This window comes from Alnus glutinosa, chromosome 2 (genome assembly GCF_958979055.1).
Source record: "Alnus glutinosa chromosome 2, dhAlnGlut1.1, whole genome shotgun sequence".
In the NCBI taxonomy this organism is placed as follows: domain Eukaryota; kingdom Viridiplantae; phylum Streptophyta; class Magnoliopsida; order Fagales; family Betulaceae; genus Alnus; species Alnus glutinosa.
Window position 1 is genome coordinate 33,725,685 of NC_084887.1, and position 61,514 is coordinate 33,787,198.

The window sequence follows — 61,514 nt, forward strand, 5'->3', positions numbered from 1 at the left end:
CACTCTCCAGTCTCTCGCAAACCTTTGTCACATTCCCACGCAAAGGTTCAACCTTTTTCCTTTAAATCTCTCCAAATCCTTTGTGACTGAGATTTCACCCATCGATTTACTTCCCATAGCAACCTCAGCCAGTGTTCCGGCTATGGCATCCACAACGACGTCGTTCCCCGGGGTGAGCCTCGGTCTTTCGCGGTCGATTCGGACCAACTGTTGCAATAGGAATGCTCTGTTCGTTCAGCCACCGCGGCTGAGCTTCTTTTCTGCCAAACCCAGATCGCTAAAGGCCTTGAAGTCGCTGCCACTGAGCAGAAGCGGTGCGTTTCCAAATGGGTTTGAGAGATTTGGTCGGTCTTCGCGGTCGCTTGTTGTTCGCTGTGATGCTTCAAGTGGAAGGGTAAGTCTTTTATTTTCATTTAGCTCAAAAAATATGAGCTTTTGGAATGAATTTTTGTTATTATTTGTCGAAATAGCACTGAGATAATGATCGTTTTAGTTTGTTAATTGAGTTTCTTTCACTGATTTTGTTCTTTATGGAATGCGCTCCCCACTTTTTTAATAATGCTAACATTAATCGGGTAATTGGGTTTATGTATTCTTTGAATGGTTTTTTCTTTGTTGTACAAGTATACATATTTTCATTTCAAGTAATTTGGTTTATGTATTTCTTTTTATTAGTTTTTGAAGCTAAGAATAAAATTCTGGCTCTGACTGTATCTCAAAGGCTATGTTAGAAATTTTCTCGATTGTTTTGTTCATGCTATTTGTATATATATATTTTGGTTACAAGAATGCTAAATCGAGTATAGTTGGAGCATGGGTAAGTGATGTGTTGCTGTAATTTGATTAATGTTTGGTTTTGATATAATGATAGATTACCCAACAAGAGTTTACGGATATGGCATGGCAAGGGATTGTTTCGTCGCCAGAAGTGGCGAAAGAGAACAAGCATCAGATAGTGGAGACGGAGCATATGATGAAGGCCCTCTTGGAGCAGAAGAATGGGCTTGCTCGACGGATTTTCTCCAAGGTTGGAGTTGACAATACCCGCCTTCTAGAGGCCACAGATAAGTTCATCCAACGTCAACCAAAGGTAATTCCTAAAATTTCATAGTTTTGCATCCCTTGATATACTTTGGCATCTGGTTGTGGCTCTAGCTAATGAATTTGGTTAACTTATGCTTTGACATTCATGTTAATTGGCTATAAATTCTGTTACTAGTTTTGGGACTTCCGTTGGTGAAAGCTTTTCCATCTTGGAAATGGGTGTACTTGCTCACTTTTGATTATCAAACTTTAGTACTAGATGCATTTCATGTACACACTGTTTGATGGTGTAAAGGATAGAGCAAGCATCATGAAATGTTGGTATGCACTTGAGTGATAGCTAATGATAGTTGGGCTTATTTGAAGACTCAGATATTGTTTGGACACCAAAAGATTTTAATTTTCCAAATTCATATCGACCACATCCCTCATGTGAATAAGTACAGACATGATATAGAAAAGACTCAACACATGCTAGCATGATAGTGTCCATTAGATCTTTTTGTTGTCCAAGATCTGTGTGCTGAGAAGCTAATGGGCTTATCTCTGTCTCTGTCCAATTGCAATAGGTTCTTGGTGAATCAGCTGGTTCAATGTTAGGACGTGATTTGGAAGCCTTGGTTCAGCGAGCCAGGGAATACAAGAAGGAGTATGGGGACTCATTTGTTTCTGTTGAGCATTTGGTTCTTGGTTTTGCACAAGATCAACGATTTGGGAAGCAATTATTTAGAGATTTTCAAATATCACTGCAAACTTTAAAATCTGCCATAGAAGCTATAAGGGGACGCCAATCAGTTATTGACCAAGGTTGAATAATGTTCTTCGTTCTTTCCTTTTCTTTTATTTAAATTTTTCATTTCGCAATGTGTGTGCGTGTGTTTGTTTTTGTGTGTGCATGGATGCAAGTGATTCAAGGCGAAGCTAGGAAAACAATAGAAGAACTTTAAAAACCCTTTTGCATTTTCTCTTTAATTTTTTATATTGCAATGTGTGCACGCACGCGAGTGATTGAAAGCGAAGCTAGGAAAACAATAGAAGAACTAGAAAAGCCCTTTTGCATACCACACATAGTTACATTGATTATTGTGCATGATGCAATTTGTCTGCCTTTTTGTGATATCTTCAACATTTTGGTGGATTTTGTTTTGTTCTTGTCCAGGCTCGTAGGCCGTGAATTTGAGTTGGAACCACTAGATGATTCGATTCATGATGTTTGTTGAAAAAGTTTAGTTTCTATGCATTTTCACTATATTGTAACGTTTTCATATGCTTTTTTGTTTCTTTTTAAATTTTTTGTTTGGGAAAAAAGAAAGTCATTGTGTGATTTATCTTGGTGGAAGAAGGATCTTTTCCATGTTTGATTCTTGTCTAATAGCTTTGTGTATTGAAGATTCTGAGTGTATTTGGTGCTTTGATAATCTCTCTGTCATTTTACTCAACATAGTTATGGGGAAAAAAAATAATGAGTTTAATGCTTAAGTGAGGTACACATTGAATTTATTGCAGATCCTGAGGGGAAGTATGAGGCGCTGGAAAAATATGGAAAAGATTTGACAGCCATGGCAAAAGCAGGAAAGCTTGACCCAGTAATAGGAAGAGATGATGAAATACGCAGGTGCATCCAGATTCTTTCCAGGAGAACAAAGAACAATCCTGTTCTAATTGGAGAGCCTGGTGTAGGGAAAACGGCAATTTCTGAAGGGTAAGCCCTTAGTCGGAGATAGAGTCTTGTCTCTATTCAGAAATTTTTATAGGGCCCCGGATTGAATTATTTGTCTTGTTCGAATGCCCGCTTTTGGGCACTCATCCTCGCAATTCCGTTGTGTCTGTCATGTTAATCTGAATGTACCTTCTTCAACAGGCTTGCTCAAAGAATTGTTCAAGGTGATGTACCTCAGGCTCTAATGAATCGTAAGGTGTGTGCTATATCCACAAATTTTAGTACCGTCCTCTTTTGGATGATGGTTGGCACAAATGTGCTAATCCATGCATATGAGTGGTGAAGTCTGGATATTGATTTGACCTATTTTCTCTCTTTACAGCTAATATCACTGGACATGGGTTCACTCATTGCTGGGGCAAAATATCGGGGAGAATTTGAGGATAGGCTCAAGGCTGTACTCAGGGAAGTTACAGAATCAGATGGCCAAATTGTCCTCTTCATTGATGAGATCCATACAGTTGTTGGTGCAGGTGATATGCTTAGTAAATAACTTTCAGATGCCTGATTTTCAAATACTTAGATAGCTAGCCAATGTAGCTTTCATAATCTTTGTTATTTCTATTTCAGAATGCCTTTTTCTTTCTATTGGTCCCCAATAAATTTGTACTAACTTACCAGAACTAACCCCTTCTATGCGGTTTGTGATTAATTCTACATAGAAATTTATGTTCTTCTCTGATCTCCACATCAATTTTGACAGCAGATTGTCGTAGTTCCCAGTATGTGGACATGAAATATAGTGAAGAATGACAATGTTGATTTTGCTTGCAGGTGCTACAAATGGTGCAATGGATGCAGGCAATCTGTTGAAGCCTATGCTTGGTCGAGGAGAGTTGCGTTGTATCGGTGCAACAACCCTGAATGAATATCGCAAGTATATTGAGAAAGATCCAGCATTGGAGCGTCGTTTTCAGCAAGTTTATGTTGATCAACCTACGGTTGAAGATACCATTTCTATATTGCGGGGACTACGTGAAAGATATGAGCTACATCATGGAGTCCGTATTTCTGACAGTGCACTGGTGGAAGCTGCAATCCTTTCAGACCGTTACATCAGTGGCCGATTTTTACCCGATAAAGGTAATAATAAATCACACAACACAACATTTGAAAGCTCATGTTTTGTTGAAAAACTAGTGTTCAGTATGACTTGCTTTGATGTTTGTGCCCATCAGAACACTAAAATTAGTTACTGGAGCCATCAAGGCTTATATTGTTCAAGCTGCACAAAGGAAGCACGATGTACTGCCGTTTATAATAATACAGGAATATGTCGTCTTAGAGCAAACAACATATATGTGTGTGTGTGCCTGCCAAACTAGAATGTTAGTTAATTTCTGTATACCTACCACCTGGAAATGGTAAACATATATCACACGTCCAGTAAGTACAGAATATGAGAAGAAGAAATATTTTTGCTTGTGAGCTTCAGATGATATGAACTTCAATTTTGTACTCTCTTTGGAAGTTGTTTTTGATTCAGTTTTCTTCAATTAGCAGCTGGGGTGTAAGGTTCTGAGAAGTTTTGTAGCCCATTTAGCTTAAGCGATGGGTTTTCCCTAGAATTAATGTTAAGATCTATGTATAGTTGAGAGCTAATATACTTTCAAATTGCAGCTATTGACCTAGTTGATGAAGCAGCTGCCAAACTGAAAATGGAAATTACTTCAAAACCAACTGCCCTTGATGAGATCAACCGCTCGGTGTTGAAGTTGGAGATGGAGAGGCTCTCTCTTCAAAATGATACAGATAAGGCTTCTAAAGATAGGTTGTATCGGATTGAAGCTGAGTTGTCTCTCCTCAAGGAGAAACAAGCCCAGCTGACTGAACAGTGGGAGCATGAAAAGTCTGTCATGACTCGCATTCAGTCAATCAAAGAAGAGGTATGTTGTTAATGTACTTATTCGTGTCAGTATTTTCTCTTTCTTATAATATATGTTTGTCGTGTCAAAGCTGAAAAAAGGTTTATACGTGGATTTAAACTTCCTAATTTCGTAGTTAAATCAATTGATTTCCAAAACAGATGGCGGGAGTTGGTTATAAATAATGAAGTACAAGGATTCTTATTTGACTAACTTTTCTGTTCATTTATACAGATTGATAGAGTAAATCTTGAGATCCAGCAGGCTGAACGGGAGTATGATCTTAATCGTGCTGCTGAACTGAAGTATGGGAGCCTCAACTCTTTGCAGCGACAACTTGGAACTGCAGAAAAAGAGTTGGTCGAATATATGAATTCTGGAAAGTCAATGTTGAGAGAGGAAGTTTCAGGAAATGATATTGCTGAAATTGTCAGTAAATGGACGGGTATCCCTGTTTCCAAGCTTCAACAATCAGAAAGGGAGAAACTATTACATTTGGAGGAAGAGCTGCATAAACGTGTTGTGGGCCAAGATCCTGCAGTGAAAGCGGTAGCCGAGGCTATTCAGCGATCTCGAGCTGGTCTCTCAGATCCGCGCCGTCCAATCGCTAGTTTCATGTTCATGGGTCCCACTGGTGTTGGAAAGACTGAATTAGCCAAGGCACTTGCTTCTTACTTGTTCAACACAGAAGAAGCTCTTGTTCGAATTGATATGAGTGAATACATGGAAAAGCATGCAGTTTCAAGATTAATTGGGGCCCCACCTGGGTATGTCGGATACGAGGAAGGTGGACAGCTGACAGAGATAGTTCGCAGGAGGCCATATGCAGTCATTCTCTTTGACGAGATAGAGAAGGCCCATTCTGATGTGTTCAATGTGTTCCTTCAGATTTTAGATGATGGGAGAGTAACAGATTCCCAGGGTCGCACTGTGAGTTTTACCAACACTGTCATAATTATGACATCAAATGTGGGTTCACAGTACATACTCAACACAGACGATGACGTCTCACCAAAGGAATTAGCATATGAGACTATTAAGGAGCGGGTATTGGATGCTGCAAGATCAATCTTTCGTCCAGAGTTTATGAACCGGGTTGATGAGTACATAGTTTTCCAACCTCTGGACCGTGATCAGATAAACATCATCGTCAAGTTACAGGTAACTTTCTCTTCAATGATGCTTCATTGACTTAACAATTATTTTCTTTTGCAAGCAGTTCTTTAAATTATAATTTATTATGGTTTTCATTTTTTCAACTGTCAACTTTACTCACGCATCCAAGGCAATAGAACTCCTGACCTTTGCCACCCCCTACTTATGGGGGGTGGAGGTGCCATTCGGGATAAAGGCCATTGGGAATGAGGATTGTATCATCTTCATGATGTCTATACTGAATTATGAACATATACCCGGTGGAGTGTCAGAGATCTAAGGAGTCAGTGCCACATTGAGACCTGACTAATCCTTCGAAAATTTTGACTAGTTTAGGTTTTCTTTAATGGATCTTAGTTAGCTGATTATGGCAAAACCATCTTGGAGCTGATTGTTGGGATCAAGACTATTAAATGATTCCACTCAGTGAATAGGATGTGCATGTTTGTATGTGCATTGTCTATGAATGTGGTTTTGTCACGATATTTGTTGGACCTTCACACAATCATTTATACAAGCATGCCAAACCTAGATCTTGATCTCTTTGAACTGACTTTGAGGAAACTTGTTTTAATGTTGTCAACTCCTCATATCTTTCTGCGACGTATGCATATAGTTCATTGTTTTTGGAACAACTTCAAAAGCTTAACTCATGCATGCATGTGTTTTACAGTTGGAACGAGTACAAATGAGGCTTGCAGACCGGAAGATAAATATCCAGGTGACCGATGCAGCTGTTCAGCTTCTTGGAAATCTTGGGTATGACCCAAACTATGGTGCTAGGCCAGTCAAGCGAGTGATTCAACAGAATGTTGAAAATGAACTTGCAAAGGGCATCTTGAGAGGAGAGTTCAAGGATGAAGACACTGTGTTAATAGACACTGAAGTCACAGCATTTTCTAATGGCCAGCTCCCCCAACAAAAGCTAGTTTTTAAGAGGCTTGAAACTGGAACAGAAACTGTAGCTCCAGAGGACAGAGAAACTGTAGCTGCAGAGGCCAGCCCGCCAACTCTTTGAGCTTCTTGTATTTAGTTTCATTATACGTAAGGTTTTACGCAAAATTTTGTCCAAAGTTTCTCTTCCTGTGTATTACTCGTTTTCTTTTAGAAATTACAAGCTTTGAGTTATTCAATGGTTGATATATATTAAGGCAGCGTTTTACTAAGAGGTTGCCAAGGATTCTCACTGTTTTCTTAGAATTATTAGTACATGCTACTTGGTTTGTGCCTACCAGAATCCTTCGTTCTCGCAAGTATCTGAGTGCTTGGAGTTCATGAGGATGTCAAGGGTCGAAAATCTTCAGCATTTGTAAAAGAGAAAATCTTATTTTTTTCAACTCTCGTCCAACACTTCATATTTTTTTTATTTTTCAAATCAATCATGTAGATCCTACATATTCGGGCAAGAGTTGAAAAAATAACAGCGTGCAATTATGTTCTTAGAACATTGGCAATTAGATTTGAGTTTGCCTCGATTGGCATGCTATTAAGTATGGCCCGAATCTAACTCTTTAGTCTGTCACAACTTCAAAGACTCTCAAGGCATTAGCAAGCTCGTTGGATCTACAAAGTGTTGTTGTCCTATTAATTAACATGTCTTCATCCCTTTCCTTCAAAAGTATCACTTATGAATAAGTTTTTTCTTCTTCTTAATAATAAAGATAAATTTTGTACGTATAATCAAATAAAAAAAAAAATTGTATAGATAAGTTTCGTTATATTGTGCTAATGTATGGGTAAATTTCAAACACTTGAGCCGTTCTTCACTTATGCACTAGATTAGTCCGGGTTTCAAACCTTAGCCAATAATGTGGAGAAAGAATACCCAACGAGATGTGTTATTTTTACACACATTTTAATGTGTGGGATCCATGCATATAGAATGAGTCTCACATGCATGTTTTTTTACACATTTTGTACACTCACATTTGATTTGAAACCCATATATATAGAATGAATCCCACATTCATGGATCACATATTAAATATGAATGTGTACAAAAAAGTGTGTACAAATATCATTTGCCATAACCAATTGGCAACTAATGTGCGGAAAAACTTTGTGATATTTTCCTTGCCGTCCCCTTGTGGGATTTTACCTCTCCTCCGTGAGTGTTCCTTAATGGGAGGAGTTATGGAGCTTGTCTCCGTACTCCTTTTCCCTTCATTGTTTTTTCATTTTCTTCTCTTTTTTCCTTTGTTCTTTTACTACGTCAGCTCCGTCCAGCTTCGATAATGGTGTTCCCATCTCCTCTTCATAACAGAGCCGTCGTTCTTTGCCTTCTCACCGTCCACTAGCCTTCCACTACTGCTCTTAGCCTTGGTTTTGCTGTTTTTTACAAATCTGGTTTCTTCAAAGCTTGAGCCGTCGTCCTCTGCCACCCCTACCCTCCAACGTGCCTCGCCAAAGCCTCCCTTGTCTGCTCCTCTCCTTGCTGACCTCCCCCGCGGCTCCAACCGTTGACCACGTGCCGACACTTGGTCCTCACTTGCTGGCAAGTGGCTGCCACATGCATCCCCACTCCGCCTCCCACCACCGTAAACGTAGGCCCACTGTGTTTTGGTTTTATTTTGTTGTGTATTTGGCTGCACGCTCAGAAATTGTTGACTACTTGACTTACAGAAAAGAATGAAATCATTGACTACTTCGATTAAGTTCTAATCTTCTTCCAAACACGTTGCACCAAAACACTCTCCGCCAGTGCTCCGGGCCTACGGATAAGGCGTTCACACCGCCGTTGTTCTTTGTGAGCAATAGAAATTATTTGTTCCCTTTGTCACAGAGATTGTGGAAGTTTATCACAATCATGAATTGTTTTCAGAAACATGGTTGGCTTTCGCAGCCGTTGGTTGATGTTGCTTGTGGAAGGGTAAGTCTTTGGTATTTTCATTTAGCTGAAAATCTTTGTTATTCTTTGTAGCAATAGCATTGAGATAATGTTCATTTTGGTTTATTTATTGATTCACTTTCTTTATGGAATGCTTTCTTTCGAGAACATGAAACTAGCGATTGGACGGCGCAGATTTGAGATACCAACGTGAGATCGCGCCGTCCAATCGCTAGTTTCATGTTCTCGAAATAAATAAAGAAAGCATTCCATAAAGAAAGTGACTCAATTAACAAACCAAAATGAACATTATCTCAATGCTATTGCTACAAACAATAACAAAGATTTTGAGCTAAATGAAAATACCAAAGACTTACCCTTCCACATGCAGCATCAACCAACGACTACGAAAGCTGACAAGGTTTCTGAAAACAATTCATGATTGTGATAAACTCCCTCAACCTCTATGACAGAAGGAACATATAATTTCTATTGCTCACCAAGAACAATGTCGGTACAAATACCTTACCCGGAGGCCCAGAGCGTTGGCGGAGAGTGATTTGGTGCAGCGTGTTTGGAATAAGATTAAGACTTAATTCCAAGAAGTCAACGATTTCTTTCTTTTATGTAAGTCAAGTAGTCAATGATTTCTTAGCATGTAGTAAATTAGGTGTCTGAGCGGAGGTATTTAGAGTAATGCTTTGTGCACAACAAATGTACACATTTTGTACACAAGGCTGACGTGGAAATGAGGTTATTTTTCCCCTCCCCATTTGCAGCCCTCACCCCCAATGCCTCTCTCTCTCTCTCTCTCTCCGACACTCTTTCTTTTCGCCCTTATTTTGTGTTTGAGGTGTTTGTTGGGATCCTTGCCCTTATCTTGTGTTGTGTTGGTTGTTGTATTTCTCCATTTTCCCTAGTCCCTTTGTAATTGTTTAGAAAATAAAAATAAAAAGTGAAAACAAGTTTTTTTTTTTCTTTAATCGGCTCCATGTCACTTGGTAAGCTTTCTTCCATAAAAGTTGTACATGTAACATTTCTCTAAAAAGTAAGTAAATGGTGCAAAAGCATACTAATAAATGCGTTTTCAAAAACTGTTCGCGAAAAAAATATTATTTTTACATTAAAAAGGATATTTCTTGAAATATTTTAATTTTGAATTTTGAATTAGGGCTGGATAATTTTTTACACGAACCGCGAATCCAACACGGTTAGGGTTGAGAGGTCTAACCCGTTTAATTAAATAGGTTGAGTTATGGTTGATGTATATAGTCTTATACTTATACCTCAATACGACCTGAACCTGACACTCGAACACAAATTACCGCCCCTAATTTCAATAAGGAAAATAAAAGCATTGAAAATATCTTTTTTTTTTTAAAAAAAAAAAAAAAAAAAAAAAACAAACAAACAAACAAACCTAGATTGAAGCTTTGATTTCTCAATATTTCCCTTGGTTTTGGATCCCCAAAGGGAAATATTGAGAAATATTGAAACTTGCAGTAACGCACAAGTCTCATTGCAACCAATTCAAGCAAGAGTAATGTTATATCTCATCATTTTATTATCTTTCTATCTTTTCAAAGTTGATGTGACTTTTAGAATCACAATTAGATCAAAATCTAATAGTGATAGGCTCCATTTGTTTCGGTGTAAACTTTTTTTGTTGGACAATGTTTTCACATAAAACATTTTTTCGGTGTTTGGTGTGTACGGAAAATCACAATTTTTTTAAAAAATATTATTTTCATTCAATCATATTAACATATAAAAATCAATTTTTATTGACAACCTAAAAATATTAATATAAAAAAATTAAAAAATTAACCTAATAATTTGAGTTTTGACAGTGGTCTGGTAGAAACCCGTTGGTAGTTCAGTGGTGGCTTGATAGTGGTCCAGCGTTGGCTCGGTGGTGGGTCAACGATGGCCCTAAAGCAATTCAGCGGCGGTCCGGAGGTGGCTCGGTTGTGGTCCGATGGTGGCTTGGTGGTGGTCCGATGATGGCCCAGTGGTGTTTGGCGTGGTTCGATGATGGTTCGGCGGTGACCCATTGTTGACTTGGTGGTGGTCCAACAGTGGTCTAGTGGTGGCCCTATTATGGTCTGTTAATGGCCCGACAATAGCCTAGTGGAGGCTCGTTGGTGTTCGGGTGGTGGCTCGGTGGAAGTCCGATAGTAGGAGAATGAGAAGTTAAAACGTGAAAAATGATTTACAGTTTTAAAAATGAAAAACATTTTATGGAAATTAAAGAAGTTTTTTAGGTCAAACCGAAAATATTTTTGGTTGACTATTATTTTTTGTCGCATTAAACATAAGAGAATACAAAAAATATTTTTGAGAAACTATTTTACGCCGAAACAAACGAAGCCAACTTTTAAAGAATGGTTCAAATTGAAGTGAATAGCTCAAGTCCTTGGATAGGAAAAGCTAGCATATGCTATTAAACTATTTTAGTTGCAAAGAAAAATATTTGAGGTGTTACATGTTTTACTAAAACCCTCTTATAAAAAAACTCATGTCACATTTCACCTAAGTGTTATATGAATGAAAAAATTAATTAATAAAATTTGAAGCATACATTTAATTATTTGGTGATTAATTTAAAAACTAGTACTCAATTTGTAAGGAGCTCCAAACAAAAAAAGTAGTACCCATAAAAACACTCTAATTTCTCGATATAAAAATTAGGCTCGACAATTTTGACACGATCCGTAAATCCGGCACGAACACGACACGAATATATAGGGCTTGAGTTTAGGCTATAACCCGTTTATGACCCACCAACTTGTTTATGACACGTTTATGACCTATCAACCCGTTTATGACATATTTATGAAGCGTTAATGACACATTTTTTACCAAATGAATTGACACGATAACCCGAATTGCCAAGCCTAATAAAAATAGCATTTCCTAACGTCTTGGGGGTCAGCTCATTCTCACGCCGTTCTCGTCCTACACATGTCGTTCGGCCTATGCACCTTTTTCATTGTCACACCAAAACGCCGCCGCTTTAAGATCTCCTTTCATGGTCCACCCCACCCTCCCAAAGATACCACAGGTCTGCAATGGTGTAAAATTAGTGACAACCATCGGCGAGAAAGAGACATTTTCTGGGGAATCTAATTGATGGGTACTGAGTAAAACCGAATAATATTTAATTTATTATTTGATTTCTTCTCAAATAAAAAATATGTTGTTTTTTCTTATTCAATTTTTGTTTGAAAACCTGTAGCAGAGGAAGGAGGAGTAGAATCGAGGACTGGGAAGGTGGAGGAGGTGATGGAAGGAGTGGCATCAATAGCACTGTTGCCATGTGGCTCCATCTCTGGCCACTTCATCCAGCTTCCCCATTCCATTTGCTACGGCCTTCATGGCACTGGTATTACTTTCTGTATGTATATATGCGAACTGTGTTTTCCAATATATTTATTTGTGTCTTTTTCCCCCCTGGTGCAGGATTATGGTTGCATTTACTGTTAATTTGTGGGCTGATAATTCAGTTAATTTGTGGGAGAGGTTTAATCGTGGCGCACGATAGTGCGATGGGCGTACATTATCGTACATCATCAAACTGGGGGCTGCCATGGTCGCTCTGCTGCTCTAGCTTTCTGCAGCCAGAGCGAGTGCTTGCCCTACATTTCTTCCTTTCTTTTTTTTACTTATCAAAAAAAAACTTGTAACTGGGTTTATGTTGAAAAAACATATTGACTTTTATTTTACTTCTATAGTTCTACCATATGGTTGGATTAGTTGGAGGACGAATATTTTGTAATTTTGGGGTTCTGAGACACTACGGAAAGTAAGAGAATTTGAGCAGCCCAGAAAGTAAAAGTGCAAACCACCTTGGTGTGAAAAGGGGTATATAGTATTTTTTTTCTTGTTGGAAAATTTTGTTGCATGTTAAATATATGCTTGTAGATTGCATTTTACTCCTGTTTCTATTATATAGATGGAGGTTGGCCAACTTTTTAATAATATGCAATGTAAAATGCAGGCCATAGATATGATTGTTAACACCATCCATGAATTTTAACTCTGAGATCATGCTTGGATAACTTTTGTACTTACGCTGATGAACATTGTGTGTCTACTTATATGTCTTCTTAGTCAAGTTCCTGAATCCCGATATGGTAATGAAAAGTTCAAAAGATAAACTTGTGCTTATGGGCACTCGAGATGAACGGGGATAGTCAATTGATGCATTAGTAAGATGAATGCTCACCGGAAACTCAAATTATTTCCCTGTTTGGTTTCAATCCTGATAGACTTGTTGTCAGCATAGATATATCTCGTGCCAAAATCAGTCCTACACTTAATTGATGTGTATACAGAGACTTTAAAGTAAACACATTCACAATAGTGATAGAAACTTTAGGGAAATTATTGAATTTAATTTCTAACATCATTGTATTTGTTTGCTTGGCGAGTGACATCCTTATGTATTTATCCTTTGAGAATTTTCCAGCCGAAGATGATGGAAATTATCGCGTAGCTGCAATATTGGATCAAACAAAACATTTTTCCCATTAGAGGACTCTTGGCTTACTTGGTCCAATGTCTATCAAGGCTTATGTGGGAAATTTTCTGTAAATGTTTCTCATTGTTGTACCATGATAATTATTCTGTGTTTTTGGATTTTGTATTTTTACATGGTGAAGAGTTGGAATGTGAAAGAGAGTGCAGTAGGGGTGAGGATTACCGCTTGATCAAGCTCACAATCACAGACTTCAATGTAGGAGCTGTTTGCCTCTAAACCTTTTTTCTTCTTTATGTAGATATAAATATCTGTCCACTATACAAAATACATTTATTTTTTATGTTTTTTGTTTTGGGTAAAGTGCAAGTTGTCTTCCTGTAGGTAGGGATGATAGTAAATTACCTCTATTTCTTTAGAAAACCATCACAAAATCTGTGTTGTTTGGAGTGAAAATGAATTTGTCATATTTTTTGTCCCAGCTGATGGATTCTCCAACATTACGTGCACCGTGCACATATTGCTGGGACTGTTTAATTTCCAAATCCAAGAACAAAACTTGCTCAATTGAGAGCTAAATTTGGTGTTTCAAGCAACATATATTTATCCCACGAGAGAGTCTATCAATTGGAACATAAAATTTAATGATTTTATTGTATTCCAAACCACTGAGAGGTTTATTGACGGTTTCTAAAAGACAGTGAGGTCATTTGTAGTTATCCCTAATCTCAAGAATGTAATTTGTAATTACTTTTTTTTTTTTTCTCAAATTCCTCTAATGGGTTCTAATATATTGCAGAGAAAGAAAGAACAAGCTCTCGTTGTGGAGTGTAGAGGCCATGATGCTGCCCGCTTCCACAACATTGATCACGCTCACGGGTAAGCTATCTTGAATTATTTTTTCTGGTTTTCAAGCAGGCTACATTCTAATATTGATATTTTGCATTAGCATTCTTTTATTTTTGCAATGTATTAATATCTAAATCCACAAAAAATTATTTTAGCTCTGTTTTCATTTGGTTTAATCAGCTTTTGCACAACAAATTTCTCTGTAGTAGGTGGAATCGGAGCTATTTAGTGTGAGATTGCAGTTATCTATCGAAAATGGTTAAACCGTATAAGCGTAATGTACCCTGAGAATTGTTTATATGATGATTTCTGTCTAAATAGTTTAAATTTCAATTCATATAAAGTATTATATATTTAAGTTTGAAATCATTTTAGAGTGTGAAGTTGCTTATTTGCCTGTGATGTATCTGGGTCTTCCATTGGGGGCTCCTTACAAGTCTACTCGTATTTGGGATGGAGTTATTGAGAAGGTTGAAACACGGTTGGCTAGTTGGAAAAGGTTATACCTCTCTAAGGGAGGGAGAGTGACCCTTATCAAGAGTACGCTCTCTAACTTACCTACGTACTACATGTCTCTGTTCCCTATACCGGTGAGTGTTGCTTCTCGCATTGAGAAGTTGCAACGCGATTTTCTTTGGGGTGTAATGGGTGAAGATTTTAAATACCATTTGGTGAGTTGGGAGAAGGTTTGTACTCCAATTTCGAATGGGGGGCTTGGCTTTAGGAAGTTGGTTCAGTTCAATCGCGCATTGCTAGGTAAATGGTTATGGCGATTTGGCATGGATAGAGATGCTTGGTGAAGAGTCGCGGTGGACTCCAAGTATGGAAGTTTGTGGGGTGGGTGGTGCTCCCGAGAGGTTGCTGGGGCGTTTGGAGTAGGGTTGTGGAAGTTTATAAGGAAAGGTTGGGAGAATTCTCCAAATTCCTTAGATTGGAGGTGGGGGATGGGAGCAGGATTAGATTTTGGCATGACTTGTGGTGTGGAGATTCGATTCTGAAAGAAGTGTTTCCTGATCTGTTTGGCATTGCTCGGGTGAAGGATGCGTCAGTGGCTGATAATTTGGAGAGTTTGGGCGGGTCCATTCAATAGAACGTGAGCTTTATTAGAGAGGCTCATGATTGGGAAGTCGATGTTTTTGCCTCTTTCTTCCAGGTGCTGGGCTCTACCAAGGTGAATTTTGAGATGGCAGATTGTCTTAAATGGGTCCCGTCCAAGAAAGGTGTGTTCAGGGTGAAGTCATATTTTGGTTCTATGATGTGTGCTGGAGGTACTCGGTTCCCATGGAAGTGTGTGTGGCGGTCTCAGGCTCCCCCGAGGGCAGCTTTCTTCACTTGGTCTGCAGCTCTAGGCAGAATTCTTACCTTGGACAATCTTAGGAAGATGAACATAATTATTGTGGATAGATGCTGTCTTTGCAAGCGGGATGGGGAATCAGTGGGCCATATTCTTCTGCATTGCGATCTGGCCTTAGCTCTATGGAACAACATTTTCTCCCGCTTTGGTATTTCATGGGTCATGCCTAGGAGTGTGCTTGACTTAGTTGCTTGTTGGTGGAAGTCTGGGAGATCTGGGAGCGCTACTTCTTGGAAGATGGTGCCTATTTGCCTTTTTTGGTGTATTTGGAGAGAAAGAAACCTTAGGTGTTTTGAGAATCTAGAGAGCTCCCTAGAGGAGGTGCTAGAGTTGTTTCTCCATACCTTGTATGTCTGGTCGATGGCTTATTTGTACCCTTTATCTATCAGCTTTGCTGAATTTCTTGCTTCTTTTTCGCTTTCTAGTTAGGTGTTTCCTGTTGTATACTTCTAGTGTACGTAGGGGCGCCTTACGCTTTCAATAAAACTATCATTACTTATCAAAAAAAAAAAAAAAGTTTGAAATCATTTAAAATTCCATCTTTAACTTATCAAAAAAAAAAAATATAATTCTATCTTTAATAATAAATCCCAAGTCCTCTTCTCTTTTCATTGCATCTCTTACTTCGTTAACATGGATCATAATTGCATGTGAATAACTAATCCCTTTCCATGCTCATGTTTATGTGGAGGCAGGTGGGAGAAGGATGTTGTGGGCATGGTTGAGCAAAGGGAAAGGAAGAACAAGATTTTTGTTTCTTTTGTGTGTGAGACACTGAAAGCTGAGAAAGCAGCAGAAGATCATATCAGGCAGTTTATGCCTAAATTAGCTGGACTAAACGCTATTGGTATGTGATGCAGTCTTTTTTTCCTCTCTCTCTCTCTCTCTCTCTCTCTCTCTCTCTCTCTGAATCTCTGTTTTATAACTTGTATGGAAAAGATTCTGTTATCTAGGCAATGGTCTAGGCTCTCCTACCTGCTTGGTTTCTTGACACACAGCTGTTTAAATATTGTTATCAACTCGTAGTGTGTTGGTTTTTATTGTCCACTCTAACTTCAGTCATTTGTGCAGTGCACGACTAGCATGTGTGAGACTCCTAAGTAATGTGAACTTCTAGGCTTCTAGCCACTATGCTTTTGACCATTTTGGAACAGAAAGATAGATTAGGTAAATATAATTGCATAAGGGATGTTTAGAAGAGAATATAGGGAAAAATTAACTTCTTATAGCTACTAGGACGGTTTTGGCTTGCCTATATATATCAATGCTTGCCAGATTTCAACTTCATCCTTTAAAATGACATCTGAATTGTTTCTCAGACTAAAATGAATTTCTCCCTTGTGTTTTCTTTTATCTTATTTTTCATGTTAGCAAAAAGACAATAGCCTTTGTAAGAGTGGCTATGCTAAAAATGCAACTCAGTTGAAATTCTTAAAATCAACTCATTTTGACTTTTCCGAAGGAAGCAGACATCATATGTTGATTACTATGACAATTAAATTCCCTGAAGCTAGACATGAAACTTGATTTAGGATATTGTTTGGGTGCAACCTATAGGATTCTACTATGCAGGTTTGGGTTGGTTCCTGTTGGGGTGTTTGGGTTTCCTCATGTTTTTGGGGTTTGCGGGTTTTTTCCTTTTTCTTCCTCTTTCCTGTTTTGGTGTTCTTTTGTATACCTCCTATATGCTTAGGGGCACCTTTACGCTTTTTATATAATTTCTCTGATTACCTATTAAAAAAAAAAAAAGGATTTTACTATGCAGGTCACTGCAATGATTTTTAAGTCATATTTGGAGCGCATTATTTTTCTAGGATCAGAATTGCAAGAATAATTGCAGTAGTAGCATGTCCCCATAGTTTCAGAATTAGAACAAATTTTACTGCGCATCCTTTATCCTATACTCAGCGGGTCAGCAACAACACCATATCGCCAGCTTGAGCTTGAGCTTTTCCTTCAGTTGCCTTTCCTTTGGTTTCACAGGGCCACAACAGTATACTTCTAATAGCAGTAGACTAAAGCTTCTGTTCATTATGTACAGCTCTTTTATACTGTGATTTAATGTCAAAATTTTATATCTTGAAAATTAAAATGCCTGTCGTCCCTTATTTGAGAACTAAATTATGCAGTTAACATCGGCCGGATGAGCATTGCAGGTATGGACTTTGAAGCAGAAGAAACAGAGCTTTTACAGGATGTATGATCCTATGAATATACTTTTTATCCTTGTTTATACTTAAGTGGATCGCAGTATCATGCATGCAGTTCATTGTGATCTTTGCTCGTATTTCTTGTTTTTCAGTTTTGGTCAATTTTGATGCTTTTGAGTTTCCCTAATACCAACTTATCTTTTGGGTCGGAAATATAAACCTTCTTAAGTCAAAATGCAAAGGTGAAGCCATGCTCCACTTATGAATCCTCTGCATACTGGTTAAATTCAAACATGGTCTATATGGTTTTCATTATTATTAAAACACTCTTCGGGTTTTAGAGAATGATTAGATTGGCCCTTTGGGCTTTTTTGAGTTTATAAGATTAGTTCTTTCGTTCACCTGCCATTAGGCCTGTTTTTCACTTGTACAAAAAAACCAAAGATTATAAAACGTTGTTACGTGTGCGTCTTTTCCATATCAACATATTTCCTAAAACAAGAAAGGAGGGTGGGGTGACGGTGGGAAAAATCCCCTCTGTAGGTGGTGGTTGGGTTCTAAGGTGATCCACGCTCAACCCCGCGGAAGCGGCTTGCAGGGAACCCCCATCTTAAGGAGGTGGTCGGTCTCCCGCGACCCACCTCCCATGCTTTCAAGAAAAAAAGAAGATTATATTCTAATTATTATCTTCTCCCGTTGAAAATGCACAAATTTTTAGAAAAATCAGTAGCATATAAATTCTCGTTTATATATTTCAACTTTACAATGTTACCTTTTATTTTCATATTGAAAAATGGAAAATATATATATATAATGAATATGACTGGTGAGTAGCGTCACTACAAAAAACCCTACAATTGGACGTGTGTCTATAGTACCGGTTACAGTAGACATGCGTCCAATTAGTCACGTGTCTTTTTGACAGCGTGGCTAGTTGTATAAACACCCCAATTGGACACATATATAAAATACACGCGTCCAATTGGACACGTGTATTATTACACGTGGCCAACTGTTATTTTTTTTCCAAATATATATTAAAAAAAATAAAATTAGTTTTGTGTTCATTTAAAAAAAAAAAAAAAAAAAAAAAAAAAAAAACTCATCTTATTAACTATATAAATTTGTGAAATTATGGTGTACATAGCATATACACATAAGATACACGGGTCCTATGCGTATGCTACTGATCTAATTTACTAATATTTCTAAATTATGTGTGTGATATGTCATTATTCAGTATATGAGTATTTCATGTTGACGACGTACAGGAGAGGATGATGCAGAGTTTATCCAGTGATCCAGCCGCCACGCAGAGCGTCTCAGCAGACACGGTGCGTTGGGCACCGAACAACGCGTACAAACAGGCGGTTGGGAGGCCTGAGTACGCGGGGAGGGTTCGGCAGGTTGGGCCGAACGTTACACCTGTTCGGGGGACATATTTCTCATACAGGCCTCGCTCACAGGGGAGACCATCTGAGGGCACGTCTCGGGATTGGGCCGAACATGCCCGGAAGATGGAAAAAATCCAAGCGGAGCTACAGGCTGTACGAGAGAGGAATGACACGTTGGAGCAGCGCATGCAACAATTCGACACCATGGAGCAGCGCATGCAACAATTCGACGCCATGGAGCAACGCATGCAACAGTTCGAGGTCTTCATGTCCTCAATGGGAATATCACAACCATGTCTTGGTGCTCAGTCTTCACCTGCAAACGTAGGTAGTACGTCGTCAGTTAGTAGTGCATCTGCAGGTATGATTTATATTGTGTATAGGACAAAATTAATTTCAATTTGTTTTCATTACCCCTTTAATTTTGCAAGTAATATTATATACTTTAATTGTCTATATTATTTGCAGGTAATGCGATAACGGTTGGTACGTTGTCGCCTATTGGACGACGGCTAAGCCAGCACTCCCCTGTCGCTACACCTTCGCCCGCTATACCATCCCTTGTGCAGCAATCGCCGGTTGGCAAGAATACGTCTGGGACGGTACCTCGTGCTTCGCAGGGACGCCCTTCGGATTTGTAGATATTTTGTGTAATTATTTTTTGTTTGTAAAGATTTGCATAGTTAACAAATACGTTATTAATTATTGGTTTATGTAATTTGATTTTGTGATATTTTTGGGTAAAATAAATATTGCGTTATTTGTGGTCGGAAATAAGAATATTTTTTTTAAAAAAAAAAAATTAATTAACCCAAACAAATTTAAAAAGACAATAACAAAACTAAATTGAAAAAAAATTTCAAATTGTATTTTTTATTTTATTTAATTCTTTATTTGTATTTTTAATTTAATTTAAAAATACAATTAAAGAATTAAATAAAAAATTTAATTAAATAAAAAATATAATTTGGAATTTTTTTTTTTAAAAGAACACAAAATACACACATGTATTGAAATACACGTGTCTGACAGTTGGACACGTGTATTGTAATACACGTGTCTGATAGTTTGACACGTGTATTACAATGCACGTGTCAAAATGTGCAGTTAGTGACTTCCAGGTCTAACATGAGTCGCACGCGTGGCGATTTACATGTGGCAACCTGATCGACACGTGTACAGTGTCCGTACACGTGCCGAAATGCATGTGGCAAATGTCAGCAATTTTTGGAGTGCGTGTAACAAATGTTTTTGCCTTTTCTTATAATCAACTATTGTTTTAAGGACACAAATTTCTTGCAAACCAACCATTAAAAGTGACATGTCCCTTAGCATGTGAGAATTACATGTTTTTTTTAATAGCATGTGTTTTTCTCGTGCTTTTTTAATAGCTTAAAGAATGCATGTCGCTTTTAAATACTGGTTTGTAGGAGTTTCTTACAAATTAATTTGTAGGAAATTTGTCCTTCTAAGAAAGTCAAAAAAAAAAAAAAAAATTCGAAATATTATTTAAGATATGGAAGAATTATCATTGTTCGCTTTCCAAATCACATAATAAAAAAGGAAATATTGCTTATTTAGTATTTGAAGTTTGTAGTTAATATTTTTGAATAAGTAGCCTACTTATTAGAGATCTTTAAGATACATTTGGATAGCTTTTTTCTTTTTTCTTTTTTTCTTTAGCAAATACAAGGAAAAGGGAAAAGGGAATTTCAAGGAGCAAGGGTAATTAAAAAAATAATAATAAAAAATAAAAAGTCCTCAATTGTAGGGAATTTCAGTCCGAAATAGTCCAAAAAAGAAAAAAAGAAAAAAAGAATAGATATCCAGGCAGGAGGTGGTAATCACTGATCGAAACGCTCTCAGAAGTAAATAAAAATAGGAAAATTCACGCTAATTGTTGTTCGTGTTTCCTTTACCGACTTCGTTTTCCTTTCCTCCCAAGGAATTGTAAAGAAAAAAAAAAACAAATTCCAAGTTTTACCGTAGAGTTTTCCTTATCCCTTTAGGAAAAGGTAAAAGCGTCCGAAAAATCACCTGTATATAAATACCTCACATCAGATGCCAAATTAATTCACTGCACGCTCTTGTTCTTGCTCTTTCTTGCTCTTCTTCTTCTTCTTTCTGTTTCTTTGCGTCTTTGTTTAGAATCCGATCACCATGAAAACTGACCCAGAGGAGTCCATGAGTTCTCGCAAAAGGAAAAGAGACGAGAAAACTTGCGCCGCCATGTTCAAGCCCAAGAAAACTTCGAACAGGCTGGCCGTGGACGACATGCAGGACGGCGACAACTCGGTCGTCGCACTCCACCCAGAAACCTTGGAAAGCCTCAACGTCTTCAACGGCGATATGGTCTTGATCAGGGGCAAACTTCGGAGGGACACCGTCTGCGTTGTCGTTGCGGACTCGGCATGCGACAAGTCGAGGGTCCGCATGAACAAGGTCATCAGGTCCAACCTCAGAGTCAGGATCGCCGACATGGTCTCCGTCCACGAATGCCCGAACGTTTACGACGGCAAGAAAGTGCACGTTCTTCCCCTCGACGACTCCGTCGAAGGGCTCACCGGGAACCTCTTCGACGCCTATTTAAGGCCTTACTTTGAAGGCTCGTTTCGGCCGCTGAGGAAAGGCGATTTGTTTGTTGTGAGAGGCGGAATGAGGAGCGTGGAGTTCAAGGTCATGGAGACGGACCCTGGACCATGCTGCTTGGTTGCGCCTGACACGGAAATCTACTGTCAAGGAGAGCCTGTGAAGAGAGAGGACGAGGAGAGAATCTTATACGAGGTTGGATATGAAGATGTTGGCGGCGTTAGGAAACAACTAGCGCAAATAAGAGAGCTGGTCGAGTTGCCTCTCAGGCATCCCCAGATTTTCAAGACTATTGGTGTGAAGCCCCCCAAAGGAATTCTGCTTTACGGGCCTCCCGGCACCGGGAAGACCCTGATTGCAAGGGCTATTGCTAATGAAACCGGTGCTTTCTTTCTCTGTATCAATGGGCCGGAGATCATGTCGAAGATGGCTGGAGAGAGCGAAAGCAATCTGCGGAAAGCGTTTGCGGAGGCGGAGAAGAATGCTCCTTCCATTGTGTTTATAGATGAGATTGACTCCATTGCTCCCAAGCGTGATAAGACTAACGGGGAGGTGGAGAGGAGGATTGTTTCCCAGCTGCTGACACTCATGGATGGGCTCAACTCTCGCGCACATGTCATTGTTATTGGCGCTACGAATCGACCAAACAGCATTGACCCGGCGCTGAGAAGGTTCGGGAGGTTTGATAGAGAGATTGACATTGGTGTTCCGGATGAGGTCGGTCGTCTTGAGATTCTTCGGGTGCGTACCAGGAACATGAAGCTTTCGGAAGATGTGGAGCTGGAGAAAGTAGCAAAGGAGACTCATGGGCACGTTGGTGCTGATCTTGCAGCTCTTTGCACCGAGGCTGCGCTGCAATGTATTAGAGAGAAGATGGACTTGATTGATATGGATCAGGATGAAACGATTGATGCCGAGGTTCTCAACTCCATGGCTATCACAAACGAGCACTTCAAAGTGGCTCTTGGAAACAGCGTTGCTTCTGCTTTGCGCGAAACAGTTGTGGAAGTGCCCCATGTGAGCTGGGAAGACGTTGGTGGCCTTGAGAGCGTCAAGAGGGAGCTCCAAGAGACGGTTCAATACCCGGTGGAGCATCCGGAAAAGTTTGAAAAGTTTGGCATGTCTCCTTCCAGAGGAGTTCTCTTCTACGGCCCTCCTGGTTGTGGAAAAACTCTGCTGGCCAAAGCTATTGCGAACGAGTGCCAAGCCAATTTCATTAGTATTAAGGGTCCTGAGCTACTTACCATGTGGTTTGGAGAGAGTGAGGCCAACGTTAGGGATGTTTTTGACAAGGCCCGCCAGTCAGCACCATGTGTCCTGTTCTTTGATGAACTCGACTCCATTGCCATTCAGAGAGGGAGCGGTGTGGGAGATGCTGGCGGTGCTGCTGATAGGGTTCTGAACCAAATATTGACTGAGATGGATGGGTTATCATCCAAGAAAACTATCTTTGTTATTGGGGCTACAAACAGGCCTGATATAATTGACCCGGCACTTCTCCGGCCAGGGCGTCTTGATCAGTTGATTTACATCCCACTGCCGGATGAGAGTTCGCGGCGTCAGATTTTTAAAGCCTGTCTGAGAAAATCACCCATATCCAAAGAAGTTGACCTTGCAGCTCTTGCCAAGTTTACACAAGGCTTCAGTGGGGCTGACATCACGGAAATATGCCAGAGGGCTTGCAAGTATGCTATAAGAGAGGACATAGAGAAGGATTTGGAGAGAAGAAGAAGAAACCCTGAAGCTATGGAAGAGGAGGTTGCTGATAATGGAGTGTCGGAGATCAAGGCAGCTCACTTTGAGGAGTCGCTCAAGTACGCCAGGAGGAGTGTTAGTGAGGCGGACATCCGCAAGTACCAAGCCTTTGCAAGAACCTTGCATCATTCCAGCCCCAGGGGCTTAGGGTCTGATTTTAAGTTTTCTCTAATAGAACCATGTAATGGGCTAGTCAAGCCAGTTGTTTCTGATATTATTTTGAACGAATATAATAAGTAGAGCCTCGGGCTTTTCAAGATTTGTTGAGTTTTGCTGATTTTTCCCCATTTTTGCCTGAGAACATTCCAATTCCATTATGTGTATTCGGCATCCTTTCAAAAAAATAAAAAGTGTATTCGGCATAATAGATTGTCTAGTGTTGAGTTATGAGTTCCAAGGTTTATACGATCATTAATTTTAATGATTCTACAAACCATGAAATGACTCCTATTCTTTTAAGGCAGGGTGTAGAGAAAATCAAGAAAGCAATTAAAGCAACTAGTTTATCATAAACCAGTGTGTATAGATTATTGCGCACAAACCAATCTGCCCTGCAAATACATATACGGATCGAACATAAATGTACAGTACACGGGTATTACATGGTTTCCACATTAACATTTTATGTAATGGACGATTTAAAAGGTTAGCAGCTGTTTTTGGCCTTTCGATGGGAAAAATTTGGCAAGGCCAGGCCAGACTGAAGCAGCAGACTCGAAAGTCCATATGATATTGCGATGTTCTGGTTCAAACTTCCACCAAATAAGTTGAACAAAAGGCTCATCACATGTTTTACCTTCCCAACTTTATGCTCAATGATTAGAAATCTGTCCAAGGAAAGGATGTCTTGTTAGAATATTAACCAATAACCCTTTCACAGATATGATAGAAAGCACAAAAACTACCTAATATCACATATATGATAGAAACAGCAGCAGCAAAGGAGTATAGAAGTCTAGTACTCAACTCTGCTGTCTTAATCCAAACTAATTGGGGTTGGCTACATGATTCCTTTCAAGTAAAACTGACTAAGTAAATTAAAAAAAAAAAAAAAAAAAAAAAAAAAAAAAAAAAAAAAAAAAAGAACGAAAAGAAAATAAAAAGAAGAAGAAAAGAAAGAAAAGAAAAAATCTTCTGGATAAACTTTGACATGTTTTAGACATAAATTTTGCTTCCAATAAGAGGTTAGCATAATTGCAATACTCAAAATTGACAACAGAGGAAGGGTAAGACAAACATACATAAGCATAAGCTATGATTAACTTTAAATCAAGGCAGTATTTGTCATCGAAGGTGCTGTGTCTTAAACTAATAGAGTAGCTATTCAGAGACTAAGTGATGCGTAAAAATATCATTATTGGAATTCAACATACTTGATGCCCAAAACCAAAATTTCAAGTCAATACGGTCTGAGCTGTTGTTCCTGATCTCACAACTACCTAGTTATACAGTTAGTATACACACATAAAGCTTACTTAAGCACATAAAAACCCATGCAACTTGCCTAGCCTCCATGAAGAACACACACGCCTACGTGAAAGTTGGCCAAGCAGGGTTGGGAAAGTCTGGTATAATTCTATAGATGACTAAAAATGTGCTCAGAATGGTTAAATATTGATATTGCTGCAAAGTGCAAAGTAAGCTTATTGATGTGGATGTGCTGCTAAAAAAATCACTTCCATGATCTTCCCAAAGTTCTAACAGAACATGGAAATACTTGGTGCAAGAGGATACCTGAGTTTCATTCCAACTATCACTCCAACTCAGATGCCTCTTCTGAATCAGACAAAGGTAAGAGGGTGCAGATCCCAAGCATATGTCCATTGAGACACACATAATACTCAATGCAATCCTCATAAGCACCCAACCTGCAGCTGGCACTTTGTGGTATCATCTGAGCCTGCAGCATGTTCCACAACTTTGCCTTACAATAAGGGCACACCTCTGTTGGATGAAGCTGGGCCCCCCTTTTGATTAGCATCTTCCGCACCTTTGACATTGAGAACGACTTGAAAACTCCACGGAAGAATCCCACATCCCCCTCTTCCCCTTGATCAAGATGTTCACAAGGGTCAGACACATATAAAACATCTGTTCTGCATTGTGGCAAAAGAAAACTCTTCCCTGAGGTCCTAGAGAACCGGGTCCTATAAACAAAATGGCCTGGGATTTGAATGCTATTGAACAGGCCACCTTTCTTACATCCTGAACAGTAAATAAGTAGTTTCCCCAGTGCTCTCCAGTTCCCATCAACATTGTGACTCCCACTAGATTGCAGATCAAGCATCATCTTTGGTGCTCTTGTTCGGCAAAACTCCTTCCATAGTACTCTCTTTGCAAGATCATCAAACCACTTGCATACACAGGACAGAGTAGCAATTAGCTTAGGGTTCCAGTTCAAATGTTGAAATACTAGGAATATCACATCTTCGCTTAGATGGCCTTTTGTGCATCGACAGCTTGCTGAGTGTATGCATCGATACTGCTTTGTTAGAATCATTGTCAGCCACCTATTAACAAATATCATAAATCCTTGTCAAACATACCAAGAAAAAAAATTCTCTTAGTTAAAGTTCAAACTGATGACATTTGGTGGCTAAGTTTTCATCCAGGCACTACAGACAAGAAGCAAAATCAAAAATCATGATCTTGATGGAGGAATTCCAGTAGAATAACAAAATTTCTAACACTAGAGTTAAAAGGCAAGAGCATAGTTCCAGCAGTCACATCTCAACCACAGAAAACGTAATTAGATCAAGAGGCCATTCTTAGTATGCTGAAATGCAAGTAAAACGTGCTATTCAAGAAAGCTGATTCAAAAGCTTCAAAGTCGATACATACACAAATGCAATTTCCTCATCCCCTTGTCAAGTGCACAAAAACAAAAGAAATGGAAAATATTGCCTGTATCTACAAAAGTAGTGTACATTTCCCTGGTACACTATTGGTGTCACTTTTTCCATATGGCTATTATTCCACTACCTTAGAAACTTCTCCAATATACACGAAAAAAATCACCTCAATATCCATGTCGACATAAATTGCAGTCCATAAACACTTCAATTTGTACAATGAAGTATTCCCAACTAAGCAATAAAATTTAGATCTAAAACAGAAAGTCCATCAAAGTCCGATTACTATGGCATATGAGAGCTTAAAAGGGTTTTTAAGCAATATAGTGCAATGACATTCACTTAACTCGCACATATATTACTTCTTCTACTTGCGTAAGCAATGATTCAGTAAGTAAAATGTAACAATTCAACATCTTAGTAGAATTAGGACCCACCTGAAAATTCTTCAAATTCCACAAAGCCCACCAATTACGTTATTTTCAAGAGCCCAAACGTGGGTTATCAAAAGAAGAAAGGCTGAACTAGTATAATGATATGGGTAGCTATACATTTCGAATAGAATTCGGTTGCAACTCGTTAAACAAAATCCAAACAATTTAAAGCAAAAGGCATATGTTAATTGCCAATAATCAAATCACTTTCAGTCACGTGAAAATTAACTAAATTTCACTGACTTTTCTCAAAGCATGCCAGTCAATTCTAAAATTCCAGATCTGCATGCACTCCACATCAAACTTACACAACTTGTTTCACAAAATCAACTAAAAATTTAAGCAGCAAATCAGTTTCAACGAAAACCCACAATAGTTCTCGACTCCATTCTACAAAAGAAGAACGAAAATCAAGACCTTTACAAAACCAAAACAAAACCTATGCAATGAATCCGAGAGTGGACCAGATCGTAACTAAAACGAAATCGAAGACCCAAATTCTCACCTGAGCTTACGAATCCCCCATTCCGCGCAGTCCCAAAACCCTAGAAAACCCCCAACTCTGCGCAGACGAAATTCAACAGAGACTTAGGGTCAGCAAACCACAGAAAAAAGCAAAGGAAAACCCAGAAAAGAGAAACGAAGCGAAAAAAAAAAAAAAAACAATTACACGCAAGGAAGCATCGGGAAATTTGCTTTATGGGTAGGGGCAGTTTCGTAAACTAAAAAACACAGTTACAGAGAGGCATTGCAAGCGAAACGCAGGGCTGGGAGCGTCTGAGGAGAGGAATGGCATGCCCTCCACATCGAAGAAGAAATGTAATATATTGCTAAGGAAAGTATGAGTGACAAAGTAGTCGGGATTTTAGAGGAAAGACGAATGGCAGTGCGCCACGATTGGAAGTTTGGGATGACTGGCTAGGTGGCGGATATTTAGAGTCTGACCTGGCATTCGTGTAGTGGGGGGTCATTTTCGGAGAAGATGACCAGTGTTTTTACTGTTGAAGTTTAAATTGTTTTGTCGGGACCTGAGAGATACATTTTCAGAAGTCAATTCTGTGCAGAAGATTCTTTGCGTGTAAGTGGCATATGTTGATTGGCTACCCTGTCCACAGATTTTATTTTCTTTTCTTTTTTCTATTATCCGCTCTGTTGTTTTTTTTTAAGACAAAGCGTACCTTATAAGATTGATTAGATTTGTTTTTTTATTTTTAATTGCTTTTTTGTATTTTTTAAGATTAGATGGTGGAATAGGATCCTCACCAATTTCAACTTCAAAATATATAAGAAACAATTTTATGGTTTAAAACATATTTTATTGTATTTAATTATGTATATGATATTGCGTTATTTAAAATTTTAATAGACGTGGCAACGTATTTACCTTCTCTAAAATTTAATTTTGACTATAAAATAATTTATCTCTCTTTCACTTCAAATAGAGAGGATTCTGATTCAAAATTTTAATTATTATTTTTAAATTGAGTAATGCTATGGGTGATCTTTTTATCTTTTTAAATTAATGTGATTATTAAAATTGTCAATTTGAGAGTCACATTAATTTGGGAAGATAAAAAGGTAATTTCTTATGAGTAATGCTCAAGGGAGAACCAAAACTTTGAGTGAGGGGACGAAATTGAAAAAAAAAAAAAAAAAAAAAAAAAAAAAGTGGAAGAAACTAATTTTTTAGTCTATTTCATAAAATAATAATAATAATAATAATTTTTTTTTTTTAAAAAAAAAAAACAACTGTTTTTTAATAAATGTTTTTTTGGGGGACTCAAGAGTCAAGCCTCCAAGCTTTGTACAAGGTGGTCCATCTTTGAAAGAAAATTGTTTCATACACACAGAGAGAGGGGGTAAATATATATATATATTACAATAAAACCTGTTGCAATGCGAAAGATAATTGTTTATCTCTTAATTAGCTATTTTATATTCTTAAGCCATTTTACTACTACGGTTAAAAAAGAAAAACAAAAAAAAAAAAAAAAAAAAAGGCCTTGCTACTATATTTCTTTCACACTCCACAAGATGTGCGAAAAACTGCACATCTTGATCCTGTGCAATGTGAAAAGAAATATAATTTTATTGTTATATATTTGACTTCTCACTCTTTTTACTTCTTTTTTTTTTTTATTCTTTTTTATTGGTTACAGTAAATTATGATCTTTTCAAATTATTTGTTTAAATTTGAGAGAATTTGACCTAGTGATTATGAGAGACCACTTATGAGACCCACTTGACCGGATAGTAGTTGGGTAGCCCAATTTTTAGTTGGTTAGGTGAATTCTACAAGTGGTATTTTACAATCACATGTCCAAATTCTCTCAAATTCAGATAGATAATTTGGAAGTATTCTAATCGGTGAAAAGCTACGTTTTGTGTTTTTTTTGTTAAATTTTTAAATAAGTTTATTTATTTTTTTTTAAATAAATTTATATTTTTTATTCAAATGGACACGTGTCGTCATTTTATTGGTTTAATGTAGCACTGACATGGCATTTAACATAATCTATCAATTTTTGTAATAGAATTTAACTTCAGGATCGATTTGTAATTACAGTTTACCACAAGGACTATCTATAAGTTTTTTAAATCATAGGGAGTGATTTGTAATTATGACATATTACATGGACTAATGATGCAATTAAAAAAAAAAAAGAAAAAAAAAAAGAGAAAAGAATCAACCTTTTTTATTCCAGGTAAAGAGAGAACCAGAAAAGACGAAATTTGTAAAGGATGCTGTACATCTTGAGTCCTTGGCTTATAGTTATAGCTGTTATTTTACAGCTACGAAACAAATTAAAAAATAAATCATCTCAAAAAAATCAAACTTATGAAATAGTTTTTCTCTATATTCGATGGGAGAAAAATCTTCTAAATCAGTCTATTAAATTGAAATTTATCCTTAAAAGCATGTGATTTTTGCATACTCTAAGCACATTTTCAATTTAACGGCCTAAATTTAAAAATTCTGGAGAAAAACTGTATCATCGTACTTGTGAGAGTTTAAAATTTTCCAAGAACAAAAGAATGCTATCAAACTTAGAGTCCAACCGTCCACCCACCCCGACACCCTGGAGAAGATCCCCTGGAGGGGGACGGCAGGGATGATCTCCCCCTACCATTGTCTTTGTTTTTTTTCTTTTTTCTTTTTTTTTTTTAAAAAAAAAAATGAAAATGAAAAAAGAAAAATACTTCTTTTTAATTTAATTTAATTTTTTTCAAGTAATATTGGCATGACATTGGAGGCACGTCGCGGACACCGAATGACTTTGACGTGGCAGGTCATTAAATTTTTGGACAGAATATAGATGAAAGGACTAAAACAGAAAACAGGAAAGTACAAGATATGGACCAAAAATATATTTAAGCTTTTTCTTTATTTATTTTTTTAGTGCAGTGTTTTTTTTTTTTTTTGGGAGGGGGGTGGGGGGAATGACGAGCTTTGTCTTTACTTCAATAGCATGTTTCCTCCCTTGTTTAAGAATTATCAATTTAGACTAGAAGAATATTTAAGATGAGGAATGAAAATTGCCATCAGGACTAGGGCTTTGATAAGAAGATCATTATTCATTAACATATACAAAGGAGAGAAAAGCTTAGAAGGATGTACCAGTATCCAGTAAGTACTTGGAAAGTGATACATCAACAACAGAAACAGAATAAAACTCAGAACTGGTAACATGTTACTGTCAAGCAAAGAGTGGTTTGAACTAACAAATGCTTAAAAAAATTTCAAGTTCATAGTAGACAAAACTACAACATTCCAAGGATACAGGAAAGTTGATAGATTTATCATGCAATGGATCTGCATAAGCTCACTCCCATTTGTTCATCCACCAACACAGTTTTCAAAATATAACATTTTCTTTTTCTTATACTCTTGTTTTCTATTGGATATTCAGGAAATGAAAGAAAAAAGAAAAGGAAGAAAAGCACACAGCATATGCTAAAGGAAAAAACAAGAATTGTAAATATCCTGCCATTTTAAGCTGTGTCATAAGAGACCCTCTCACCTAAAATAAATCAACAAACTCTGTTTCCATCCTCACAGCATATCTCAAAAGTCATGCATAAAGGAGTGAAAGAAACAACTCATTCAAACAAATTGAAGCCACTGATCAGAAAGTATACCCAGATATGTCCCGAGTCTCACGGAGGCAACCCGTGCCTTTTATTCAGAAAAAGAAAAAGGAATTGTGACTATGAATTATGGCACTTGAAACTTACTTCAGGGAACTCAAAATCTGAGATTACGCAAACAGCATTGAAAATTGTCTTACTCATGCAAATGGCACTGCAAGAGAGGATATTGTTGCATTTCTACTCATGAAACCCTAACTAGGACATAAGCATCGCGATGCTGTAAACCCACTTGAGAGAGAGAGAGAGAGAGAGAGAGAGAGAGATTGGTGCAAATAAAGTGAGCTAGATGCTTGGGCACGAGAAGTTCAAATCCTCTAACGATGGTCTATAGAGAGTAAAACTTCCCAGCTGGTGCATCCTGGACAGGGGATGATGCCACACATGTAAATTAGGAATCTCAACAGCATGCACAATACATGCTGCCCGAACAAATTTGGACCAATGCTGAACAAATGGAAATGACCACCAAAAGAAGCAATCTTGAAAAAATTAAGTAACCTTAAAAGACTAGATTAGTCATAGTATTGGAAGGAGGAAAAGCAACACCTAACAAACTACAAATAGACTCAATTCTTAGTAAAAAGGGAAGAAGATAAAACTAAATGACTCATAGTTGTATAGATTTTTATTTTCCCACTCAAACTACATAACGTCGAGATTATACAGATTTTATTCACAACGCACAAATCGATCACATTAGGTATGAAATTCAAAAAGAAAGCAAGCAGCAGCATACCCTTCAGAAATGTATATGAAGCATGTCAGTACACCACAAGACTCTCCACATTAACTCTACACCCAGACCCTCTAATGTTAACTGTAGCAATCTTCTATGAACTGCTGCAGCTCCATAAGCTTGTTACTCACTTCTCCATTACAAGCTCTAGATTTATTTTCCTCTCACTCTTTTATGAAACCAATGGATTGTCAATGAATAAAAGGTTCCTTTTTAACTCAAGTTACAGTGTTTGCAGAAGGTTTTTTGTCTTGGAGGGAGATCACAGTTTCAAAAGCACCGACCAAGGCCTTAACCTTGCTCTTCCGGGTTTCAACGAGTTTACTTGCCGTTTCTTCAATCACATTATTAAACAAACCCTGAGCATTCTTCCCCTGCACATCTTGATGTCTCAAAACAACTTTTTGTGAACCAGGTTCGGAACCGTTCGTGTCACCATCAACTCCTTCTGTCCTCTTAAAGCTTCTCCTTCGGGTATCAGCCTTGACATTTTGGTCCTCGCCTAGCAGTTTCCCTCGCCTAAACTTGAGCCTCCTTGGACTGTTATTTACAGAATGAACATCAACCACCTTCCCCCTCCTGAACTTTAACTTCGACGGTTGGCAATTTTTATCTTCAGAACAAACCATCCCAGCCTTTGTGGGCCTCCCTTTGTATCCCTCTTCCGAGGAGTCTGCTTCTTCTATGTTTTCCACATTGTTTTCTGATAGTGAGTCATATTCTGCTTCACTCATCATACATTCAGACTCCTCTTGAGATTCTTCTTCATAGGATGAAGAAGAAGGAGCATTTGGGAGGGATGAAGACTTCGGAGATGAGGGTAAAGCAGGTGACAATTCAATTGCAAAACCTTCATTTTGATCACATTCCAAAGTTTTGTTCTCAGTTTCCATCTTGATGACATACAAGGTTTTCTCCACAACCTCATCATTGTTGAGTTGCTTAGGTTCAGCTTCTCGGATCTTGTTCTTATTCATAAGAGGGGACACAGCTTTCAAATCCCTGTGCTTTCTTTCATTTAATCCTGCAACACGATTGACAGAAGACTCCAAAGAAAATGAGGCTGTTGGGGAAGGCAGGGCCTTCTTTACAGCTACTTTGGATGTCCCAGTCGTCTTGCCAATTTGGACATCACTTTTTCTCAGGCTACTTATACCTCCTGAAAATTTAGGAGAAGATATTGGCTTCACTGTCAAAGATTCTGGCTTCAAAGAAGTAGCATGCTTCATAGACAAGTTTAAATTTTTAGCTTTTGATAAAACTTTTTTCGAATAAACTTCCACTTTTTCAGAAGATGATGACACTTCCCGCTTCCCAATTTTGACATCACCTTTTCTTAGGCTACTTATACCTCCTGAAAATTTAGGAGAAGATATTGGCTTCACTGTCAAAGATTCCGGCTTCATAGACAAGTTCAAGTTTTTAGCTTTTGATGAACCTTTTTTCGAAGAAACTTCCACTTTTTCAGAAGATGATGACACTTCCCGCTTCATGGTTTTCGGGGGATCATATGTGCGGGTTTTCGCATGTGGGGAAGATTTAAACTTGACCCCTGATGTCTTTCTCCTCTCCGCCAGAACTTTACTTTCTGTCGGATTTTTGCTGACAGGTAATTGTGTTGGCACTTCCTGCTTAATGGTCTGAGGGATATCAGACTCATGGGATTTGGAGTCAGATGACGGTTTGAGCTTGACCACTGGCGTCTTCTTCCTCCCTGGCAGATCTACACTGACTAGTAGATATTCTGTGTCAGGGGTTTTTTTTACAACTCTCTTCAGTATGTGGCTTCTTGCCTTTGCTTCTAATGCATGTTTCCTCCCATATTTACAAAAATCATGACAGGAACCAGTAGAAGCCCTGAGGTAATGAGGAAGAACAGTTTCTCCACCTCTCTAAGGGAGGGAGAGTGACCCTTATCAAGAGTACGCTCTCTAACTTACCTACGTACTACATGTCTCTGTTCCCTATACCGGTGAGTGTTGCTTCTCGCATTGAGAAGTTGCAACGCGATTTTCTTTGGGGTGGAATGGGTGAAGATTTTAAATACCATTTGGTGAGTTGGGAGAAGGTTTGTACTCCAATTTCGAATGGGGGGCTTGGCTTTAGGAAGTTGGTTCAGTTCAATCGCGCATTGCTAGGTAAATGGTTATGGCGATTTGGCATGGATAGAGATGCTTGGTGAAGAGTCGCGGTGGACTCCAAGTATGGAAGTTTGTGGGGTGGGTGGTGCTCCCGAGAGGTTGCTGGGGCGTTTGGAGTAGGGTTGTGGAAGTTTATAAGGAAAGGTTGGGAGAATTCTCCAAATTCCTTAGATTGGAGGTGGGGGATGGGAGCAGGATTAGATTTTGGCATGACTTGTGGTGTGGAGATTCGATTCTGAAAGAAGTGTTTCCTGATCTCTTTGGCATTGCTCGGTGAAGGATGCGTCAGTGGCTGATAATTTGGAGAGTTTGGGCGGGTCCATTCAATAGAACGTGAGCTTTATTAGAGAGGCTCATGATTGGGAAGTGTTAAAGACATATCTACCCCTCAGCTAGATATGTCTTCTCGAGATAAAGTTCCTAATTCTATGCGCGCTCAAGATGAAGATAAAGATAAAACCTAGATTATAGGAACTAGTGATAAGATAATATTTTGAATTCAAATACTCAGATTAGATTGTAGTGTTTCATTCCTATCAGAATTGTAGTCTCCTAAACTCATGTAACTATGTTCTAGTTTCTCTATATATACAAACAGCCTCTACCAACATTCGGTAAGGCAGCACAAACACAAATCCTTATATTTTATATGGTATCAGAGCCACAACAGTGACTCACGTCCTCTCTCTCCTTTTTTTTTTTTTTTCTCTTCCGAAGTTACGGTCATGTCTGCCTCTAGCCCACCTCCACAACCACCTTCGTTGGTGACCTTCACCAATTTTAATCCTATCAAACTCACCAATGATAACTATCCGGTCTGGCTGCCTCAGATCGTTCCACACCTCAAAGGCGGCAACATATTTGGTTATGTTGATGGTTCCACACCCTGCCCTCCTCCCACTGTGACATCCACCAAAGATGGTGTCTCCACCACTTCTCCCAATCCGGCCTTCCTCCATTGGAGCATGCAAGATCAACTGCTGCTCGGAGCTATTAACTCAGCTCTTTCGGAAAAAATGCTGACCCATGTTACTCGCTGTGCCACCTCCCGCGACGCATGGACGACCTTGGAGACCCTCTTTACGTCTCAGACAAAGGCACGCACCATGCAGGTGCATTATCAATTGGCGACTCTTAAGAAAGGATCTTCCTCCATCGCTGATTACTTCCACACATTTCAGGCGTTGTGTGATGCTCTTGCTGTCGTAGGTCAACCTCTCAATGACTTTGAGAAGGTGTCCTTTCTTCTAGCTGGACTCGGCTCTGACTTTGATCCGTTTGTAACCTCTGTTACAACCAGAGCCGAACCACTCTCTGTGGATGAAATCTACGGCCATCTCCTCTCTCATGAGATGCGCTTAGAGAAGCATCAAGCCTCTATTGATCTCTCTGTTGCTGGTGCAAACTTTGCCTCCCGGGGCAACTCTTCTCCACACTCAAACCGTGGCATGCGTGGTTCCCGCGGTAATCATTCTTCTGGCCGTGGCTTCTCTGGCACTTCCAGGCCATTTCGTGGCAGAGGCCGAGGACCCTCATCTGGCCGTGGATCCTCCTCCAACCGACCCTTATGTCAGGTATGCAACCGCTATGGTCACATTGCCTTGGATTGTTACAATAGATTCAATGAGGCATACACTCGAGAACAGCCTTCTCAGGCTCAGGCCTATCTTTCTGCCCCATCCAGCAGCACTGATCAGAACTGGTACCCAGATTCTGGCGCTACACACCATCTGACATCTGATCTCGCCAATTTGAATATCAAGGCTGAAGACTACTTGGGCTCCGATCAAATCCGTATTGGCAATGGTAAGGGGCTCCCAATCAAACACATTGGTACAACTCGACTCTCTACTCCTAGTTCTCATTTTGATCTCCTTGATATTCTGCATGTTCCTCAAATTTCCAAGAACCTCATCTCTGTTCAGAAATTCACCAAAGATACTAATACATTCTTTGAATTCCATCCTTCCCATTTTTTCTTAAAAGACCGTCGCACGGGGAAACTCCTCCTCCACGGGCCGAATAAACATGGACTCTATCAATTTTTTCCCACAAATAAACATCCCCGTCATGCCATGGTGGGTGAACGTGTTTCTGCTTTTCAATGGCACTCCCGGCTGGGCCATCCCACCTTGAAGGTTGTCCGCCATGTCCTTTCTCGTTTTCAGCTTCCAGTTGCTTCTCCAAATGACTCCACTGTTTGCACTGCCTGCCTTGGTGCAAAGAGCAAGCAACTCCCTTTTTCTTCAGCTTCCGGTTCTGCGAATGGTCCTCTTGATTTAATCTATACTGATGTATGGGGACCAGCCCCAGTTAGCTCTAGGTCTGGTGCTAAGTATTATGTTTCCTTTCTTGATGCTTATAGCAAATATACTTGGCTTTATCCAATATCCTTAAAGAGTGATGTTCTTTCAGTTTTCTGCACTTTTAAATTATATGTTGAACGGTTCTTTATGACCAAAATAAAAGCAATTCAATCCGATTGGGGTGGTGAATACCGTCCTGTCAATAACCTACTCAAGCAACTTGGCATTCAGCATCGTGTGTCTTGCCCACATACTCACCAACAAAATGGTGCTATCGAACGAAAACATCGACATATTGTCGAAACCGGTCTAGCACTCCTCTCTCATGCTCATTTACCCTTCAAATTTTGGGATGATGCTTTTTCCACTGCATGCTATCTAATCAATCGCATGCCTACCACAGTTCTACAAAATCATTCTCCATTTGAAACACTTTTCAAATGTTCTCCGGATTATTCCTTCTTACGCACCTTTGGTTGTCTATGTTGGCCCAACTTACGTCCATATAATTCAAACAAGTTTCAGCCACGTTCTGTCCCTTGTTTATTCCTCGGCTATAGTCCTCTTCACAAAGGCTACAAATGTCTCCACTTGCCCACAAATCGCCTCTACATCTCAAGAGATGTTATTTTCAATGAATCTACTTTTCCATATACTCCTCCCTCATCCTCCCTTGAGTCAAATTCTTGCAATACTCGACAACAGCTCTCCCTGCCCATTCTCCTACCACAGTCAGCATCACAGCTCCCACAACCTGTCCTAGAGCCCTCCTCTCCAATTTCCTCTCCCTCTCTGCACTCTCCATCACTGCAGTCCCTCTCTTCAGCATCTTCCAGCTCTGCTGATTCCCCACTTCCAGCTGATTTTTCAGCTTCTTCAACTCCTCCTTTAGTTCCACCTACTTCTTCTCATCCCATGGTTACTCGTGCTAGAAATAACATCTCCAAGCCTAGAGAGTTTACAGATGGTCGAGTTCGGTACCCCCTCCCGAGAGCCCTGCTTGCCGAGTCCTCTACTGATGAGATTGAGCCTACTTGTCATTCTACAGCTGTGAAGGATAAAAATTGGAGAGCTGCCATGAACACCGAATTTGATGCTTTACTACAGAACCAGACTTGGACCCTGGTTCCTCCTGAATTAGCTTCTAATATAATTGGCTGCAAATGGGTTTTTCGGATAAAGCGGAAGGCTGATGGATCGATTGAAAGGTACAAAGCAAGGCTAGTTGCTAAGGGATTTCATCAACAACCGGGCATTGACTATGGTGAAACCTACAGCCCTGTGATCAAACCTACTACGGTACGCATTGTTCTATCAATTGCTCTGTCCAATGGCTGGCCGATTCATCAAATTGACATACAAAATGCATTCCTTCATGGGAATATTTCTGAAGTGGTATTCATGTCTCAGCCTCCCGGTTTTACTCATCCTCAGTTTCCAGATCATGTTTGTAAACTCACAAAGGCTTTATATGGCCTCAAACAAGCCCCAAGAGCTTGGTTCTCCAGACTTAGTGGTAAACTATTGGAGCTTGGTTTTCATGGATCCAAATCAGACACATCTCTCTTCATCTATAAGTCGGCTGCTTACACTACTCTAGTACTCATTTATGTAGATGACATTCTAATCACATCATCTAAACCATCTGCAGTTTCTACACTTTTACAGACATTGAAACAGGAATTTGCTGTCAAAGACCTCGGGAAACTCCATTTTTTCCTAGGAATTGAAGTTCTTCCAAGCTCCACTGGTTTTATTCTGTCTCAGCATCGGTACATTTTGGACATTCTCAAAAGGACCAAAATGATTGAAGCCAAACCGATCAACTGTCCAATGGCATCTTCTACTCACCTCTCGGCTTTTGAAGGTGATTTATTCTCTGATCCAACTTTATTCCACAGCACAGTGGGCGCATTGCAATACCTCTGCATCACAAGACCGGACATCTCATTCTGTGTGAACAAACTTGCTCAATTCATGCATAATCCCACGGATCTACACTGGCAGGCTGTAAAGAGACTCTTAAGGTATCTCAAGGAAACAGTTCAGTATGGTCTTCACTTCTACCGTGCCCCAACAGCTTCCATTGAGGCCTATTCCGACGCAGATTGGGCTGGAGACCAAGATGATCGTCGCTCTACGGGTGGATATTGTATTTTCCTTGGAAAAAATCTTATTTCATGGAGCTGTCGAAAGCAACACACTGTTGCCCGCTCCAGCACCGAGGCCGAATACAAATCCCTAGCAAACACTGCAGCTGAACTCTCCTGGATTATGTCTCTATGTTCTGAACTTGGGCTCAGCTTTACACGTCCTCCTACACTATGGTGTGACAACATCGGAGCTACTTACCTATCTTCAAATCCAGTTTTCCATGCACGAACAAAACATGTCGAAATTGACTTTCATTTTGTTCGAGACATGGTTGCTAAGAAGACCATCCGCATTCAATTCATCTCCAGCAAGGATCAACTAGCGGATGTTCTCACCAAGCCTCTCTCCTCCGCACGTTTTGCTTTCCTTCGTTCCAATCTCAACGTTCTCCCTATACCGTTAAGATTGCAGGGGCATGTTAAAGACATATCTACCCCTCAGCTAGATATGTCTTCTCGAGATAAAGTTCCTAATTCTATGCGCGCTCAAGATGAAGATAAAGATAAAACCTAGATTATAGGAACTAGTGATAAGATAATATTTTGAATTCAAATACTCAGATTAGATTGTAGTGTTTCATTCCTATCAGAATTGTAGTCTCCTAAACTCATGTAACTATGTTCTAGTTTCTCTATATATACAAACAGCCTCTACCAACATTCGGTAAGGCAGCACAAACACAAATCCTTATATTTTATAGGAAGTCGATGTTTTTGCCTCTTTCTTCCAGGTGCTGGGCTCTACCAAGGTGAATTTTGAGATGGCAGATTGTCTTAAATGGGTCCCGTCCAAGAAAGGTGTGTTCAGGGTGAAGTCATATTTTGGTTCTATGATGTGTCCTGGAGGTACTCGGTTCCCATGGAAGTGTGTGTGGCGGTCTCAGGCTCCCCCGAGGGCAGCTTTCTTCACTTGGTCTGCAGCTCTAGGCAGAATTCTTACCTTGGACAATCTTAGGAAGATGAACATAATTATTGTGGATAGATGCTGTCTTTGCAAGCGGGATGGGGAATCAGTGGGCCATATTCTTCTGCATTGCGATCTGGCCTTAGCTCTATGGAACAACATTTTCTCCCGCTTTGGTATTTCATGGGTCATGCCTAGGAGTGTGCTTGACTTAGTTGCTTGTTGGTGGAAGTCTGGGAGATCTGGGAGCGCTACTTCTTGGAAGATGGTGCCTATTTGCCTTTTTTGGTGTATTTGGAGAGAAAGAAACCTTAGGTGTTTTGAGAATCTATAGAGCTCCCTAGAGGAGGTGCTAGAGTTGTTTCTCCATACCTTGTATGTCTGGTCGATGGCTTATTTGTACCCTTTATCTATCAGCTTTGCTGAATTTCTTGCTTCTTTTTCGCTTTCTAGTTAGGTGTTTCCTGTTGTATACTTCTAGTGTACGTAGGGGCGCCTTACGCTTTCAATAAAACTATCATTACTTATCAAAAAAAAAAAAAAGTTTGAAATCATTTAAAATTCCATCTTTAACTTATCAAAAAAAAAAAAAAATTCTATCTTTAATAATAAATCCCAAGTCCTCTTCTCTTTTCATTGCATCTCTTACTTCGTTAACATGGATCATAATTGCATGTGAATAACTAATCCCTTTCCATGCTCATGTTTATGTGGAGGCAGGTGGGAGAAGGATGTTGTGGGCATGGTTGAGCAAAGGGAAAGGAAGAACAAGATTTTTGTTTCTTTTGTGTGTGAGACACTGAAAGCTGAGAAAGCAGCAGAAGATCATATCAGGCAGTTTATGCCTAAATTAGCTGGACTAAACGCTATTGGTATGTGATGCAGTCTTTTTTTCCTCTCTCTCTCTCTCTCTCTCTCTCTCTGAATCTCTGTTTTATAACTTGTATGGAAAAGATTCTGTTATCTAGGCAATGGTCTAGGCTCTCCTACCTGCTTGGTTTCTTGACACACAGCTGTTTAAATATTGTTATCAACTCGTAGTGTGTTGGTTTTTATTGTCCACTCTAACTTCAGTCATTTGTGCAGTGCACGACTAGCATGTGTGAGACTCCTAAGTAATGTGAACTTCTAGGCTTCTAGCCACTATGCTTTTGACCATTTTGGAACAGAAAGATAGATTAGGTAAATATAATTGCATAAGGGATGTTTAGAAGAGAATATAGGGAAAAATTAACTTCTTATAGCTACTAGGACGGTTTTGGCTTGCCTATATATATCAATGCTTGCCAGATTTCAACTTCATCCTTTAAAATGACATCTGAATTGTTTCTCAGACTAAAATGAATTTCTCCCTTGTGTTTTCTTTTATCTTATTTTTCATGTTAGCAAAAAGACAATAGCCTTTGTAAGAGTGGCTATGCTAAAAATGCAACTCAGTTGAAATTCTTAAAATCAACTCATTTTGACTTTTCCGAAGGAAGCAGACATCATATGTTGATTACTATGACAATTAAATTCCCTGAAGCTAGACATGAAACTTGATTTAGGATATTGTTTGGGTGCAACCTATAGGATTCTACTATGCAGGTTTGGGTTGGTTCCTGTTGGGGTGTTTGGGTTTCCTCATGTTTTTGGGGTTTGCGGGTTTTTTCCTTTTTCTTCCTCTTTCCTGTTTTGGTGTTCTTTTGTATACCTCCTATATGCTTAGGGGCACCTTTACGCTTTTTATATAATTTCTCTGATTACCTATTAAAAAAAAAAAAAAGGATTTTACTATGCAGGTCACTGCAATGATTTTTAAGTCATATTTGGAGCGCATTATTTTTCTAGGATCAGAATTGCAAGAATAATTGCAGTAGTAGCATGTCCCCATAGTTTCAGAATTAGAACAAATTTTACTGCGCATCCTTTATCCTATACTCAGCGGGTCAGCAACAACACCATATCGCCAGCTTGAGCTTGAGCTTTTCCTTCAGTTGCCTTTCCTTTGGTTTCACAGGGCCACAACAGTATACTTCTAATAGCAGTAGACTAAAGCTTCTGTTCATTATGTACAGCTCTTTTATACTGTGATTTAATGTCAAAATTTTATATCTTGAAAATTAAAATGCCTGTCGTCCCTTATTTGAGAACTAAATTATGCAGTTAACATCGGCCGGATGAGCATTGCAGGTATGGACTTTGAAGCAGAAGAAACAGAGCTTTTGCAGGATGTATGATCCTATGAATATACTTTTTATCCTTGTTTATACTTAATTGGATCGCAGTATCATGCATGCAGTTCATTGTGATCTTTGTTCGTATTTCTTGTTTTTCAGTTTTGGTCAATTTTGATGCTTTTGAGTTTCCCTAATACCAACTTATCTTTTGGGTCGGAAATATAAACCTTCTTAAGTCAAAAGGCAAAGGTGAAGCCATGCTCCACTTATGAATCCTCTCTGCATACTGGTTATATTCAAACATGGTCTATATGGTTTTCATTATTATTAAAACACTCTTCGGGGTTTTAGAAAATGATAAGGTTGGCTCTTTGGGCTTTTTGGAGTTTATAAGATTAGTTCTTTCGTTCACCTGCCACTAGGCCTGTTTTTCACTTGTACAAAAAAACCAAAGATTATAAAACGTTGTTACGTGTGCGTCTTTTCCATATCAACATATTTCCTAAAACAAGAAAGGAGGGTGGGGTGACGGTGGGAAAAATCCCCTCTGTAGGTGGTGGTTGGGTTCTAAGGTGATCCACGCTCAACCCCGCGGAAGCGGCTTGCAGGGAACCCCCATCTTAAGGAGGTGGTCGGTATCCCGCGACCCACCTCCCATGCTTTCAAGAAAAAAAGAAGATTATATTCTAATTATTATCTTCTCCCGTTGAAAATGCACAAATTTTTAGAAAAATCAGTAGCATATAAATTCTCGTTTATATATTTCAACTTTACAATGTTACCTTTTATTTTCATATTGAAAAGTGGAAAAAATATATATATATATATATATATATATATATATATATATATATATATAATGAATATGACTGGTGAGTAGCGTCACTACAAAAAACCCTACAATTGGACGTGTGTCTATAGTACCGGTTACTGTAGACATGCGTCCAATTAGTCACGTATCTTTTTGACAGCGTGGCTAGTTGTATAAACACCCCAATTGGACACATATATAAAATACACGCGTCTACCTACACGTGGCCAACTGTTATTTTTTTTCCAAATATATATTAAAAAAAATAAAATTAGTTTTGTGTTCATTTAAAAAAAAAAAAAAAAAAAAAAAAAAAAAAAAAAAACTCATCTTATTAACTATATAAATTTGTGAAATTATGGTGTACATAGCATATACACATAAGATACACGGGTCTTATGAGTATGCTACTGATCTAATTTACTAATATTTCTAAATTATGTGTGTGATATGTCATTATTCAGTATATGAGTATTTCATGTTGACGACGTACAGGAGAGGATGATGCAGAGTTTATCCAGTGATCCAGCCGCCACGCAGAGCGTCTCAGCAGACACGGTGCGTTGGGCACCTAACGACGCGTACAAACAGGCGGTTGGGAGGCCTGAGTACGCGGGGAGGGTTCGGCAGGTTGGGCCGAACGTTACACCTGTTCGGGGGACATATTTCTCATACAGGCCTCGCTCACAGGGGAGACCATCTGAGGGCACGTCTCGGGATTGGGCCGAACATGCCCGGAAGATGAAAAAAATTCAAGCGGAGCTACGGGCTGTACGAGAGAGGAATGACACGTTGGAGCAGCGCATGCAACAATTCGACGCCATGGAGCAACGCATGCAACAATTCGACGCCATGGAGCAACGCATGCAACAGTTCGATGTCTTCATGTCCTCAATGGGAATATCACAACCATGTCTTGGTGCTCAGTCTTCACCTGCAAACGTAGGTAGTACGTCGTCAGTTAGTAGTGCATCTGCAGGTATGATTTATATTGTGTATAGGACAAAATTAATTTCAATTTGTTTTCATTACCCCTTTAATTTTGCAAGTAATATTATATACTTTAATTGTCTATATTATTTGCAGGTAATGCGATAATGGTTGGTACGTTGTCGCCTATTGGACGACGGCTAAGCCAGCACTCCCCTGTCGCTACACCTTCGCCCGCTATACCATCCCTTGTGCAGCAATCGCCGGTTGGCGAGAACACGTCTGGGACGGTACCTCGTGCTTCGCAGGGACGCCCTTCGGATTTGTAGATATTTTGTGTAATTATTTTTTGTTTGTAAAGATTTGCATAGTTAACAAATACGTTATTAATTATTGGTTTATGTAATTTGATTTTGTGATATTTTTGGGTAAAATAAATATTGCGTTATTTGTGGTCGGAAATAAGTATATTTTTTTTTAAAAAAAATTAATTAACCCAAACAAATTTAAAAAGACAATAACAAAACTAAATTGAAAAAAAATTTCAAATTGTATTTTTTATTTTATTTAATTAAATAAAAAATATAATTTGGAATTTTTTTTTAAAAAAAAAACACAAAATACACACGTGTATTGAAATACACGTGTCTGACAGTTGGACACGTGTATTGTAATACACGTGTATTACAATACATGTGTCTAATCTGACACGTGTATTAAGATACACGTGTCAAAATGTGCAGTTAGTGACTTCCAGGTCTGACACGAGTCGCACGCGTGGCGATTTACATGTGGCAACCTGATCAACACGTGTACAGTGTCCGTACACGTGCCGAAATGCATGTGGCAAATGTCAGCAATTTTTGGAGTGTGTGTAACAAATGTTTTTGCCTTTTCTTATAATCAACTATTGTTTTAAGGACACAAATTTCTTGCAAACCAACCATTAAAAGTGACATGTCCCTTAGCATGTGAGAATTATATGTTTTTCTTAATAGCATGTGTTTTTCTCGTGCTTTTTTAATAGCTTAAAGAATGCATGTCGCTTTTAAATACTGGTTTGTAGGAGTTTCTTACAAATTAATTTGTAGGAAATTTGTCCTTCTAAGAAAGTCAACAAAAAAAAAAAAAAAATCAAAATATTATTTAAGATATGAAAGAATTATCATTGTCTGCCTTCCAAATCACATAATAAAAAAGGAAATATTGCTTACTTAGTATTTGAAGTTTGTAGTTAATATTTTTGAATAAGCAGCCTACTTATTAGAGATCTTTAAGATAAATTTGGATAGCTTTTTCTTTTTTTTTTTTTCTAGCAAATACAAGGAAAAGGGAAAAGGGATTTTAGTACATGAAAGAAAAGCAAAAAAGATGAGTAGGGCAACCCAAAAAAATTCCAATACATTGCAATAAAATCTTAAGATCTACTACTAATAGGCCAAATATAAGGCTTAACCTATTGGATTCTTGTCACTAGCCAAGAAAAAGGCCGCCAAAATCTGTGGTTTGAAAGGGTAGTCTCAAGATAGCTCTGCCTAAAGCAACACCTACTGCAACAACAAAAAATACTTGAGAATCACAACAGGGAGAGGTGACTAGACGTACAAAAAGAGAGATATTCGACGACGATTGAGATCTTTATTACTGATTTTGCCTTTAAAAAAAAAAAAAATCCAATTTAAGGTGGAATTGTCGGATTTGGATTTCCTACAATTCCTTGCTCAATGAGGAAGGTATGAAAAATTGTAGAGTAGTGAAAGAGAAGCCCCAGCCCGAGCAGAAGTTCTCCTTCCTACTTGAGCAACTTGCTCAGGCTGGGGAGCTGGGCGCCCTGCCCAATAACAAGGAGCAAGGGTAATTAAAAAAAAAATTAAAAAAATTAAAAAATAAAAGAATAGATATCCAGGCAGGAGGTGGTAATCACTGATCAAAACGCTCTCAGAAGTAAATAAAAATAGGAAAATTCACGCTAATTGTTGTTCGTGTTTCCTTTACCGACTTCGTTTTCCTTTCCTCCCAAGGAATTGTAAAGAAAAAAAAATTCCAAGTTTTACCGTAGAGTTTTCCTTATCCCTTTAGGAAAAGGTAAAAGCGTCCGAAAAATCACCTGTATATAAATACCTCACATCAGATGCCAAATTAATTTACTGCACGCTCTTGTTCTTGCTCTTTCTTGCTCTTCTTCTTCTTCTTTCTGTTTCTTTGCGTCTTTGTTTAGAATCCGATCACCATGAAAACTGACCCAGAGGAGTCCATGAGTTCTCGCAAAAGGAAAAGAGACGAGAAAACTTGCGCCGCCATGTTCAAGCCCAAGAAAACTCCGAACAGGCTGGCCGTGGACGACATGCAGGACGGCGACAACTCGGTCGTCGCACTCCACCCAGAAACCTTGGAAAGCCTCAACGTCTTCAACGGCGATATGGTCTTGATCAGGGGCAAACTTCGGAGGGACACCGTCTGCGTTGTCGTTGCGGACTCGGCATGCGACAAGTCGAGGGTCCGCATGAACAAGGTCATCAGGTCCAACCTCAGAGTCAGGATCGCCGACATGGTCTCCGTCCACGAATGCCCGAACGTTTACGACGGCAAGAAAGTGCACGTTCTTCCCCTCGACGACTCCGTCGAAGGGCTCACCGGGAACCTCTTCGACGCCTATTTAAGGCCTTACTTTGAAGGCTCGTTTCGGCCGCTGAGGAAAGGCGATTTGTTTGTTGTGAGAGGCGGAATGAGGAGCTCGGAGTTCAAGGTCATGGAGACGGACCCTGGACCATGCTGCTTGGTTGCGCCTGACACGGAAATCTACTGTCAAGGAGAGCCTGTGAAGAGAGAGGACGAGGAGAGAATCTTATACGAGGTTGGATATGAAGATGTTGGCGGCGTTAGGAAACAACTAGCGCAAATAAGAGAGCTGGTCGAGTTGCCTCTCAGGCATCCCCAGATTTTCAAGACTATTGGTGTGAAGCCCCCCAAAGGAATTCTGCTTTACGGGCCTCCCGGCACCGGGAAGACCCTGATTGCAAGGGCTATTGCTAATGAAACCGGTGCTTTCTTTCTCTGTATCAATGGGCCGGAGATCATGTCGAAGATGGCTGGAGAGAGCGAAAGCAATCTGCGGAAAGCGTTTGCGGAGGCGGAGAAGAATGCTCCTTCCATTGTGTTTATAGACGAGATTGACTCCATTGCTCCCAAGCGTGATAAGACTAACGGGGAGGTGGAGAGGAGGATTGTTTCCCAGCTGCTGACACTCATGGATGGGCTCAACTCTCGCGCACATGTCATTGTTATTGGCGCTACGAATCGACCAAACAGCATTGACCCGGCGCTGAGAAGGTTCGGGAGGTTTGATAGAGAGATTGACATTGGTGTTCCGGATGAGGTCGGTCGTCTTGAGATTCTTCGGGTGCGTACCAGGAACATGAAGCTTTCGGAAGATGTGGAGCTGGAGAAAGTAGCAAAGGAGACTCATGGGCACGTTGGTGCTGATCTTGCAGCTCTTTGCACCGAGGCTGCGCTGCAATGTATTAGAGAGAAGATGGACTTGATTGATATGGATCAGGATGAAACGATTGATGCCGAGGTTCTCAACTCCATGGCTATCACAAACGAGCACTTCAAAGTGGCTCTTGGAAACAGCGTTGCTTCTGCTTTGCGCGAAACAGTTGTGGAAGTGCCCCATGTGAGCTGGGAAGACGTTGGTGGCCTTGAGAGCGTCAAGAGGGAGCTCCAAGAGACGGTTCAATACCCGGTGGAGCATCCGGAAAAGTTTGAAAAGTTTGGCATGTCTCCTTCCAGAGGAGTTCTCTTCTACGGCCCTCCTGGTTGTGGAAAAACTCTGCTGGCCAAAGCTATTGCGAACGAGTGCCAAGCCAATTTCATTAGTATTAAGGGTCCTGAGCTACTTACCATGTGGTTTGGAGAGAGTGAGGCCAACGTTAGGGATGTTTTTGACAAGGCCCGCCAGTCAGCACCATGTGTCCTGTTCTTTGATGAACTCGACTCCATTGCCATTCAGAGAGGGAGCGGTGTGGGAGATGCTGGCGGTGCTGCTGATAGGGTTCTGAACCAAATATTGACTGAGATGGATGGGTTATCATCCAAGAAAACTATCTTTGTTATTGGGGCTACAAACAGGCCTGATATAATTGACCCGGCACTTCTCCGGCCAGGGCGTCTTGATCAGTTGATTTACATCCCACTGCCGGATGAGAGTTCGCGGCGTCAGATTTTTAAAGCCTGTCTGAGAAAATCACCCATATCCAAAGAAGTTGACCTTGCAGCTCTTGCCAAGTTTACACAAGGCTTCAGTGGGGCTGACATCACGGAAATATGCCAGAGGGCTTGCAAGTATGCTATAAGAGAGGACATAGAGAAGGATTTGGAGAGAAGAAGAAGAAACCCTGAAGCTATGGAAGAGGAGGTTGCTGATAATGGAGTGTCGGAGATCAAGGCAGCTCACTTTGAGGAGTCGCTCAAGTACGCCAGGAGGAGTGTTAGTGAGGCGGACATCCGCAAGTACCAAGCCTTTGCAAGAACCTTGCATCATTCCAGCCCCAGGGGCTTAGGGTCTGATTTTAAGTTTTCTCTAATAGAACCATGTAATGGGCTAGTCAAGCCAGTTGTTTCTGATATTATTTTGAACGAATATAATAAGTAGAGCCTCGGGCTTTTCAAGATTTGTTGAGTTTTGCTGATTTTTCCCCATTTTTGCCTGAGAACATTCCAATTCCATTATGTGTATTCGGCATCCTTTCAAAAAAATAAAAAGTGTATTCGGCATAATAGATTGTCTAGTGTTGAGTTATGAGTTCCAAGGTTTATACGATCATTAATTTTAATGATTCTACAAACCATGAAATGACTCCTATTCTTTTAAGGCAGGGTGTAGAGAAAATCAAGAAAGCAATTAAAGCAACTAGTTTATCATAAACCAGTGTGTATAGATTATTGCGCACAAACCAATCTGCCCTGCAAATACATATACGGATCGAACATAAATGTACAGTACACGGGTATTACATGGTTTCCACATTAACATTTTATGTAATGGACGATTTAAAAGGTTAGCAGCTGTTTTTGGCCTTTCGATGGGAAAAATTTGGCAAGGCCAGGCCAGACTGAAGCAGCAGACTCGAAAGTCCATATGATATTGCGATGTTCTGGTTCCAACTTCCACCAAATAAGTTGAACAAAAGGCTCATCACATGTTTTACCTTCCCAACTTTATGCTCAATGATTAGAAATCTGTCCAAGGAAAGGATATGTCTTGTTAGAATATTAACCAATAACCCTTTCACAGATATGATAGAAAGCACAAAAACTACCTAATATCACATATATGATAGAAACAGCAGCAGCAAAGGAGTATAGAAGTCTAGTACTCAACTCTGCTGTCTTAATCCAAACTAATTGGGGTTGGCTACATGATTCCTTTCAAGTAAAACTGACTAAGTAAATTAAAAAAAAAAAAAAAAAAAAAAAAAAAAAAGAACGAAAAGAAAATAAAAGAAGAAGAAAAGAAAGAAAAGAAAAAATCTTCTGGATAAACTTTGACATGTTTTAGACATAAATTTTGCTTCCAATAAGAGGTTAGCATAATTGCAATACTCAAAATTGACAACAGAGGAAGGGTAAGACAAACATACATAAGCATAAGCTATGATTAACTTTAAATCAAGGCAGTATTTGTCATCGAAGGTGCTGTGTCTTAAACTAATAGAGTAGCTATTCAGAGACTAAGTGATGCGTAAAAATATCATTATTGGAATTCAACATACTTGATGCCCAAAACCAAAATTTCAAGTCAATACGGTCTGAGCTGTTGTTCCTGATCTCACAACTACCTAGTTATACAGTTAGTATACACACATAAAGCTTACTTAAGCACATAAAAACCCATGCAACTTGCCTAGCCTCCATGAAGAACACACACGCCTACGTGAAAGTTGGCCAAGCAGGGTTGGGAAAGTCTGGTATAATTCTATAGATGACTAAAAATGTGCTCAGAATGGTTAAATATTGATATTGCTGCAAAGTGCAAAGTAAGCTTATTGATGTGGATGTGCTGCTAAAAAAATCACTTCCATGATCTTCCCAAAGTTCTAACAGAACATGGAAATACTTGGTGCAAGAGGATACCTGAGTTTCATTCCAACTATCACTCCAACTCAGATGCCTCTTCTGAATCAGACAAAGGTAAGAGGGTGCAGATCCCAAGCATATGTCCATTGAGACACACATAATACTCAATGCAATCCTCATAAGCACCCAACCTGCAGCTGGCACTTTGTGGTATCATCTGAGCCTGCAGCATGTTCCACAACTTTGCCTTACAATAAGGGCACACCTCTGTTGGATGAAGCTGGGCCCCCCTTTTGATTAGCATCTTCCGCACCTTTGACATTGAGAACGACTTGAAAACTCCACGGAAGAATCCCACATCCCCCTCTTCCCCTTGATCAAGATGTTCACAAGGGTCAGACACATATAAAACATCTGTTCTGCATTGTGGCAAAAGAAAACTCTTCCCTGAGGTCCTAGAGAACCGGGTCCTATAAACAAAATGGCCTGGGATTTGAATGCTATTGAACAGGCCACCTTTCTTACATCCTGAACAGTAAATAAGTAGTTTCCCCAGTGCTCTCCAGTTCCCATCAACATTGTGACTCCCACTAGATTGCAGATCAAGCATCATCTTTGGTGCTCTTGTTCGGCAAAACTCCTTCCATAGTACTCTCTTTGCAAGATCATCAAACCACTTGCATACACAGGACAGAGTAGCAATTAGCTTAGGGTTCCAGTTCAAATGTTGAAATACTAGGAATATCACATCTTCGCTTAGATGGCCTTTTGTGCATCGACAGCTTGCTGAGTGTATGCATCGATACTGCTTTGTTAGAATCATTGTCAGCCACCTATTAACAAATATCATAAATCCTTGTCAAACATACCAAGAAAAAAAATTCTCTTAGTTAAAGTTCAAACTGATGACATTTGGTGGCTAAGTTTTCATCCAGGCACTACAGACAAGAAGCAAAATCAAAAATCATGATCTTGATGGAGGAATTCCAGTAGAATAACAAAATTTCTAACACTAGAGTTAAAAGGCAAGAGCATAGTTCCAGCAGTCACATCTCAACCACAGAAAACGTAATTAGATCAAGAGGCCATTCTTAGTATGCTGAAATGCAAGTAAAACGTGCTATTCAAGAAAGCTGATTCAAAAGCTTCAAAGTCGATACATACACAAATGCAATTTCCTCATCCCCTTGTCAAGTGCACAAAAACAAAAGAAATGGAAAATATTGCCTGTATCTACAAAAGTAGTGTACATTTCCCTGGTACACTATTGGTGTCACTTTTTCCATATGGCTATTATTCCACTACCTTAGAAACTTCTCCAATATACACGAAAAAAAATCACCTCAATATCCATGTCGACATAAATTGCAGTCCATAAACACTTCAATTTGTACAATGAAGTATTCCCAACTAAGCAATAAAATTTAGATCTAAAACAGAAAGTCCATCAAAGTCCGATTACTATGGCATATGAGAGCTTAAAAGGGTTTTTAAGCAATATAGTGCAATGACATTCACTTAACTCGCACATATATTACTTCTTCTACTTGCGTAAGCAATGATTCAGTAAGTAAAATGTAACAATTCAACATCTTAGTAGAATTAGGACCCACCTGAAAATTCTTCAAATTCCACAAAGCCCACCAATTACGTTATTTTCAAGAGCCCAAACGTGGGTTATCAAAAGAAGAAAGGCTGAACTAGTATAATGATATGGGTAGCTATACATTTCGAATAGAATTCGGTTGCAACTCGTTAAACAAAATCCAAACAATTTAAAGCAAAAGGCATATGTTAATTGCCAATAATCAAATCACTTTCAGTCACGTGAAAATTAACTAAATTTCACTGACTTTTCTCAAAGCATGCCAGTCAATTCTAAAATTCCAGATCTGCATGCACTCCACATCAAACTTACACAACTTGTTTCACAAAATCAACTAAAAATTTAAGCAGCAAATCAGTTTCAACGAAAACCCACAATAGTTCTCGACTCCATTCTACAAAAGAAGAACGAAAATCAAGACCTTTACAAAACCAAAACAAAACCTATGCAATGAATCCGAGAGTGGACCAGATCGTAACTAAAACGAAATCGAAGACCCAAATTCTCACCTGAGCTTACGAATCCCCCATTCCGCGCAGTCCCAAAACCCTAGAAAACCCCCAACTCTGCGCAGACGAAATTCAACAGAGACTTAGGGTCAGCAAACCACAGAAAAAAGCAAAGGAAAACCCAGAAAAGAGAAACGAAGCGAAAAAAAAAAAAAAAACAATTACACGCAAGGAAGCATCGGGAAATTTGCTTTATGGGTAGGGGCAGTTTCGTAAACTAAAAAACACAGTTACAGAGAGGCATTGCAAGCGAAACGCAGGGCTGGGAGCGTCTGAGGAGAGGAATGGCATGCCCTCCACATCGAAGAAGAAATGTAATATATTGCTAAGGAAAGTATGAGTGACAAAGTAGTCGGGATTTTAGAGGAAAGACGAATGGCAGTGCGCCACGATTGGAAGTTTGGGATGACTGGCTAGGTGGCGGATATTTAGAGTCTGACCTGGCATTCGTGTAGTGGGGGGTCATTTTCGGAGAAGATGACCAGTGTTTTTACTGTTGAAGTTTAAATTGTTTTGTCGGGACCTGAGAGATACATTTTCAGAAGTCAATTCTGTGCAGAAGATTCTTTGCGTGTAAGTGGCATATGTTGATTGGCTACCCTGTCCACAGATTTTATTTTCTTTTCTTTTTTCTATTATCCGCTCTGTTGTTTTTTTTTAAGACAAAGCGTACCTTATAAGATTGATTAGATTTGTTTTTTTATTTTTAATTGCTTTTTTGTATTTTTTAAGATTAGATGGTGGAATAGGATCCTCACCAATTTCAACTTCAAAATATATAAGAAACAATTTTATGGTTTAAAACATATTTTATTGTATTTAATTATGTATATGATATTGCGTTATTTAAAATTTTAATAGACGTGGCAACGTATTTACCTTCTCTAAAATTTAATTTTGACTATAAAATAATTTATCTCTCTTTCACTTCAAATAGAGAGGATTCTGATTCAAAATTTTAATTATTATTTTTAAATTGAGTAATGCTATGGGTGATCTTTTTATCTTTTTAAATTAATGTGATTATTAAAATTGTCAATTTGAGAGTCACATTAATTTGGGAAGATAAAAAGGTAATTTCTTATGAGTAATGCTCAAGGGAGAACCAAAACTTTGAGTGAGGGGACGAAACTGAAAAAAAAAAAAAAAAAAAAAAAAAAAAAATGTGTAATAAAATAATTTTTGAGTCTATTTCATAAAATAATAATAATAATAATTTTTTTTTTTTAAAAAAAAACAACTGTTTTTTAATAAATGTTTTTTTGGGGGACTCAAGAGTCAAGCCTCCAAGCTTTGTACAAGGTGGTCCATCTTTGAAAGAAAATTGTTTCATACACACAGAGAGAGGGGGTAAATATATATATATATTACAATAAAACCTGTTGCAATGCGAAAGATAATTGTTTATCTCTTAATTAGCTATTTTATATTCTTAAGCCATTTTACTACTACGGTTAAAAAAGAAAAAAAAAAAAAAAAAAAAAAAAAAAGGCCTTGCTACTATATTTCTTTCACACTCCACAAGATGTGCGAAAAACTGCACATCTTGATCCTGTGCAATGTGAAAAGAAATATAATTTTATTGTTATATATTTGACTTCTCACTCTTTTTACTTCTTTTTTTTTTTTATTCTTTTTTATTGGTTACAGTAAATTATGATCTTTTCAAATTATTTGTTTAAATTTGAGAGAATTTGACCTAGTGATTATGAGAGACCACTTATGAGACCCACTTGACCGGATAGTAGTTGGGTAGCCCAATTTTTAGTTGGTTAGGTGAATTCTACAAGTGGTATTTTACAATCACATGTCCAAATTCTCTCAAATTCAGATAGATAATTTGGAAGTATTCTAATCGGTAAAAAGCTACGTTTTGTGTTTTTTTTGTTAAATTTTTAAATAAGTTTATTTATTTTTTTTTAAATAAATTTATATTTTTTATTCAAATGGACACGTGTCGTCATTTTATTGGTTTAATGTAGCACTGACATGGCATTTAACATAATCTATCAATTTTTGTAATAGAATTTAACTTCAGGATCGATTTGTAATTACAGTTTACCACAAGGACTATCTATAAATTTTTTAAATCATAGGGAGTGATTTGTAATTATGACATATTACATGGACTAATGATGCAATTAAAAAAAAAAAAGAAAAAAAAAAAGAGAAAAGAATCAACCTTTTTTATTCCAGGTAAAGAGAGAACCAGAAAAGACGAAATTTGTAAAGGATGCTGTACATCTTGAGTCCTTGGCTTATAGTTATAGCTGTTATTTTACAGCTACGAAACAAATTAAAAAATAAATCATCTCAAAAAAATCAAACTTATGAAATAGTTTTTCTCTATATTCGATGGGAGAAAAATCTTCTAAATCAGTCTATTAAATTGAAATTTATCCTTAAAAGCATGTGATTTTTGCATACTCTAAGCACATTTTCAATTTAACGGCCTAAATTTAAAAATTCTGGAGAAAAACTGTATCATCGTACTTGTGAGAGTTTAAAATTTTCCAAGAACAAAAGAATGCTATCAAACTTAGAGTCCAACCGTCCACCCACCCCGACACCCTGGAGAAGATCCCCTGGAGGGGGACGGCAGGGATGATCTCCCCCTGCCATTGTCTTTGTTTTTTTTCTTTTTTCTTTTTTTTTTTTTAAAAAAAAAATGAAAATGAAAAAAGAAAAATACTTCTTTTTAATTTAATTTAATTTTTTTCAAGTAATATTGGCATGACATTGGAGGCACGTCGCGGACACCGAATGACTTTGACGTGGCAGGTCATTAAATTTTTGGACAGAATATAGATGAAAGGACTAAAACAGAAAACAGGAAAGTACAAGATATGGACCAAAAATATATTTAAGCTTTTTCTTTATTTATTTTTTTAGTGCAGTGTTTTTTTTTTTTTTGGGAGGGGGGTGGGGGGAATGACGAGCTTTGTCTTTACTTCAATAGCATGTTTCCTCCCTTGTTTAAGAATTATCAATTTAGACTAGAAGAATATTTAAGATGAGGAATGAAAATTGCCATCAGGACTAGGGCTTTGATAAGAAGATCATTATTCATTAACATATACAAAGGAGAGAAAAGCTTAGAAGGATGTACCAGTATCCAGTAAGTACTTGGAAAGTGATACATCAACAACAGAAACAGAATAAAACTCAGAACTGGTAACATGTTACTGTCAAGCAAAGAGTGGTTTGAACTAACAAATGCTTAAAAAAATTTCAAGTTCATAGTAGACAAAACTACAACATTCCAAGGATACAGGAAAGTTGATAGATTTATCATGCAATGGATCTGCATAAGCTCACTCCCATTTGTTCATCCACCAACACAGTTTTCAAAATATAACATTTTCTTTTTCTTATACTCTTGTTTTCTATTGGATATTCAGGAAATGAAAGAAAAAAGAAAAGGAAGAAAAGCACACAGCATATGCTAAAGGAAAAAACAAGAATTGTAAATATCCTGCCATTTTAAGCTGTGTCATAAGAGACCCTCTCACCTAAAATAAATCAACAAACTCTGTTTCCATCCTCACAGCATATCTCAAAAGTCATGCATAAAGGAGTGAAAGAAACAACTCATTCAAACAAATTGAAGCCACTGATCAGAAAGTATACCCAGATATGTCCCGAGTCTCACGGAGGCAACCCGTGCCTTTTATTCAGAAAAAGAAAAAGGAATTGTGACTATGAATTATGGCACTTGAAACTTACTTCAGGGAACTCAAAATCTGAGATTACGCAAACAGCATTGAAAATTGTCTTACTCATGCAAATGGCACTGCAAGAGAGGATATTGTTGCATTTCTACTCATGAAACCCTAACTAGGACATAAGCATCGCGATGCTGTAAACCCACTTGAGAGAGAGAGAGAGAGAGAGAGAGAGAGAGATTGGTGCAAATAAAGTGAGCTAGATGCTTGGGCACGAGAAGTTCAAATCCTCTAACGATGGTCTATAGAGAGTAAAACTTCCCAGCTGGTGCATCCTGGACAGGGGATGATGCCACACATGTAAATTAGGAATCTCAACAGCATGCACAATACATGCTGCCCGAACAAATTTGGACCAATGCTGAACAAATGGAAATGACCACCAAAAGAAGCAATCTTGAAAAAATTAAGTAACCTTAAAAGACTAGATTAGTCATAGTATTGGAAGGAGGAAAAGCAACACCTAACAAACTACAAATAGACTCAATTCTTAGTAAAAAGGGAAGAAGATAAAACTAAATGACTCATAGTTGTATAGATTTTTATTTTCCCACTCAAACTACATAACGTCGAGATTATACAGATTTTATTCACAACGCACAAATCGATCACATTAGGTATGAAATTCAAAAAGAAAGCAAGCAGCAGCATACCCTTCAGAAATGTATATGAAGCATGTCAGTACACCACAAGACTCTCCACATTAACTCTACACCCAGACCCTCTAATGTTAACTGTAGCAATCTTCTATGAACTGCTGCAGCTCCATAAGCTTGTTACTCACTTCTCCATTACAAGCTCTAGATTTATTTTCCTCTCACTCTTTTATGAAACCAATGGATTGTCAATGAATAAAAGGTTCCTTTTTAACTCAAGTTACAGTGTTTGCAGAAGGTTTTTTGTCTTGGAGGGAGATCACAGTTTCAAAAGCACCGACCAAGGCCTTAACCTTGCTCTTCCGGGTTTCAACGAGTTTACTTGCCGTTTCTTCAATCACATTATTAAACAAACCCTGAGCATTCTTCCCCTGCACATCTTGATGTCTCAAAACAACTTTTTGTGAACCAGGTTCGGAACCGTTCGTGTCACCATCAACTCCTTCTGTCCTCTTAAAGCTTCTCCTTCGGGTATCAGCCTTGACATTTTGGTCCTCGCCTAAACTTGAGCCTCCTTGGACTGTTATTTACAGAATGAACATCAACCACCTTCCCCCTCCTGAACTTTAACTTCGACGGTTGGCAATTTTTATCTTCAGAACAAACCATCCCAGCCTTTGTGGGCCTCCCTTTGTATCCCTCTTCCGAGGAGTCTGCTTCTTCTATGTTTTCCACATTGTTTTCTGATAGTGAGTCATATTCTGCTTCACTCATCATACATTCAGACTCCTCTTGAGATTCTTCTTCATAGGATGAAGAAGAAGGAGCATTTGGGAGGGATGAAGACTTCGGAGATGAGGGTAAAGCAGGTGACAATTCAATTGCAAAACCTTCATTTTGATCACATTCCAAAGTTTTGTTCTCAGTTTCCATCTTGATGACATACAAGGTTTTCTCCACAACCTCATCATTGTTGAGTTGCTTAGGTTCAGCTTCTCAGATCTTGTTCTTATTCATAAGAGGGGACACAGCTTTCAAATCCCTGTGCTTTCTTTCATTTAATCCTGCAACACGATTGACAGAAGACTCCAAAGAAAATGAGGCTGTTGGGGAAGGCAGGGCCTTCTTTACAGCTACTTTGGATGTCCCAGTCGTCTTGCCAATTTGGACATCACTTTTTCTCAGGCTACTTATACCTCCTGAAAATTTAGGAGAAGATATTGGCTTCACTGTCAAAGATTCTGGCTTCAAAGAAGTAGCATGCTTCATAGACAAGTTTAAATTTTTAGCTTTTGATAAAACTTTTTTCGAATAAACTTCCACTTTTTCAGAAGATGATGACACTTCCCGCTTCCCAATTTTGACATCACCTTTTCTTAGGCTACTTACACCTCCTGAAAATTTAGGAGAAGATATTGGCTTCACTGTCAAAGATTCCGGCTTCATAGACAAGTTCAAGTTTTTAGCTTTTGATGAACCTTTTTTCGAAGAAACTTCCACTTTTTCAGAAGATGATGACACTTCCCGCTTCATGGTTTTCGGGGGATCATATGTGCGGGTTTTCGCATGTGGGGAAGATTTAAACTTGACCCCTGATGTCTTTCTCCTCTCCGCCAGAACTTTACTTTCTGTCGGATTTTTGCTGACAGGTAATTGTGTTGGCACTTCCTGCTTAATGGTCTGAGGGATATCAGACTCATGGGATTTGGAGTCAGATGACGGTTTGAGCTTGACCACTGGCGTCTTCTTCCTCCCTGGCAGATCTACACTGACTAGTAGATATTCTGTGTCAGGGGTTTTTTTTACAACTCTCTTCAGTATGTGGCTTCTTGCCTTTGCTTCTAATGCATGTTTCCTCCCATATTTACAAAAATCATGACAGGAACCAGTAGAAGCCCTGAGGTAATGAGGAAGAACAGTTTCTCCACCTCTCTAAGGGAGGGAGAGTGACCCTTATCAAGAGTACGCTCTCTAACTTACCTACGTACTACATGTCTCTGTTCCCTATACCGGTGAGTGTTGCTTCTCGCATTGAGAAGTTGCAACGCGATTTTCTTTGGGGTGGAATGGGTGAAGATTTTAAATACCATTTGGTGAGTTGGGAGAAGGTTTGTACTCCAATTTCGAATGGGGGGCTTGGCTTTAGGAAGTTGGTTCAGTTCAATCGCGCATTGCTAGGTAAATGGTTATGGCGATTTGGCATGGATAGAGATGCTTGGTGAAGAGTCGCGGTGGACTCCAAGTATGGAAGTTTGTGGGGTGGGTGGTGCTCCCGAGAGGTTGCTGGGGCGTTTGGAGTAGGGTTGTGGAAGTTTATAAGGAAAGGTTGGGAGAATTCTCCAAATTCCTTAGATTGGAGGTGGGGGATGGGAGCAGGATTAGATTTTGGCATGACTTGTGGTGTGGAGATTCGATTCTGAAAGAAGTGTTTCCTGATCTCTTTGGCATTGCTCGGGTGAAGGATGCGTCAGTGGCTGATAATTTGGAGAGTTTGGGCGGGTCCATTCAATAGAACGTGAGCTTTATTAGAGAGGCTCATGATTGGGAAGTGTTAAAGACATATCTACCCCTCAGCTAGATATGTCTTCTCGAGATAAAGTTCCTAATTCTATGCGCGCTCAAGATGAAGATAAAGATAAAACCTAGATTATAGGAACTAGTGATAAGATAATATTTTGAATTCAAATACTCAGATTAGATTGTAGTGTTTCATTCCTATCAGAATTGTAGTCTCCTAAACTCATGTAACTATGTTCTAGTTTCTCTATATATACAAACAGCCTCTACCAACATTCGGTAAGGCAGCACAAACACAAATCCTTATATTTTATATGGTATCAGAGCCACAACAGTGACTCACGTCCTCTCTCTCCTTTTTTTTTTTTTTTTCTCTTCCCAAGTTACGGTCATGTCTGCCTCTAGCCCACCTCCACAACCACCTTCGTTGGTGACCTTCACCAATTTTAATCCTATCAAACTCACCAATGATAACTATCCGGTCTGGCTGCCTCAGATCGTTCCACACCTCAAAGGCGGCAACATATTTGGTTATGTTGATGGTTCCACACCCTGCCCTCCTCCCACTGTGACATCCACCAAAGATGGTGTCTCCACCACTTCTCCCAATCCGGCCTTCCTCCATTGGAGCATGCAAGATCAACTGCTGCTCGGAGCTATTAACTCAGCTCTTTCGGAAAAAATGCTGACCCATGTTACTCGCTGTGCCACCTCCCGCGACGCATGGACGACCTTGGAGACCCTCTTTACGTCTCAGACAAAGGCACGCACCATGCAGGTGCATTATCAATTGGCGACTCTTAAGAAAGGATCTTCCTCCATCGCTGATTACTTCCACACATTTCAGACGTTGTGTGATGCTCTTGCTGTCGTAGGTCAACCTCTCAATGACTTTGAGAAGGTGTCCTTTCTTCTAGCTGGACTCGGCTCTGACTTTGATCCGTTTGTAACCTCTGTTACAACCAGAGCCGAACCACTCTCTGTGGATGAAATCTACGGCCATCTCCTCTCTCATGAGATGCGCTTAGAGAAGCATCAAGCCTCTATTGATCTCTCTGTTGCTGGTGCAAACTTTGCCTCCCGGGGCAACTCTTCTCCACACTCAAACCGTGGCATGCGTGGTTCCCGCGGTAATCATTCTTCTGGCCGTGGCTTCTCTGGCACTTCCAGGCCATTTCGTGGCAGAGGCCGAGGACCCTCATCTGGCCGTGGATCCTCCTCCAACCGACCCTTATGTCAGGTATGCAACCGCTATGGTCACATTGCCTTGGATTGTTACAATAGATTCAATGAGGCATACACTCGAGAACAGCCTTCTCAGGCTCAGGCCTATCTTTCTGCCCCATCCAGCAGCACTGATCAGAACTGGTACCCAGATTCTGGCGCTACACACCATCTGACATCTGATCTCGCCAATTTGAATATCAAGGCTGAAGACTACTTGGGCTCCGATCAAATCCGTATTGGCAATGGTAAGGGGCTCCCAATCAAACACATTGGTACAACTCGACTCTCTACTCCTAGTTCTCATTTTGATCTCCTTGATATTCTGCATGTTCCTCAAATTTCCAAGAACCTCATCTCTGTTCAGAAATTCACCAAAGATACTAATACATTCTTTGAATTCCATCCTTCCCATTTTTTCTTAAAGGACCGTCGCACGGGGAAACTCCTCCTCCACGGGCCGAATAAACATGGACTCTATCAATTTTTTCCCACAAATAAACATCCCCGTCATGCCATGGTGGGTGAACGTGTTTCTGCTTTTCAATGGCACTCCCGGCTGGGCCATCCCACCTTGAAGGTTGTCCGCCATGTCCTTTCTCGTTTTCAGCTTCCAGTTGCTTCTCCAAATGACTCCACTGTTTGCACTGCCTGCCTTGGTGCAAAGAGCAAGCAACTCCCTTTTTCTTCAGCTTCCGGTTCTGCGAATGGTCCTCTTGATTTAATCTATACTGATGTATGGGGACCAGCCCCAGTTAGCTCTAGGTCTGGTGCTAAGTATTATGTTTCCTTTCTTGATGCTTATAGCAAATATACTTGGCTTTATCCAATATCCTTAAAGAGTGATGTTCTTTCAGTTTTCTGCACTTTTAAATTATATGTTGAACGGTTCTTTATGACCAAAATAAAAGCAATTCAATCCGATTGGGGTGGTGAATACCGTCCTGTCAATAACCTACTCAAGCAACTTGGCATTCAGCATCGTGTGTCTTGCCCACATACTCACCAACAAAATGGTGCTATCGAACGAAAACATCGACATATTGTCGAAACCGGTCTAGCACTCCTCTCTCATGCTCATTTACCCTTCAAATTTTGGGATGATGCTTTTTCCACTGCATGCTATCTAATCAATCGCATGCCTACCACAGTTCTACAAAATCATTCTCCATTTGAAACACTTTTCAAATGTTCTCCGGATTATTCCTTCTTACGCACCTTTGGTTGTCTATGTTGGCCCAACTTACGTCCATATAATTCAAACAAGTTTCAGCCACGTTCTGTCCCTTGTTTATTCCTCGGCTATAGTCCTCTTCACAAAGGCTACAAATGTCTCCACTTGCCCACAAATCGCCTCTACATCTCAAGAGATGTTATTTTCAATGAATCTACTTTTCCATATACTCCTCCCTCATCCTCCCTTGAGTCAAATTCTTGCAATACTCGACAACAGCTCTCCCTGCCCATTCTCCTACCACAGTCAGCATCACAGCTCCCACAACCTGTCCTAGAGCCCTCCTCTCCAATTTCCTCTCCCTCTCTGCACTCTCCATCACTGCAGTCCCTCTCTTCAGCATCTTCCAGCTCTGCTGATTCCCCACTTCCAGCTGATTTTTCAGCTTCTTCAACTCCTCCTTTAGTTCCACCTACTTCTTCTCATCCCATGGTTACTCGTGCTAGAAATAACATCTCCAAGCCTAGAGAGTTTACAGATGGTCGAGTTCGGTACCCCCTCCCGAGAGCCCTGCTTGCCGAGTCCTCTACTGATGAGATTGAGCCTACTTGTCATTCTACAGCTGTGAAGGATAAAAATTGGAGAGCTGCCATGAACACCGAATTTGATGCTTTACTACAGAACCAGACTTGGACCCTGGTTCCTCCTGAATTAGCTTCTAATATAATTGGCTGCAAATGGGTTTTTCGGATAAAGCGGAAGGCAGATGGATCGATTGAAAGGTACAAAGCAAGGCTAGTTGCTAAGGGATTTCATCAACAACCGGGCATTGACTATGGTGAAACCTACAGCCCTGTGATCAAACCTACTACGGTACGCATTGTTCTATCAATTGCTTTGTCCAATGGCTGGCCGATTCATCAAATTGACATACAAAATGCATTCCTTCATGGGAATATTTCTGAAGTGGTATTCATGTCTCAGCCTCCCGGTTTTACTCATCCTCAGTTTCCAGATCATGTTTGTAAACTCACAAAGGCTTTATATGGCCTCAAACAAGCCCCAAGAGCTTGGTTCTCCAGACTTAGTGGTAAACTATTGGAGCTTGGTTTTCATGGATCCAAATCAGACACATCTCTCTTCATCTATAAGTCGGCTGCTTACACTACTCTAGTACTCATTTATGTAGATGACATTCTAATCACATCATCTAAACCATCTGCAGTTTCTACACTTTTACAGACATTGAAACAGGAATTTGCTGTCAAAGACCTCGGGAAACTCCATTTTTTCCTAGGAATTGAAGTTCTTCCAAGCTCCACTGG

At 39.2% G+C, this 61,514-nt stretch overlaps 9 protein-coding genes across 11 annotated transcripts in view; 5 read left to right on the forward strand and 4 right to left on the reverse strand.

The window, feature by feature from the left end:
- The window catches only part of LOC133859635 (chaperone protein ClpB3, chloroplastic), a 7,137-nt gene extending 122 nt beyond the window's left edge, over positions 1–7,015 (forward strand). Inside the window, exons 1-10 of the mRNA XM_062295107.1 lie at positions 1–394; positions 872–1,090; positions 1,614–1,851; positions 2,551–2,746; positions 2,906–2,960; positions 3,087–3,237; positions 3,539–3,847; positions 4,385–4,650; positions 4,864–5,790; positions 6,458–7,015. The exon at positions 1–394 is cut by the window's left edge and continues 122 nt beyond it. Coding sequence (XP_062151091.1) covers positions 143–394; positions 872–1,090; positions 1,614–1,851; positions 2,551–2,746; positions 2,906–2,960; positions 3,087–3,237; positions 3,539–3,847; positions 4,385–4,650; positions 4,864–5,790; positions 6,458–6,802 — 2,958 coding nt within the window. The 5' untranslated portion in view covers positions 1–142 and the 3' untranslated portion in view covers positions 6,803–7,015. The remainder of the gene's footprint in view (positions 395–871; positions 1,091–1,613; positions 1,852–2,550; positions 2,747–2,905; positions 2,961–3,086; positions 3,238–3,538; positions 3,848–4,384; positions 4,651–4,863; positions 5,791–6,457) is intronic.
- Positions 7,016–11,593: 4,578 nt separating this feature from the next.
- LOC133859636 (uncharacterized) lies at positions 11,594–19,569 on the forward strand. Of its 3 annotated transcripts, none has more exons than XM_062295108.1 (8): positions 11,594–11,747; positions 11,850–11,996; positions 13,276–13,349; positions 13,891–13,970; positions 15,990–16,141; positions 17,424–17,491; positions 18,716–19,199; positions 19,307–19,569. In XM_062295108.1, the coding sequence occupies exons 1-8, from the start codon at positions 11,744–11,746 to the stop codon at positions 19,477–19,479; spliced, it is 1,182 nt and encodes a 393-aa protein (XP_062151092.1). In that variant the 5' UTR covers positions 11,594–11,743; the 3' UTR covers positions 19,480–19,569. The 3 variants fall into 3 exon arrangements, with proteins under 3 accessions (XP_062151092.1, XP_062151094.1, XP_062151093.1); XM_062295110.1 differs by having other exon boundaries at positions 17,451–17,491; XM_062295109.1 differs by having other exon boundaries at positions 11,596–11,747; positions 11,853–11,996.
- Positions 19,570–20,998: 1,429 nt separating this feature from the next.
- LOC133860543 (cell division cycle protein 48 homolog) lies at positions 20,999–23,422 on the forward strand. Its single transcript, XM_062296128.1, has one exon. It carries the CDS (start codon positions 20,999–21,001, stop codon positions 23,420–23,422), a length of 2,424 nt encoding a protein of 807 aa, XP_062152112.1.
- Positions 23,423–23,671: 249 nt separating this feature from the next.
- On the reverse strand, positions 23,672–27,297 carry LOC133859639 (EID1-like F-box protein 2). The gene is made up of 4 exons (XM_062295118.1): positions 27,139–27,297; positions 26,974–27,030; positions 24,917–25,692; positions 23,672–24,009 (listed from the first exon to the last, which is right to left on the reverse strand). Exons 1-3 carry the CDS (start codon positions 27,150–27,152, stop codon positions 24,936–24,938), a joined length of 828 nt encoding a protein of 275 aa, XP_062151102.1. The 5' UTR covers positions 27,153–27,297; the 3' UTR covers positions 23,672–24,009; positions 24,917–24,935.
- A 3,916-nt stretch (positions 27,298–31,213) lies between these two features.
- LOC133860544 (uncharacterized) lies at positions 31,214–34,224 on the reverse strand. Its single transcript, XM_062296129.1, has 2 exons — positions 34,219–34,224; positions 31,214–33,248 (listed from the first exon to the last, which is right to left on the reverse strand). The coding sequence occupies exons 1-2, from the start codon at positions 34,222–34,224 to the stop codon at positions 31,575–31,577; spliced, it is 1,680 nt and encodes a 559-aa protein (XP_062152113.1). The 3' UTR covers positions 31,214–31,574.
- Positions 34,225–39,585: 5,361 nt separating this feature from the next.
- On the forward strand, positions 39,586–43,179 carry LOC133861626 (uncharacterized). The gene is made up of 4 exons (XM_062297419.1): positions 39,586–39,732; positions 41,006–41,073; positions 42,326–42,809; positions 42,917–43,179. Exons 1-4 carry the CDS (start codon positions 39,603–39,605, stop codon positions 43,087–43,089), a joined length of 855 nt encoding a protein of 284 aa, XP_062153403.1. The 5' UTR covers positions 39,586–39,602; the 3' UTR covers positions 43,090–43,179.
- A 1,811-nt stretch (positions 43,180–44,990) lies between these two features.
- On the forward strand, positions 44,991–47,414 carry LOC133860545 (cell division cycle protein 48 homolog). The gene has a single exon (XM_062296130.1). It carries the CDS (start codon positions 44,991–44,993, stop codon positions 47,412–47,414), a length of 2,424 nt encoding a protein of 807 aa, XP_062152114.1.
- Positions 47,415–47,663: 249 nt separating this feature from the next.
- On the reverse strand, positions 47,664–51,277 carry LOC133859640 (EID1-like F-box protein 2). Its single transcript, XM_062295119.1, has 4 exons — positions 51,119–51,277; positions 50,954–51,010; positions 48,896–49,671; positions 47,664–48,001 (listed from the first exon to the last, which is right to left on the reverse strand). The coding sequence occupies exons 1-3, from the start codon at positions 51,130–51,132 to the stop codon at positions 48,915–48,917; spliced, it is 828 nt and encodes a 275-aa protein (XP_062151103.1). The 5' UTR covers positions 51,133–51,277; the 3' UTR covers positions 47,664–48,001; positions 48,896–48,914.
- A 4,993-nt stretch (positions 51,278–56,270) lies between these two features.
- On the reverse strand, positions 56,271–58,184 carry LOC133860546 (uncharacterized). Its single transcript, XM_062296131.1, has 2 exons — positions 58,179–58,184; positions 56,271–57,206 (listed from the first exon to the last, which is right to left on the reverse strand). The coding sequence occupies exons 1-2, from the start codon at positions 58,182–58,184 to the stop codon at positions 56,271–56,273; spliced, it is 942 nt and encodes a 313-aa protein (XP_062152115.1).
- Positions 58,185–61,514: the final 3,330 nt, after the last annotated feature.

Bases quoted from the DNA above. Each gene is read 5' to 3' on its own strand.
- LOC133861626 (XM_062297419.1), top strand. From the start codon at position 39,603: ATGGTTGAGCAAAGGGAAAGGAAGAACAAGATTTTTGTTTCTTTTGTG. The intron at 39,733-41,005 runs GTATGTGATGCA...TAAATTATGCAG, and splicing joins AGCTGGACTAAACGCTATTG to TTAACATCGGCCGGATGAGC. The intron at 41,074-42,325 runs GTATGATCCTAT...GACGACGTACAG, and splicing joins AAACAGAGCTTTTGCAGGAT to GAGAGGATGATGCAGAGTTT.
- LOC133859636 (XM_062295108.1), top strand. The intron at 11,997-13,275 runs GTATTACTTTCT...TACATGGTGAAG, and splicing joins CTACGGCCTTCATGGCACTG to AGTTGGAATGTGAAAGAGAG. The intron at 19,200-19,306 runs GTATGATTTATA...TATTATTTGCAG, and splicing joins AGTTAGTAGTGCATCTGCAG to GTAATGCGATAACGGTTGGT.
- LOC133859639 (XM_062295118.1), bottom strand. The intron at 25,693-26,973 runs GTGAGAATTTGG...ATTTGTTAATAG, and splicing joins TGGGGGATTCGTAAGCTCAG to GTGGCTGACAATGATTCTAA.
- LOC133860545 (XM_062296130.1), top strand. From the start codon at position 44,991: ATGAAAACTGACCCAGAGGAGTCCATGAGTTCTCGCAAAAGGAAAAGA.
- LOC133859640 (XM_062295119.1), bottom strand. The intron at 49,672-50,953 runs GTGAGAATTTGG...ATTTGTTAATAG, and splicing joins TGGGGGATTCGTAAGCTCAG to GTGGCTGACAATGATTCTAA.
- LOC133860543 (XM_062296128.1), top strand. From the start codon at position 20,999: ATGAAAACTGACCCAGAGGAGTCCATGAGTTCTCGCAAAAGGAAAAGA.